The sequence below is a fragment of the Rosa rugosa genome, chromosome 3, assembly GCF_958449725.1.
Source record: "Rosa rugosa chromosome 3, drRosRugo1.1, whole genome shotgun sequence".
NCBI lineage: Eukaryota > Viridiplantae > Streptophyta > Magnoliopsida > Rosales > Rosaceae > Rosa > Rosa rugosa.
The window spans coordinates 8,570,710-8,634,703 of NC_084822.1; the positions used below are offsets into that span (position 1 = coordinate 8,570,710).

The window sequence follows — 63,994 nt, forward strand, 5'->3', positions numbered from 1 at the left end:
AGAAAAATATTTATATAATAGGAATATAACAGAATCTGATGATACACAATAGCAAATATATAGATCACATCGGAAAGGAAGAAATATAGGATAATTAAGGCAATTAATCGTTTTAAATAAGAGACAAATTAAGGATTAAATTGATTGTATTAAATTCTAAATATTTAAATTCAAAAAATAGTCAACAGCTATATTTGAGGAATATTTTATTTATAAGAGAAAAAATCAAGGATTAAATTGATTGTATTAAATTCTAAATATTTAAATTAAAAAAATAGTCAACAGCTATATTTGAGGAATATTTTATTTATTCAATCAGAAGGGCAAAAAAGTCAAACTAAAAAATGTGAAAAATGTTAATTATAGATTTAAAACCTATAAGGAATGTTCAATTATGTGAATTGGGTGTAGATTAAAAGAAAATATAGAGATGGGTTTTTCTTAATAGGAGCTTTGTTTTTTGGGTTTTTATCTAATTTTCTCTAAAAAAAATTATTGCAGGGCTTGCTTAAACGTGTTACCAATAAGTTTAATGTCTAGAACAACCAATATTTCTTGGAAGTAAAAAAGCAAAAAAGATGGGAGAGAGCGAGAGCTCTCTAAACCCTAGCGCCGCCACCGATGGATATCCTCTTTGGAGGGCTCCTTCACCTCCTCTCCAGTGTTCGCTCCAGCGTACGAGTTCTCTTCACTATGGCTGCATGCCTTTCATCCTTCGACGGGACGATTTTCCGACGACGGCAAGGGATCTGCTGATTGGCCGGGTGTCCTTTACGCTATGGCTTCAGGTTTGGGGCTCTCTGGTGTTGTGGGATCCTGGTGGTCCTATAGTCAGATTGCAGCCGCTCCTAGTCGGCGAGTGGTGGAGGAGAGATTGGTTAACAAGCGGGTTGATCTGGTTTGCACTGGTGCATGCACGACTGGTACGTGGAGTTCAGTCCGGTATGGTTCGGGCGGCGATGTCGATATTGGCACTACAACAAAACCTGGCATTAATGACCACTATAGTGGTCACTGAATAGCAAATTTGGTCACTATATATGATTAGTGACCAAATATTGTTGGTCACTGAGTGATCACTATAGCCTCGTCACTAATTCTCTTTAGTGACCAAAGTATGGTTGTTGGTCACTAATATGAAAAGTTTTAGTGACCAAGATTATTTGGTCACAAATCATTACAGAATTAGTGACCACAAAGTTGCTCACTGAAGGTAACAAATCTGGCCACTAAAACACATGATTTGGTCACTAAAGTCTGAGTCAGATGCTTATATCAGTGACCAAACTTTAAGGCCACTAATGTTTTGGTTATTAAAAAAAAATGTTTATCTCATAAGCTTTTTATTTTGGTCTATTACAATAGCTATGAAATAATAACTAGCTGAACATGAAACTCCAATACTAATCAAATTCTATATAATAGAAATTGTATTAAACTAAATACATTGATCCACATTATCACTTATTCATCATGTTCACAAGTACATGTCCTTGAAAACTAATTTAAAATCCTACAACAATTTCAGCACTTCCATGACAACAAAATCCAAGAGAAAGATAGACAAGCTTATGCAACTTATCACATATAACAGTTGTAATTGATGTGCTTTGATATATCTTCCTCTGAAATAATGACCTTCACCATTCTGCATTATAAATTCATTTAAGCTCAATATATACCAATTGCTACTTGGATGCTACCAAGCATAAATGAATATCAACTGTCACTTACATCACAGCTTATCTGTCTTCCAATGGAAAATGTCAGGTTAAAGTGAGCAAACTTTTCACGAAGGATAGAAACCATTTTCAGGCGTACATTGTGAACCTGCAAACCAATATGATGATTTATAAAGAATTAAATGAAATAACAGTTTAAATATTTTGTTGCATAAGTATCTAACCTTGTCATATCTTTCAAATTCATCTCTTTCCTCTTGGCTACAGTTTTGCCCAATTGGTGATACATTAATCATCCCACTTCGGAACTCAATAAATGTACCCCTATAGTTATAAGGTTAAGTTTTAGCAAAGGTTCCCCACTCCACTAACCTCTTTATTGGTATGTCCAAGCCAGCAATATAGTGAAGTGTAAAATTGATGAAGTCCTGCACAATTATAAACAAACCTATTTCAAAACAGTGCTTCAGACTTCCTTAGGTCTCTTCCAAGTACAGAAGCCAGTACAATACAACAGAGGATACGTTTTACCTTGAGCTTATCATCTCCAAGATGTCACTTCAAGCTCTAAAAATGAAAAACACAAAACCCGTTAGTCTGGTATTTATCAAATACATTCAGAAAATGAAAAAAGAATACAACACTGTCGTGGATCCTATCATAACCAATAATCATTAGTGAGCATCTAAACCTAGCTAAAGGCTTTTCACTCTTGGAAGGTGCAAAATTTCAGACAAATAGAAACAAAATTGAAGAGGACAATGGAGAAGTGAAACATTAGTATGGACCATAAAGAACCCACAGGCTACAGCACATGACTACCTCAATCTAATAGGCTACCTGACCTTCTATTGGCCACAGATCATCACATTTCCTCAAAATGAAACTAAAAGAATCCATAGAATAAGATTGTATCATGGATATATTTATCTTTGCTAAAAGAGTATCCACTTGCTTTTTGTTCTTTTTTCTTTGAGAAAAGGTTTTTATGTTAACGATACATACTTTGTTCAGATTTGGGGTATCAGATCAATAGATTTTGTTTCCTTATGTTCTCAGCCAAACATTAATCTAGCAAAGGATCATGAGTTACAATCAAAACATCTTTTTTGCCACATGATGCTTAAGAATATCAACTTTCACATGGTTGATTTATATCTTAAAGAAAAATCACTTAAACAGCACACTAGAACGTGAGAACTTGTTTTCTATTATCCCTGTCAGAACCTTCTTAGAATTAGAGACAGAACAAAAACACAATGTACATCCAAATTTTTTTTTATTTAAAAAAAATACCATATTCTTCAAGTAACATTTAGGGTTTAGGGGATAAAGCAAACCCCCAACTATTGTAGGCAGACCTTGCTTGTAATGCTGCAAAGAAACACACAAAGCTACAATCTGAACAAGTAACATCCTAAAGTGCATCATCATAAGAAGTGTTACCTTTGACGGCCATGGTGAATGAGTACGTTGCAGGGTCAATTTCATCTGCATAACAACGTAGAAGAAGTTGTGAGCTAGCTTCTGAGAGATAGTCAGAAAAGGGAAAATGGTACTACTTATTACCTCTTAAGGCATAGCCAGGAAAAGAAGTAGTGCTAGAGAAGGTAATGTTTGATCTGAAAGACCTTGTGTCTTCTATAAAGCTTCTAATGTAGGATGCTGAGAACCTTCTGGAATTCGTGTTTTCGCGGCTGATTCCTCTAGCCTTGACAGCCCAATCTCTCAAGCTGAACTCAGGTTCATCTCGTCCCCGGGAACTATATGGGGATTCTTCCATGGTTGTAGCTAGCTAGCTAGCTATAGTTGGTATCTAACTTCCTTGTTTTGCTTCTGAATTGGGAATGGTTCTGTTTGGTGTCTAAGTTTTGAGATGATTAGTAAATGGAGGCAACATGAAGAAGTGTAAGAACATATAGAGCAACTTTCAAATCTTTGAAATCTCCTTGTGTTTAGTCTGGAAAGATATAGTAAAAAATGCAATGATAATCATTTAGACATTGCAAGCAGTATATGAAGTATGCATATATCGGTTTGGTTACCAATGTGTACCACTCCGACACGCAACCACAAAAGGATGAAACATTCGCTTTCTTCTTCCAGAAAAAAAAAAAAAAAAAAAAAAAAAAAAAAAAAGTGAGAACATATTTTTTAGCTCCACAAAATTTATGCACACCATTAGTAAATGACCAATATGATTATTCTGTTTAATCCTTTAGACCAAAAGAAAAAAGGGTCAGTGTGTTTGTCCTAATAAATGGTGTACTAATCTTGTGTCAATATGGTGTTAAAATGTTTACACGTGAGCGTAAAATGCAAGAACGAGGATAAAACAGTGATCAAAAGACAATTTATCAAATTGAAAAACCTATGTAACAAGTAATTACACTATAATTAACAAAGTATAGTTTAACTTTAACATGATATAGAGAAAAGCTCTACTTACTGCGGAACCAATTCATCATAATGGTTAGGTTATCTACAATTAATGTACTCTACCTATTTCTTCAACCCTTATCAGCATGATTCTTGAGATCACAGTTCAAATTAGTCTGTTTGCAACAATGCCTCATTAATATATACAATTTGAAATAGAAAAATCAAAAGAAATCAGTTAACGAGACAATTGAATTCAAATAGAAAGAAACCCAGTCATATCCTTCAAAGACACAGAACCAAATTCGTTAACTGTACAAAGATATAGTAGAAAATTTAGAGAGATCTTTAATCTAATGGAATCTCAATTAAGAAAATTTCCTCAACTTACAACAAAGTGTACTAATACTTCTCAAGTTTACTTAATTCCAATGAAGTCCACATAAGTACACTATCAATCCCTATTTTGATAACAAAACAAAAGAAAAAAAAGTATTCAAACTTTTCTCAAAGAGATGAAATAGACCCATGAATATAACTAAAAAATAAATGAAGAAATAAAGCTTCAGATTCATGTGTTGGTAGATACCTCAGATTCCCATAGCAAATGATACCTCAGCGTCCTGCAACAAAAAATCAATGAAGCACCCAACATTCAAATCTCAAAATATCCCCAATTCTCAAATCCCACCATATACCGAAATCTCAAAGCTTTACTTACCAAAAACAAACCTGTAATCCATGATATCCAAACCCAATCGTAATTGGCAGAATCCCATAACGCGACGGCTAACTCTGGGAGCGTTGTCCAGCGAACTAACGACCGCAAATTAAGGTCGAACGACACCGTCACAGACTCGGACGGGCTGTCCAAAGTGGTCCGAATTGAGACCTCGATCCACCATGAAGCAAAGGGGTTGAGGGCGAGAAGAGGAGTGAGGGAGGAGGACGATGAAGATAAAGAGGTTCCGGAACCAAGGATTTTATCTTTATACGGGGTTAAACATATCGCTTTGGATTGCCGCGCTCGGAAAAGAATTTCATTTTGAAAGCCATGTTTTAACTTTTAAGAACCCGCCTATAAGTGAAAAATTCCGTCCTGAAAAATTTTGGTCACTAAATCAGAACCACGCCTAATTAAGTCTAAAAACATTAGTGACCCGATATGATTGGTCACTAATACTAAAACCTTTGGCCATTAAAAATTGAATGGTGGGCGGGTAAATAAATTTAATTAGTCGTAAAAGTGTTAGTGACCAGCATGTAGCAGTGGTCACTGATTCAATAGCATTTGTGACAAACATTGATGTGGTCACTAACAATTTGGTCACTAATGCCGGATTTTGTTGTAGTGGCTCGGCGGGCTTCTGCTCTCTTGCACGGTGGCGGCTGGGTTATCCCTTGGTGTTTGCTCTTGTTCTGGTGGCGCAGATGGTTGCAGATCCCGTCAGGTAGTAGCCGGCGGTGGTGCTTGGTTTCTCTGCGTGGGGTGCCCAGAGTAATCTGGGTTCTCCTTACGGGCTGGTGTTAGGCCCATCTGCTGGGCCAGACCTTTCCATGGGTCTGGATCTGGGACCCGGGTGACTCCTCGTTTGCTTCTATGTTAATTTGGACAAAGTTTCTGGGTGTGTTGCGTTTGTGTTCATGTGGAGTGAGCGTTTTTAGATTATATAAAAAGGCTCGGTATAGTCACGCTGTGAGTACCACAATTGCGTGCTTTGGCGAGCAGTGTCCCTTATGCTGGGTCGAGTCTAGTCTTCGTTGGTCTACTGATCTTCTACATGCCCGAATCGTAAATTCTGATTGTTGGGTTTACAGCTCTCAAGATCATGACAATGGTTTCGTTGTTGGTAATTATCTTGGAGACAAGGAGGACTTACCTTTAGAATTTACTAGTTTCTCTAGAAAAGTTTTAGAGCAGAATTTAATTGTACAAGAACAATTGGTTGATGTAGTACATCTTCTAGTTTGTTCTAGCTTAGCTCAAAGTCTTAGGCATTTCTGGCCTTTGTATGCTCCCCATTGGGATGCCATCTTAAGCGATTTTAATCGCTAGATCAATGAACTTTTCTTTCAAAAAAAAAAAATAAGTTTAATGTCTGTGTTGTCCACCAGCCATTTTGCCCCATCCTCCATAAACCCTACAGCGCTTGTATCAAACTCTTTCTTCCACATAAGCTTCCTGAAAATGTAAAAAAGTATTTTCCTTACACTGGTAATACGGATTCTATGAAGAACAATTTCCTACTTCTTTCTCTTATTTGCATAAGGCTAAGGCTAGTTATAATTAATTTAGCCATTACCTTGGTGACTAACAACATGCTTACATGCAGTTGATTAATTTAGTTCTACCCAATGAAAAAAAGTAAGATATCATACCTGTCGGTATTTAGGGTTCTGAAAAGCACACGACGCACCCCTTTAGGAATATTTAAAGCCTCCATGACTTCAGCTGATAAATGTTCAAGTCACTTATAAATCTCCAGTATTCAAATTTACAAAAGGATAATAAATAGTAACATACTACACTACACTAATTAAGAGACTAAGAATCAATAACATATTCAGAACAGAGACAAAATTCTAACTCATGATGCATTTTAATTTGTTCCTTCAACTCATGAGTTGTTGACATCTATACGTGAATTGTAATAGTCTAAAACTATACAAACAATTTAATTAGCTTTGTAATGTTAACAGAGAATCCTCAGATCTTGAATAGCTCCTTCCGAAGGACTTTTTCTTTTATTGCAATAAAATGCTGAATGTGTGTATATATACTGTGATGAGCAAATTAAAACATTGTTGAGCATACCAGTTATGTTCTTATTCCTCGGAACATCAACCACCAGTGTAGGACCTATATCAAGAGTTAACAGTATAGTATTAACCATCACCAATCCTCAATACTATATATATATGATATTGACCAAGAGTAATCAATTAAGTAAGAGGCAGCTAGCTATACTAGTTACCATTTAAGAATTCGAGGTCAAGCGCATCAACATCAAAGCCAGCATCGTAGTAATGGTCGAAGACATGACCCGGCGCGTCCACATGGGTGCCGGAGTGGACACTGAACTTCATCACGGAAACGTTGGCGTCCGAGCCATTTTTGATGCTCATGCCAAGCGACAGGAATTCCCCAAGCCCGTCCTTGACGCCATAACTGGGCATGTCAGGGGTGTACCTGTGGCTGATGTCAAATATTCGACCGTAATCATAAACCTCCCTCCGTATGGGCACAGGGATATCCTCACCGGACACTGAGCAGTCCTCGGTGAGGGTGGGGTAAGCCTGGTTGGCGGAGGATGAAGTGACGGTGGTGATGGTGTATACTAGGGTGCATGGTAGCAGAAGAAGAAGGACGAGGTGGTGGAGTAGGGGGGTGTTATTCATTGTAACAGGAAGGAAGAACAAGATAAATGAGTGGTGAAGTTATGCTTTGGGTTAAGTTACTACTAGTACTTATAATCAGAATATGGTGTAGAAAATTGTTGGAAAATTCTTGTTGTCTGCTTCCCCACGTACCCTCCCCCTGGTAATATTTAAGTAATGTTTAGGCTCCTTCTATGCTCTTGACTCTTGAGGATAACTTTTGTTTGAGCCCAAAAGTAATTTTGGCAAGATCTTTTAGTGGATTTAGCTTAGCAGGCCGATACCTGCGGCCCAAAAATAAGTATGTTTGGGATTGGGTTACAGCTTCATCCATTCCGAAGTCCATAAGGAAAACAAGCCCTTATTGGAGTCAGGTAGCGGAAATTGAATAGGAAACTTCAATCAATAATCCTTCTATGGCAATGAGCAGTCGAAACCCTAGGTATAAATACCAGGTTTCAAGGACAAATCAAAGACACAACTCTCAAATCAATCAATCCCTCGGATTATCAAGCCTCTCAGGAGCAAACCTTCAACCTCGTTGAAACCTGGCGACCGTGCTTCCAGTCCTAGTCTCTCCAAGAGCCGACTGTTAAGTGCTACTGCCACCGATACTACCAGCGAAGCAAGGGTAACGCCCTCGCAACCCCGCGAAGCTAAAGTCACGCTTTAGCAAACCCTGTGCTTTCTCCAAACTTCCCAGTGATTGCTCTGCTTAGTCTACAACACTAAGTATCGATTCGGTGTCGCGAAGAGATCACAACCAAAGCCCTTATCCGTAAGGCAAGAAGTCATTCCTTGGAAGGCAGAGAAAAGAGCCTTGTGACGAGGTTGGTGCTCTCCTCGTCCACAACGCTTGAAGAAGAAGTGAGGTCAAGGGACTCCCCCAACGACTGCACCCCACGGTGCTGGCACACCCGCGCAATCACACGCTCAAAAGAGACAGTTTGCAAGCCAACTGGTTTTCGCCTCAAACATTTTGGCACGCCTAGTGGGACCTATTGCATAACGTTTCTTCACGAACGTAACCATTGGGAAGTCAAGCGAAAACCCTTACCAAAAGGTTTACGCTAACTGTCCAAAGCACAAAACCTCCAGTTACAGACCGCATTCTCGCGCAGATTGTCGTGGTCTTTCTGAAGAACAAGTGACACGAAGGTTTTCTTGCTCCTTCCAATCATCGAGCATGTCAATTGAACAGGGAGAAAACCAGGCGCCCGCTATTGAGGGGCAGAACGTCACTACCAACCAGGTGAGTGAGCCTGGCAACAGTGTCATCTCCAATGCCGGAGGAGTGACAAGAGAGGCCTTTGTACCTACGCCCATCCCAGAGGGAACACCCTTCGAAGAGCAGTTTGCGATCATCTTGGCTAATATTGACCGACATCGAAAGATAATAGCTGATGATTTTGATAAGGCAGACGCACGGGCAGAGCGGCGCATGTGCGAACTAGATCAGCGCGTGGCCCAGCTAGCTGATGAGACAAAAAAGGAAGCAATTGAGTCTAGAGCGCAAGCCAGAAGAATCGCTGAGGAGCATACTCAGCAACAAAAGCAGGTCGTGGAAGCCATCACGAACCAAACCAAACAGACTGCGTCAGATTTGGCAGGTCTTATCAAAGATGGTTCTAACCTTGCGACAGAAGTCGCCATGCAGAGAGCTGAGTTGAACCAGGCCAAAGAGGTATTAATCAAAGCTTTAGGGGATCCTAATGCCATCCTTGGTTCACTTGGCCAACCCTCTGGCTCTGGCAAATATATACATCCTAATGCTCGTGAAAAGGGTAGCAGCAGCATGACTACACCTTTTGTAAAGACCACTGCAGCAGCAGCCAAGAGTAAGGAGAAAGCCCTGGTAATCGGCAGTAGCAAAGAGAAGACCACTCAGGGTGGACAAACTACTTCCTCGGTTGGACAAAAAAATCAAACCTTAAAGCCCACCGAGCGTATCTCGTCTGATTCTGCCGCATTCGTGCAATATGACAGTGATGGGATAGAAAATATATATGAAGAGCTGACAAGAGACTACTATGGCATTGATCTGGTTGGCAATCCGATCAAGATAACAGCTCTAGTCAAAGAGACCGTCATGCCAGCAATGACTCTTCAGCAATCTGCGAATCCCCGGACTATCCGTCTAGGGGAGCGAACAACGAATACTATCCAAGCCATACCATTGCAGGCTGCTCTCCAGAATGTGGCGATACCTCCTCCTCTTGGTCCTGAGTTTGTGAGGCGTGAAGAGGTCGAGGAGATGATCAGGCTGGCTAACCCTAGGGCCCAAATGGATGGGGTCTATGAGGGACCTTTCCCGCCACATATAATGCTCACGCCTTTTCCTAGGGGCTACAAGAATATTATATTTTGTACTTTTTCAGGAGAGGACACTGAGAATGCGGCAACTCATCTGGCCAGGTTCAGGGTGCAATGAGGCCAATATCAGAATGATGACATTCTCAAGTGCAGGATATTTGGAACCTCTCTTTCTAGAGCAGCCTTTAGATGGTTTTCCAAACTCCGGCCAGGAACAGTGGCCGATTGGCCAGCAATGGAAAAACTCTTCCGAGAAACTTTCGGAGCCATTGAGCCTGAGGTTGATTTGGCTTCTCTCACTCAGATGGCCCAGCAGCCCACCGAATCTGCTGTCGCCTATCTCCAACGATTCCAGATTCAGAAAGCCAAATTGAGTGTAATCCTGCCTGAGAAGGAGTTAATCAAGTTGGCAGTAAAGGGTTTGGAACCACGCCAGCGAAAGAAACAACACGGTAGCATGATACAGTCAATGGGAGAACTTATCACAGAGGTAGGTAGTTTTGAGCATCTTCTCAGAGAAACCGATGCCAGGAAGAATGCATCCAAAGGGACATATGTGCTAGGGAAGCATCGCACTGTAGCAGCTTTGAATTACCAGCCGACTACCTATGATCCCTACTACCACCACCAAGAGGAAGAGGTGTTCCAAGATGAAGACGAAGAGGAGAATGACGTCTCCGCATTAGAGTTGACAGGTAGGAAGAGCTCATCTCTCAAGCAGTTAAAGATATCTAAGGAACCTGTCAAACTCAAGTCTACGGCTTTCACCAAACCTGAGTTTGCGACATATACGTATGATGCCAATAAGGCACATGAGATTCTAGATGAGATGATCGCTGCGAAGATGGTGAAGACAGCCTTTGGCCCTTTCCCTCGACCGGATCAGCTGAAAGGAAAGAAGTATTGCAAATTCCACAACTTGTGGAACCATAATACAGCTGATTGTGTGAAGCTAAAGGACCAAATTCAGGTAAGGCTTAATAATGGTAGTTTGCAGGTAGAGCCTTCGGTGACTGCGACAGCACTTGTAGACCTGAACCCGTTTCCGGATACCGGAGTCGGTATGGTTGATGTGAACTGGCCCAAGAAGAACCAGAGAAAACCAACCCTGGATTTGACTACAAAGGGGAAGGAAGAGAGGGATGAAGGGGAGGAAACCCCCGTAAAGAAGAAAGCTAAGCCCATCAGTGAGGCTTCACCAGTGGTCATTTGCTCAAGATGCAAAGAAGAATGCAGCATCCAAGTGTCGCACGCAGAAGTTGAGCAGACATTTCGTTTTGGTTCCCTCCCGCCAATCAAATGGGCTTCACCATCACGAAATTATCAGCCTTCTAGTCCAAAAGCGAGAGATGAGGTAAGGTCACCACCATCCCCAAAAGATTCCAACTTATTCAAGAAATTGAAAGTGGCCGTGGCCGATCAGAAACAAGAAGGAAGGGCTTGGAATGAGCACAAAGAAGCCGTGACCAAACCTTACATTCCGCCTGCTTCAACGTCCACCATCAAGGAAGGAAAATGGTACACCAGAGAGAAGGGGAAAGCAGTGGAAATCAGCCCTTCCAAGAAAAGGAAATTGCAGCGCAGGTTTGGAGAAGCCAAGCGTGCTTTAGAAGCTCTAGATCAAGGCCTGATCAAGCCTCGCAACTGGTTAAATCTCCTGAGCAATATCAGAAGGAGATGGAAGCATTAGCTGCTAAGCCATTGGTGGCTCCTCGCAGCTTTCAAAAGCAGGCGCGCTCAGAATCAGGGGCCTCTAAACCTAGTGTTTTCTGCAGGATCACGACAGAAAGGACACCTCCGCCAGCTAGGAAAGACGTACAGCTCGCCAACTAGGCGACCACATGTCAAGCGCAGGTTGTTTCAAGAGGAACAAGAAGCCAAACTTTCAGTTTTTAAGAGACCGGGGGGCAAGGACGACAATGCAGAAGCTTTACGGTGGAGACCTAAAATAGTCCAAAGTCTGGTGGTCGCGCCCCCGCAGGAGATACTTGCAAGGGAACAACAGTCAGATTCACCGAAAAAGGTGAGCGTGATGCAGGAACAAAAACAGTGTGAGGTAAAGGGCCTTACAGAAGAATCATTAGTTGACCGGTTGGTTAAGCAGTTCAACACCGACATCCCAGTTGGGGAATCTAAGCTCAACTTGGAAGATGAAATTGAAGCGGTTGATACTTCCTGCAATATGGTCTATGTACTTCCCGCGAAATATGCTCTGCCAATAGCCGCGCAGGATTGTGTGGAGAATGAAGACGGTACCGACTAGCCCCTGCAGATTACATCGGCTGCAACAACACCTTTGGCAGAAGCAGTGGTTCTTGAGACCGAAGATGCTGATGGTAAAGGTTTCTTTATGAGCTTTACAAGACCAACACCTGCGATGGTCTAGCATATGTGACCTTTATATATCACTGTGGAATTTGCTGGCACTAAGGTCAGTAAGGTTATGGTTGACACAGGGGCAGCTGTCAATGTTATCACGACAAGAACCATGCATTTACTTGGGATCAAGAAAGACAAGATCCAGTCTACATCCCTCACACTGAAGAACTTGGGGGGGGACAGTCACGAAAACTTTGGGCTTATTGTTTCTACGTATAAAGGTAGGACCAGCAGAGGGAGTTTATGCTTTCTTCGTAACAGATTGTTACGCGGCCTATAGCGCCATACTAGGACGCGACTGGATTCACCGGAGCTACTGCGTTCCTTCAACTCTCCACCAGGAACTGGTAATGTGGAACAGGGTAACATATAAAGTTGAGATGATTAAAGCTGATCCTCGTCCATTCCCAGTGTCCGCAAACTATGTAGATGCTAGGTACTACTTGGAGCCAATCACTCCATTGCAGGTCAGTGGCATCGATAATGAAGGCCGCCCCACAGGGGTGACGGCCTCTGAATTGGCACAGTGGGGGCTAACGCTCGCAAAGGAAGGCTTGGAAAGGCCTGGCCACGCTGTGCCCAAACCCTTAAACGATTAATGGATTACGACCTTCCAGAGGAAGAGATAGAGGCCTCCCACTCGCTGTACGAAAGACTATCCTCGTACTTGGTGGAAAAAGAGGCCTATGATCGGATCGCGACCTTAGAAATCATAAATGAGGAGCTCTCTGACCAAGAACAGGACGATGAAGAAGAGATTCAGCTAGCTCCGGCAGCGCTGGATGATACTCCCCCAAAGGTCAGGGACCCTACCGAGAAGGTCAACCTGGAAACAGCGGATGAGCCTATGGAAGTGGCCATCAGCGCTTACTTAGAGCCTAGCGAGAAACAGAGGCTTATTGACTTATTACTGGAATTCAAAGACTGTTTCGCGGAGAAATATGAAGACATGCCAGGCCTGTCATCGGACTTGGTATGCCATCAACTGCCAACACTCCCTGACAAGAGGCCTGTAAAGCAAGAGCCGCGGAGGATGAACTCCGAGACCCAAGTTTTGGTCAAAGAGGAAGTTGAAAAAATGCACAAGTCAGGCATTATTAGGGTGGCCAAATATAACAAGTGGCTGTCCAATATAGTGCCAGTCCGAAAGAAAAATGGCAAGATGAGGGTCTGCGTGGATTACAGAGACCTTAATGTCGCTACGCCTAAAGACGTGTACCCCATGCCAATCGCGGATATATTGGTAGATGCAGTGGCAGGGCATGAATTGTTGTCCTTCATGGACGGTACCGCATGATATCACCAGATTCTAGTCGCAAAGGAAGATAAACACAAGACCGCGTTTCGCTGCCCAGGGTTCGCAGGAGTTTTTGAATATGTGGTCATGCCTTTCGGTTTAAAGAATGCTGGGGCAACATATCAACGAGCTATGAACCTGATCTTCCACGACATCCTTGGGAAGATCCTAGAGGTTTATATCGATGATGTAGTCGTCAAGTCTAAGAAGCAAGGAAACCACATCACGGATCTCAGAAAGGTTTTCGAGCGCATGCAGCTGCACAAGCTCAAACATTGCCCCCCGCTAAGTGTGTGTTTGGAGTCCAGGCATGAGATTTTCTGGGCTTCATCGTCCATCAAAGAGGTATTGAAGTCCCTGAAGATAAAGCCAGCGCAGTCATCAACGCATCTTCCCCGCGAACAAAGAAAGAGCTACAACGTCTGCTGGGTAAGATCAACTTCTTGAGATGTTTCATATCTAACTCTGCAGGTAAAATCCAGCCTTTCTCCCCACTACTGAGACTACAAGGACAGAATGAGTTTGTGTGGGAACCTAAACACCAAGAGGATTTCGACAAAATTAAGGCCTATCTAACGAGCCCGCCAGTACTCGTTCCACCTAGAGCTGGATTTCCGTTAAACCTGTATATTTCAGCAGCTGAGGCTTCCATTGGCAGCCTACTTGCCCAGGATGATGAGGACGGTGTCGAGCATGCCATTTTTTACCTCAGTAGGACACTGACGGATTGTGAAACCCGGTATACTCCCATGGAAAAGTTGTGTCTTACATTATACTTCTCAGCATGCAAGTTGCGCCACTACATGTTATCCTTTACGACTTGCATTATCGCTCAAACCGACCTGGTTAAGTACATACTGTCGCGACCTATTCTGAGAGGTCGTATTGGCAAGTGGGTCCTGGCCTTATCCGAATTCTCGCTACAATACGTTCCACAGAAAGCAATGAAGGACAAGCCATCGCAGACTTTCTCGCACATCACCCTATGCTGGATGTCCCCATAGTGAAAGAGTTAGAGATAGCGACCGCAGACATAACTAGACCGGATTTGGCGCGCATCCCAGAATATGCTTTATGGTATCAAGCCACAATTTCCCTTCATCCCTGGGTATTATTTTTTGATGGATCAAGAACAGAAGCACTGGCAGGGGCAGGGATTGTTCTGGAGAACCCAGCGGACGATCGTTTTTCTTTTTCTTTCCAACTGGAGTTTCAGTGCACCAATAATCAAGCAGAGTATGAGGCCCTCATTATCGGCCTAGAGGTGCTACTGGAGCTAGGAGTACGAGATGTCCAAGTACGCGATGACTCTTTGCTTGTGATAAATCAGCTTCAAGAGAAGTACAGATGTGTGAGCTGTTTACTCGTACCATATTTGAATCGCGCCATTGAGCTTCTTGACCAATTTGATGAAGTGGATTTGGAATACATTCCTTGCGAGCGCAACTTTGCGGCTAATGAGCTCGCTCAGTTGGATTCGCGAGCACATTCTAAAAGTCGAGCGCCACACGCTACCCTTGTGGATCGCGAGGCCAGATCCTCCAGATGAACCAACGATGGCGGCATTGGACCCCATTGATGTGGACTGGCGCGATCCATTAATTGCTTATCTCAAACAGCCAGATCCCACTGCAGACAGACAGATACGTTTTCTAGCGCTCAATTACTTTCTCAGAGACGACGAGTTACGACGACATGGAGAAGATGGCATAGACTTCAGGTGTGTCTATGGCCACGAGGCGAAACGGCTAATGTGAGAGGCATATGCAGGCGTGTGTGGAGCCCATCAAGCGGGTCCAAAGATGCGTTGGCTCATAAGGCGACATGGGTATTATTGACCTAGCATCCTGAAGGACTGTATCGCGTTCGCGAAAGGTTGTCAAGACTGCCAGGCTCATGGCCCAGTCCAACATATTCCTAATATCCCCATGCAACCTATTATTAAACCCTGGCCAGCGAGGGGTTGGGCATTGGACTTGATTGGAATGATTCATCCTCATTTGTCACTCCAACACAAGTTCATCATCGTCGCTACTGATTTCTTCATGAAATGGGTGGAAGCTGAGCCTTTGAAGGAAGCCTCTGGAGCGACCATTCGCCAATTCATCTTTCACAATATAATATGCAGATTTGGCGTCCCTGAGGTGTTAGTATTGGACATGGGGGCAGCCTTTATGGGTGGTGACGTAGAGAAACTCGTCAATGATTTGGGCATCCAGTTTATCCATAGCACACCCTACTATGCTCAGTCTAATGGTCAAGCAGAGGCCAGTAACAAGATGCTTGTCGAAAATCCTCGCCAGTGGCACGAAACATTGTGGGCCTACCGCACTTCCAAACGGGCTCCTACTGCCACAACGCCCTATGCACTCATGTTTGGTCACGACGCAGTGTTACCTAGGGTTGGGCGTCCGGACCCGAAAGACCGAGGACCCGACCCGAACCGAGGAAAAAAGCCCGATTCGGTTCGGTTTTAGTATAGAAATTTTCTGTTCGGTCCGAAGCCCGACCCGAATGCATATTTTCGGTTCGGTCTCGGTCTTCATATTTTCAGGGCCCGAAAGCCCGAACCGACCCGAATATTTAGCATATGCCACATGTCGCTCCATAATTGGGTGTTATAATAATATGTTAAATATTAAAAAATAAAAAATAAACAACCCTAAAAGTCTAAAATACTCACACAAGTCACACCACTCCAGTCGTCTAAATCGACCTAGCCTCCCTCAGTCCCTCTCTCAATGGTATCGACGATCTCAGCCCCAAATTATCAAAATCTGAAAACCCAGATTTGCAGCTGAAATCTCCCTCTCAGTCCCTCCCTCACCCCTCTCTGAGTTGTCTATCTCTCTCTCTCCGTCCATTACCGGCTCTTGCTCCAGTCTCCGTCTCCGAAAATCGAAATCCTCCTCGGCTCCTCCGCCATTGGAGGCGAAGGTTCGCCGTCGCCGTCGATTCTCCTTGAGCCTTGATGGTCTGCGGTCTACACTTCGCTCCTCGCAACTCATTTCAGTGAGTAATCTAGATTCTAGGGTTTTCAATTTGACTTTTTCAATTTTCAATCCTCGAAGCTTTTTTATATATCTGGTGCGATGCTCTTTTTTTGGCTTGTGTTCATTGTTCATTCTTCATAATTTGTTTAGTTGCGAAGAAAAATCCAAAAATTTAATCGAGTTATGGAGTTTTCTTTATTTTATTGCTGAAAAGGTGGAAAATTTATTGTTGGGTTTTTGCTTTGCTTGTAAGTTGAGCAATCCCAAGTCCTCAATTGCATCTCAGAGGAATAGGACCTTCACTTTTGGGCTAAATTTTACGATTTGGGGTTAAACAGATGGTGCCCAGAACTCCAGAAGTTGAAAGCATGAATTTTTTTTTTTTTTTTTTTTTTTTACATTTTTACTTTAACTTTTGTGTTGCGTCTTTTAATTTTTGGGATTTTGAAATTGAATATTAGTATTGTGGATCTCTCTTAGATGGATAAAGGTCAAGAGGCCTTGTTACTTCCTGTTCTCATTATTGGCTGTTTAATTAATTTCTGAAGCTGTCTTTCATTAATCAAACACGTTAAAGAAACCTCTTAAATTTCAAAGGGACTAACTGTCAACATTTAGTGACATATTATATTATGCTGAATCATGTGAACTGTGAAGCTCTGGAGTATATAGGTTTTTGTTTAAAAGAAGCATCTCCATTTTTATGTAGAGGCTAAACCTGAGCTTTTAGGTGAATAACTTAAGTGATAGTTACTTCTATGATTGGATACATTGATAATTGTTTAAGTGTGAATTGGTTTTGAATTATTAAATTGGCAGTAGCATGCTTATCAATCCTAATTGTTTACTATTTGTGCAGGCCATTGTCAATTGAATTTAAAGTTGTCAGAGGTAGCCAAATTGCATTCAAAATCTGATCCTACAGTTCATCCCAAATTTCATGGCTTCTCCTCAGAATTCATCCCACAGTTCTGATTCCAATTCATCCCAAAGTTCTGCATATTTTAGATCATTATACATGTTATTGCTTTACTTTTTAACTTTGTATAATTGTATTTGTAAACTGATCAAGTTTGAAATGTGAATGCACAGAGTTGCAGACTTGCAGATTTGTGCAATTGTCGAGTTGTCATGGAGGTCTGGACTTGTGGAGCAAGGCAGCAGGCCGAGCAACTATAGCCTAAAGGCCTAGAGCAGTGCAGCTTCAGTTATTTCTTAGTTGGACAGTTTGACTATTTATGCAAAACTGCAAATTGAGTTTATGTTTCTGTTGGACAATTTGGATTGTTTTCTGTTGGATAATGTATTCTGGACTCTTGAGCTTGTGTTGTAAACTGTAAACTATAAACTGTTGCTAAACTTGATTATTGCAAATTGATTACAGTTATGTTAATGAGTTTATTTCACAGCATTATAATTTGATATGCATTCCAGTCTTCCAGGTACCAAAACTGGCAAAACAGACAAAACTGGCATTTTGGGCCCGAAAAGCCCGAAAACCGAACCGGCCCGAATGGGTTCAGTCTCTGTCGGTTTTCAGTTTACAAAAAGCCCGAACCGATAGTTTCGGGTTCGGTCTCGGTCTCACTAATTTTCGGGCCCGGCCCGACCCGAGCCCAGCCCTAGTGTTACCTCTGGAGATCAATGTTCAATCCCTGCGCGTACAAGATCAGCATCATTTGATTAGTGAAGACTACGTCCAGGCTATGTGGCAGAAACACAAAGACCTTAGCGGACAGCGCTTGGAGGCGTTGGACAACCTCGTGATGGAAAAGCAACGCATCTCCCGCGCCTACGATAAGAGAACTCGCAACCGCAGTTATCAAGAGGGCGAGCTCGTTTGGAAGGCCGTCCTTCCATTTGGCGAAAAGTTGATCGGTCGTGGTAAATGGACACCGCGCTAGGAAGGGCCCTTTGTGATTCATCGAATTCTGGAGCACGGGGCTTTTCACCTTAGAGATTTGGATGGCGACCTTCACCGCAACCCTATCAACGGACAATTCTTAAAGAAATACTACCCCAGCGTTTGGGAATTTGAAGATCCCCCAGCTTCTTCAGTAGCTGGGACAAGGGGCAAGCATAGTGTCCTTTGGTTCGCGTCATCCCTGGTACTTAGGCCTTTTTCTGTGGCCTCGCTCGCATGTCTTCGTTCCACCTAAGAACACTAGGGGGCAACACTCTATGCATAAAGGCCTTTTTTGTGGCCATTTCTGGCAATTTTGTGGCCTTTTTATTTTTCTACATCTTCGTTCAATATTTTTTGACTTCGTTTTTTGACAATAAGTGTTAGGAATATGTGTAAGGGCCTATATTAGAGGCCTTATTATGTCATAATGTTTAATAAAACTCAGAATATTTCATTCATAAAGTGGCTTTGAGGCCAAAGGCAGTACAATGTGTTCACGAAAATTACATTTACGATATACAAAGCCAAAAGTGGCTTCAACCTACAAGCGGTTCGTTTTTCTTTTCTTGAGAGTCTTCGGGTCTTGCGGCAGGATAAGGCGGTGAGATGATCATTCTTACTCTTCCTCTCTTCACCCACATCTCTGGAGTCCGGGCTGCAGCTGCTATTGTCTGTACTCTGGAAGAAGAGGGAAGGGCATAATCTATCGCAACCCTTCCAGTTGGTTACCCTCCGAGATGGAGATGGAATCAGCGCTTGAATGCAGCCCAGTTGCCTCATTTACCTCCAGGGGAAAAACAGAAGTCGGTACGTCAGCCCCCGGAGGTAAACCGCGGAAGAAGAACGATCGGCCCAGAGTGGCATTCCGCCCTTCTTCCTACTGCTCCACGTGAAGAAATCTGAGGAGAAGGCCTCCCCAGAATATGGTTCCCCGCGCTAGGAGCTCCTCGTGTTCTTCAGCCTATCCAAAACCTAGGATGTTCCATCCAGGCTTTCATAAACCAAAGACACGAGGTTGCCTCAGATTAGGCCATAAGACCTACCAAGGCAGTGAGATTAAGCCATAAAACCTAAGGTCTAGAGGCTAAGGGCAAGATCGTGAGGAGAAGACTTGAGAAATAGGAGGAAGAGGAGAAAGGCTTGCAAAGTCATTTCTGGGTAAGCCATGTTTGCGCAAGTTTTCACCTCTCCAGATTATTGATATTTATAGAGGCCTGCCTCAGTGGCCTCAACCCTTTGATAGGGGCAGTTGAAAGAGATTCAACGCCATCAATGGGAATATCAATAGAATTCAATGCTGAGATCTCGGAAATGAACGAAATTGAAGACGCGTGGACAAGAGAACGGTCTCCAATGAGGTAACTGCTCCATTTCGAGATTATCTTTTCGAAACTGTTTTACGCAGATAAAGCAAGTTTGAACAGAGTTATTGCCTACAAGATAAACGAAAATTGGGCCAACAAAGTGGGCTAAATAATTAATTTATTGGTAGTAATATTGTTCATAGAAATTAATGGGCCTGATACTAGAGACCTAGAGGACCAAAAGTCTTCGGCCTGCATGAGTTAAGCGAAGGAAATGTTCGTCCAGGCGAAAGCTGGCGTCAGCAGCAGCTTGTGCGGCTTGTTGGGCTGCCACACGAGCTTGGGCCTGTTCTTGGATCAGCGTTTTGAAAGCAACAAGGGGCTGTTTCAATTGAGGTTCAGCGTGAACAAGCCTAGCCGTCACATCAGTTAATTGGGCCTGAAGAGCCTGAATCTGGGACCGCAGGTGGTTCCTCTTGAGCGTCAGATCCCTGATGAGATTAGCCTGGTCACCCAAGAAATCACGCGCAGTGTCCGTTTGTTGAGTAAGGGTCTGGTAGTGTGTTTCAGTCTGCCTAGCTTGCGCGGTCGCGACCGCCCTCTCATTCAGCCCTTGGGGGAGATCTTGCAGCAGTTGGTCAACTTCTTGAAATTGATCTTCAGTGATAGAACCCTCGCGGAGAAGTACCCTCAGATACTCAAAAACTCTCACGGGTGCACCAGGCATCAGAATATCAAGGCCCAGGAGGCGACGAAGACCTTCTCTGGCAACATCTACGACCCCAGGTGGGGTCACCTCGAGTATACGAGCTAGCCGTTCTAAAGTGGACGGAGGCAGTTGCTCAGCGACAGGGGCCTCAAGAGGCTCCGCGACAGGTACTGCCTCTGGCACCGGTTTAGGAAGTTCTCCTAATTCCCCTGCTTCAATGACTTGGGGGGCATGGGGGCCAGGTTCCTGATCAACCACATTGAGAACAGGTTCAGCAGAATCCTCGGCCGCTATCTCTCCGGCTATCGCTTCCTCGTTTGGAATAGCATTTGGATTCTAGAATGAGACATTGTCAGAATAATTAAGCCAGGGGTTAATGATAAAAGATTTTGTCAGGAAATATACCTCTTCAACACATGGCTCGCGGAGAATTGCTAGTGGCATTGGTTCTTGATCAACCTCACCAGAAATTGGAACCGAATTTGGTACTGTTTGTTCCATGATAAGCACTGCAGTTGATTTCTCGCGAGGTGTATCTGGAAGTGTTGTTCTTTCCTCAGCCTCAGGCGAACTGTCAGCTATGACCTGTACCGGGATCATAACCAGCTGCATATTATTTGCAGCATCGATGGGAGAGGGAGGATTATTAGAACAATTTGGTTCTTGGACTTGCGAACCAGACACACCTTTGCCAGCGGCGGAGGATCCTTCCCCAACTTGCCTTGATGACCTACGACGAACCTGCAGAGGAGGAGCGTTATAGAGTCACACCTAACAAAAACAGAACATCAATGCTCATTTTAGAGGAGTATTACCAGTTGATCAGCGACTGGTTCATCTTCTGCCCATGGATCAGTCCGGGGATCAGCGCGAATGCGTTTGCGGGCTAAAGCGGCGGCAATCTGTCAGGATTAAAGTGAACTCAAAATAAGCTTCGAAGAGGATGTCACCATAATGAGATTTTAAGACACAATCCTTACAGTTTGTGGGTCGTCATCATCAGAGGAAGAGTCTTTGTTAATGTTTGGATCCGTGGGGATCTAATTAACGATAAGTAAAGGGAGAGAGAGAGAGACACACACACACGATGTATAGTGGTTCGTTTCCCGCCTTAGCAGGAAACTACGTCCACTTGAATGTTTAACTAGTATGTTGAGCCTTGCAGCCCAAGGGGGATTACAAAGTATGTAATGGGATGTGGAGTAAGTGGGAAGGAGTCTCCTTTTATAGGGGAAGGAGGTTCCCTCATTTACATTTTCTTAGATATGGGACTCAAAGTCACTATTCTAGTCTAGAAGAGCATATTGTGGAGGCAACTTGGCAAGGCCGGAAAGGTGGCTTCCCGGAGACGGATTTGCGACTTCCGGATACCGTAGCGTAGCTTGAGCATAGGGCTACAAGATGAAAGTAGCGGTTGGGCCTCACCATGGCTTGTGGGTGTCCCAAAGAGGGTGTTACTTATGCTTGGTGAGATAGCAAACTGGTCATGCTAGTAGGTATCTACAAGTCCCCGAAGTCCCCAAGTAAGAGGAGCTTCTTGGTTGGGGAGTTATAAACATGATGTCACCAAGCATAAGTAATCGGGCGGCACGGAGCCCCTACAAGTCCCCGAACTCCGTAAGAAAGAAGGGACTCGTTAACCTGCACAACAAAGACAAAAAAAACAGGCATATGTAGAATGCTCGTTGCATTGGGCAACAAATGTGAGTTGCATTGATATGCGTTGGCGTATACGAATGTATGAGGTGCGTGCATGGTCGTGTGAGCATATGGATTGCATATGATAAATGTGTGACGCGCGCAAGGGGACGAACGAGGTCGAGTTTGACGGGGTTACGCTCGTGAGATGTAAGTTGCATGAGCGCCGCGGAGGTATGCATTTGTAACTCATGAACGATGACCGCGCGTACGGTTGTGTCTGTTTGGTTTTCGTTTGTATTAATGGAACGCGAAAAGAATTCAATTTGTCGCAAGTGACAAATGGTAGAAGAATTCAATGTTCCATTAACGTGTGGTGTGTCGAGTAGACATGAGTGTAAAGCTCGAGGACTGCAGGGAAGGCATGAGCAGAAAGCTTGTGAGCGGAAAACTCGGGGTTGCCGGGAAGGCATGAGCGGGAAACTCGTGGGTTGCCGGGAAGGCATGAGCGGGAAACTCGTGGGTTGCCGGGAAGGCATGAGCGGAAGCTCGTGGATTGCCTAGGAAGGCATGATCGGGAGCTCAAGGGTTGCTGGGAAGGCATGAACGGGAGCTCAAGGGTTGCCGGGAAGGCATGAGCGGGAAGCTCAAGGGTTGCCGGGAAGGCATGAGCGGGAACTCAAGGGTTGCCGGGAAGGCATGAGCGGGAACTCAAGGGTTGCCGGGAAGGCATGAGCGGGAAGCTCAAGGGTTGCCGGGAAGGCATGAGCGGGAAGCTCAAGGGTTGCCGGGAAGGCATGAGCGAGAACTCAAGGTTTGCCGGGAAGGCATGAGAGGGAAGCTCAAGGGTTGCCGGGAAGGCATGAGCGGGAGCTCAAGGGTTGCCGGGAAGGCATGAGTGGGAAGCTCAAGGGTTTCCGGGAAGGCATGAGCGGGAAAGCTCGGTGGTGTTGCTGAGGCACGAGCGAGAAAGCTCGGTGGTGTTGCTGAGGCACGAGCTCGAAAACCTGGCGGTGCCGCTGAGGTACGAGCGCGAAAGCTCGGCAGTGCCGCTGAGGCACGAGCGCGAAAGCGCAGCGGTGCCGCTCAAGCACGAGCGCGAAAACCTGGAGGTGCCGCTCCGGCACGAGCGCGAAAGCTCGGCGGTGCCGCTCAGGCACGAGCGTGAAAGCAGGCGGTGCAGCTGAGGCACTAGCGCGAAAGCAGGCGGTGCCGCTGAGGCACGAGCGCAAAAACAGGCGGTGATGCTGAGGCACGAGCGCGAAAGCAGGCGTTGCCGCTGAGGCACGAGCGCGAAAGCAGGCGGTGCCGCTGAGGCACGAGCGCGAAAGCCTGGCGGTGCCACTGAGGCACGAGCCCGGAGCTCGGTGTTGCCATGAGGCTTTAACGGGTAGCTCGATGGTGACGCCCTGAGGCATGAGCGTGGTCGTTGCTAATTATGCTGGGCTGTATGTATAAGTCCCCGAAGTCCCCAGTCAAGGAGGGTGTTCTTGCGGGTTGATACCAAAGCGTAGTTTTGTGCCGTATATCAAGCATAATTAGAGCGAGTGCGTCTTCCATCTAGAATTGGTTGGAGCGAACGCTTTTGCCCTTTCGGGTGGGCCCCTGCTAGGCCCTGCGTCCCCCACTCCTGGCTATAGACCTCCGGATGGTCGGAAAATTGTTTGATGAGGGGAGTTGCGTTTAAGCAGTGGGCGTTAGGTAGCGAACCTAATCTTAGATACCCAAGCGTCGGGGTTAACTGCCGGATCAATGGCTGCCGTGGGCTGTGTTAACTAGTCCCTTACTGCAATGCCGCGTAGCGGTCATTGTTATTATGAGGCGTTGCCTTACCGCTTGGCGGTTGGTCGTAGACCATAGACTCGTAAAGTTTGTATCTGTATGAAAAATGATAAACACAGAGAGCAAATAATAATATTTTGTTTGAGTGTCCCATGTTTATTTAATTGAGTTGCAATTAAATAGAAGCATGGCATATGTGTATAGCATGTACTTGTAATGTGGATGCTAATTTCATTTTTGCATTTTTGTAGATATGCTAACGGATCATTGAGATCGGTATGTGAAGCATGGCATATCTAGTATGTGAGATCTAGAAAGTGTTGCCAAATCTACGAAATGTTGTTGGCATGCTCAAAAGTTTATGGAAGCATGTAAAAGCATATCAAGCATGATATATTAATGTAGTCATGCTTAGAAGTAGTAAAAGCATGTGATTGGCATGGCATTAGCTCAATTTGAAAGAGCGTAAAAGATAAGATATAGTTACTTATCTTATGCCGATTTGGAGGCTAGCGGAGTTGGCCGAGCATGACGGTCCATTGCATCGGCGAAGCACCATAGTAGAAGGCTAATGGTTTCGTTGATTGAGACGGTGCCTTTTCCTTGGCATAAGATAGATGATTAGTATATAAATTTGTAAAATTTATTAAATGTTTGGAAAGTGCACTTGGCGGAGAACAATGATAAGGCGTTAATTGCTATAATGCAACCTTAATTCACCATTTAGCCATATAGTAAATGTCCGTAGTGTAATGGCGACTTGCCACATAACATGTATATACACAAGTGTAAGCAATTCAGACATAAGGATTATGTGCATGAATAACTTGAGTTTTCATTTGACAATGAAATATAGCCAATCAACTTCAAATATGTGCCCACTGGCTTGTATCATATTTAATAGGTATCAAACTATGTATATATGCAGCAATTGTAATTGATGATTTAGATGAGGCCTAGTGGAACTTTGGCGGTGGAAGTACATACATGCATCACGAGCCACGTACTGGATATTATAGATTCCATGCAGGGATATGTATGTGAAGTAGAGATGGCATGTCACATACACCGCTAGGCAGCCACTAAATGAATATATGGGCATGTTTACTAGTGTGGTAGCCGACATGTGCATGTGTACTAGTAATTAAGCTATAGCCATGTTTAGGCGTATAGAAAATATAGTCCAAGTTCAATTATATGTGGCCATGCTATTATGGTATAGTTTGTGTGATAACTACCCTGGTAAGTGGCACATGTATAGGTACTGATAATCTGATGACAAGTACACGTATGCACGTGAAATCAACATATAAAGCATGTGCATGTTAAGGCATAGTTTTGCATATTGTACGTGTGCACAGAAGACACGCATAAGCTATATGTGGCATGGAATTGTCAATAATGCATCTGTTGACCAATTGCCCTGCACGTGAATAACCAGATAAATGGATAAGAAGACTTATCTTATTGGTATCTCTACTGCAAATGGCCTGGACTCGATGGAGAAGCCAATCGTTCAAAGCAAGAGCAGAGTGTGGCCAAAGAAGACATCAGGGTGGTCGGAAGATTGAATGGCCGCCCGGAAACTTGAAACTCTGCCAGAGATCGCAGGTCTGGGAGGATTAAAGCTCCGCTGGTCGCTGGGATTTGGAGGCTCCGCCTGTCCAGATTTCGACGCCGACGATAGAGCTTGGCGGTGCCGACGCGCTGCTGTGCTTGGAGGAGATGAGCGGAAAAAGTGTCGCGGAGTTTGGCGGTGGCTAGCCTTGCTGCCATTGATGATGCTTAGCGGAGGTTCTCGATGGTTGTTCAGCTGAGTTGCTAAGCGGAACTTGGCCGGTGATGGGCTGTAGCGGTGTGTGTTCAGCGGTGATGCCAGCGGTGATACTTCAGCGGCGACACTTAGCGGTGACTCTCAGTGGAGTCGTGAAGTTCAGCGGTGAATCCCGGCGGTGAAGACCAGCGGTAGTGAGGCTGGCGGAGCGGAGCATTTGGCCGGCGGTGCTTTGAAGAACATGGGTTCTTGGCTGAGGTTTTGTGATGCCGAAGCTTAGCGGAGGAAATTTGTCGCTGATGATTGGGTCGTGCAATGGAGGTTGCTTAGCGGTGACTGCCGGTTGGAGGAGCTTTGATCGAATGACATGGAGGTGGTTCTTGTTGGCGGTGCCACAAGAAGCAAGGCTGGAAACTGACGGTGCCTCATGGTGTGCTTGGCGGAGGTTTGGGCCAGCGGTGGTGCTACTAAGCGGAGGTTTTTCTCAGCGGAGGAGCAAGCGCAAAAGCTCGGCGGAGCGGAGGTGATGATTGAAGATGGAATGGTGTCCAGAGCAGATCTCTGGGTGTCTAGAGCTTGGCGGAGGATACCAGCGGCGGCTGTTTGGCGGTGAGTTGCCCAGTGGGGCTTGGTGTCCAGCGGAGGAGGGTCGCTGACGGAGAAATGACCGAAAGGAGGTCAGTGGTGCTCAGCAGGTGTTTGCTTGGCGAAAGGTGCTGCCGGACTTGGTGGAGGTGCAAGGCCTGGCGGTGTCTTTCTGGGCGGAGGTTTTGCCACTGGTGTCTCCTAGCGGTGTTTGTGGCTAGCGACGGACTTGGTGTGCAGCGGGGAGTCGGCAGAGGACCGGACTGGAATTTTGCAGCTGCCATCACCGAGGAGCCTTGGGTCAGCGGTGTATAGTCCGGCGGAGGCTGTCCGGTGGTGAAGTTCAGCGGTGGCTGCCCGATGGTGCAGTCCGGCGGAGGCTCGACACTTGGAGCTCAGCGGAGATTGGAAGTTCGGTGGAGACTCGTAATGGCTAGCGGAGACCTTGGACGGCGGAGGGGTTTTGCTCAGCGGAGGCGCTGACGATTGAAGCTTGTGCTTGGGTGCCCAGAGAAGTTTTCTGGGTGTCCACAGTAAATTGGCAACATTTTTTTTTTTTTAAGTTGGCGTTGACCATTCTGAGCTGGCGTTGACCAGAGTTGGCCAGAAAGAGAGTTGGGCGTTGACCGGCGGTGTTGGGCGTTGACCAAGCCCTAATTTGATGTTTACCGAAGTTCATGGTACGTGACGAAGCCATTGTATCGGCTTCCCACAGACGGCGCCAATGTTAATGTTTGGATCCGTGGGGATCTAATTAACGATAAGTAAAGGGAGAGAGAGAGAGAGATAGAGAGACACAAGATGTATAGTGGTTCGTTTCCCGCCTTAGAGGGAAACTACGTCCACTTGAATGTTTAACTAGTGTGTTGAGCCTTGCGGCCCAAGGGGGATTGCAAAGTGTGTAATGGGATGTGGAGTAAGTGGGAATGAGTCTCCTTTTATAGGGGAAGGAGGCTCCCTCATTTACATTTTCTTAGATGTGGGACTCAAAGTCACTATTCTAGTCTAGAAGAGCATATTGTGGAGGCAACTTGGCAAGGCCGGAAATGTGGCTTCCCGGCGACGGATTTGCGACTTCCGGATACCGTAGCGTACGTAGCTTGAGCATAGGGCTACAAGATGCAAGTAGCGGTTGGGCCTCACCATGGTTTGTGAGTGTCCCAAAGAGGGTGTTACTTATGCTTGGTGAGATAGCGAACTAGTCATGCTAGTAGGTATCTACAGTCTTCGACTTCTGGCTCTATTACTTTTGCTTTTTGCTTGGCAGCCTGACCCGTGGCTGGAGAAGCGTCCACTGCGCGGTTGTCCGAAGACGGTACACGTCCCTGCTAAAAACTTCGAGTTAGGGGAAAAGAAGCGAAGTTGAAAGGTAATTGAGAAAGCGAAGAACATACTAAGGCAATTACCTCTGGAGGGGGCTCGTGAATTATAATCCAGCCTAAACCAAGCGCGGGGCTCGCATGGGTCGCGCAGCCGGTTCGGGTAGCGGAGGTCTTGCTTCATCTTCATGAAAGCGAGCGAGTTCTTCAGTATCAGCGTCGTAAGGATATCTCAATTCTTCGAAGATGGTCGCGAAGAGTTCGTCATCCCTTTGCCTCCAGCAGTTAACAGAGACTTCTTTCCACCAGAGATCATAATCTTCAGCGGTTCCATCCACGGGAGCGATGTGATTAGCCCAGTCAAGGAGATCAACCAGTACAAGCATGCTTTGTACTGGCGGAGGCCCAGTCAAGGGGCCAATTCTGCGCCAAGAGGTATTGTAATTCCAGGCATCGTAGAGGGGAAATGGCACCAATTGGATAAGACCAAACTAGCGAGCAAAATGGTTGGGAGCGTAAAGCTCATAACTGAGTTCATCAACAGCAAGCCTAATGTCTGAACAGGAGATCGCACGGCGAAAAGCCAAGCGCGCGCGTTCACTATAATTAGGAGCCCCAGGAAGGAACCCATTTTCAAGAGGAGCAGGGAATCTCCTAGTAAGTACCAAGTCGCAATAGGGCATTTCGTGTAGGAGGTACAAATATGAGAAACACTCAGAATAGGGTGGGGACGTGTACCTCGCCTCGCAACAAAGCCATTGACCAAGAAGGGCTTCAGCCGGTGGTAGCAGTGGAATGTCGTCGCGGCGGAAGAATGGAAAGTAAATTTGAATCCAGAAATCAAGGATCCAAAAGGGGCCAGAAATGCTAATCTCAAAAGGATGCATGGTGGCTTGGTATAGAGTACGGCAGAGGGCACCCAACACTGGTTGTCCTAACCCCACGCGGCGGCCATGGTAGAGGGTTGTGGCCAGGAAAGTCCAACGACCAGTGGGCTTATTGGCAGAGATACAGAAGATGAACTTACAAAGCCAATACTCCAGAAAAGCAATGCCACCAGTCGCATTGCGCTCTTTGCGATAATAGGCCAGCCATCGCGGATAGGAGCCGCTATGAGCGCTGCGACCGGTTTGGGCCATAGTTGATGCGAAGGTGTCAGATTCGAATTGGCCATGGAGATAGGGCTCGCCATCGATGGGCAGTCCAGTAATGGTGAGAATATCCAATAACATTATACGCATTTGACCAAATCGAAAATCAAAGGTGTTGGTGGCAGTATTCCAAAAGCAAAGAAAAGCCGCGAGTGGTGAACGATTGCCACCTCGAGGAAGGCGAAAGCATAAATCAATAGTTTGGGTGATACCTGTCGCATTCCAGCAAGCCAAATCTCGTGCTCTCACTTCACGTTACCAGGAAAACTCATCTGCGCTAATTTTGGATGGCCAATGCCCTATGTTTGCTCGATGATTCTGCGCACCCCAACTACTGAAATCTCCAGGGGTCCTTCGGAGGACCTGAATGGGCTGACGAATGGGCAGGCCATAGAGGACGATAGCGTCGGCGGGAATGGAATCTCGTGGTGCCGGACCCAATCCGGCGTGACGATTGGGAAGTCTGAGAAGCAGAGGTCTCTGGACGGAAGTATGGATATGACAGCGGGCACCAATGTTGGTTCCCCAAGTGTGAGCGATTTTCTCAATAAGCTCTTCTTCCTGATCGATAATCATCTTCTTTGGAGGAGCCATTTTGGGTTTCTGTAAAGTGGGTTTGGAGCGAGAGGTTTTTCTGGGTTTAGGAGACTGGAAGGGTTTCTGATGTGACAGGTCTGAAGTGGCTGCGGGATTTAAATAAGAGATTTTGTGAGGGAAACGATGCGACGAAAAGATGTTTTGCCGAGCGAATAGACGCAACCCTCATTAATGACATCGTTTCGATCACCAGACATGTCGTTTTAGTCCCCTTCAATCAGTTACGTTTTAGCGGGCCCGATTTCGGGGCCTGGGGGGCAATGTTTGAGCCCAAAAGTAATTTTGGTAAGATCCTTTAGTGGATTTAGCTTAGCAGGCCGATACCTGCGGCCCAAAAATAAGTATGTTTGGGATTGGGTTACAGCTTCACCCATTCCGAAGTCCATAAGGAAAACGAGCCCTTATTGGAGTCAGGTAGCGGAGATTGAATAGGAAACTTCAATCAATAATCCTTCTATGGCAAGGAGCAGTCGAAATCCTAGGTATAAATACCAGGTTTCAAGGACAAATCAAAGACACAACTCTCAAATCAATCAATCCCTCGGATTATCAAGCCTCTCAGGAGCAAACCTTCAACCTCGTTGAAACCTGGCGACCGTGCTTCCAGTCCTAGTCTCTCCAAGAGCCGACTGTTAAGTGCTACTGCCACCGATACTACCAACGAAGCAAGGGTAACGCCCTCGCAACCCCGCGAAGCTAAAGTCACGCTTTAGCAAACCCTGTGCTTTCTCCAAACTTCCCAGTGATTGTTCTGCTTAGTTTACAACGCTAAGTATCGATTCGGTGTCACGAAGAGATCACAACCAAAGCCCTTATCCGTAAGGCAAGAAGTCCTTCCTTGGAAGGCAGAGTAAAGAGCCTTGTGACGAGGTTGGTGCTCTCCTCGTCCACAACGCTTGAAGAAGAAGTCAGGTCAAGGGACTCCCCCAACGACTGCTGACAGGACCCGCCCCGAATTTCACCCTGAAATCCGAGGTGGCCCTGCGGGGCCCACCTTAGTAATAACTCTACCGAGAACTGGTCGAGTCACCCCTAAAGTGGACTACCCAAAACAGTAACCCACAATAGATCAGAGCCAAACAAAGAAGTGCAGAAGCTATTCGTCAACTATGCCTCGAACCATGTACGCCCGACCTCAACTAATAGCGCCTGCAAACTGGGCATTAGAAACCGAAAGGCCCAGGGGAAAGTAGACGAAAACGTTAGCGTGAGTGGACAAAAATAAACAATTTAAGAGAAAAATGATTTCATACTTTCCCACATTTATTTCATTAAAAACCGATGCATGCAACAATTAGAAAACACATTTAGATTTAAATCCAAGAATTTCAAAACAGTAAACCGACTAGCCTCGCTAGTCACAATATTCGAAAAAATAAATTGTAAAATCGAAATCTCGGTTCTCAAGAAGATAAGACCAGCCCCGCTGGCTATAATGAAAATCAGACTAGCCCCGCTAGTCAAGCAACGATAAAATATGGGGAAGAAGTTTCACCATACGAAAGAAGGGAGCCTCCCAGGCTCGGGTCGGAGTGTCCCACACTCTGGAGCATCCCATGCTCTGCTCTTACTCACCCACAAACACATAGTAAGCAGGGAGGAGTACTAATAGGCTAGCTAGCAATAAATATGACGACCCAGGTATGGCGGGTAAAAATCATACGAAAAATCGAAAATCAGTAAGGCTTCCCCATAAGACCCGAGAATAAAGAAAACACGGGTACGATTCCCAACCGTACCCGGAAATTCTCGTAGAAAGTCACATAAATCTACAGCGTGTCCCACACGCTAAAATAATAGTTAGATCAACAACAAGGCATTCCCAATGCCAAAACCGAAAGTCGATAAATAAATTCATCGAAATCCCATTTCGAAAATCTTTCCAAAAATCTCAAATCAACGAATAGAGAATATATATTTAATTCCGGAAATTACCTCGGAAAATGATTCGTCGAAAATCAACATAAATTATAAATTCGAATCCGAGCATAACAAATTAATATCCGAAATTCATAACCGGAATAAATCATAATTACTTCATGAAAATCATTATTGAAAGCAAATCCACGTGATAAATCCATTCGTATGCTCGAAAGTAATATATTAATTAGGTAAAGCATTAATTCAAGAAAATAAACGCATGCATCATTATTTAAAACAAAAGTCCACTCACAGTACTATTGGGCGACCACGCAAACGAGTTCCTTCATCTAGCCGTAGCTCGCAACATTGCCCTGTACACAATTATATTTCCGTAAACGGCAATCTGATAAAATAAATACGAACCTAAACGAAACCTGAAAATCCCTATCTCCATTACTTCTCAAATTCCACCCAAATCTCTTCCACAACACCAATTCCTCAATTTACATATTCCACAATGAAAACGAGGAAAATTCGACGGCCGGATTTCCAATAATTCCATCACAAAACTTCAAACTTCGGAAATTCACAAATAATTCCAAACTCCTCCAAAATTCACCAAACTTCACATACAAGCTCTACAACAATCATACAATTTAATGGGCTAAAAACTGAAATTAAAACACTGCCCTAAATGCCTCCACGCGCCACCAACAGTGGCAGCGCGTGGGCCCCACGCGCCGGCGGCCACCACCTCCGATGGCCACCAAATTTTAGCAGCACCACCTACTCAACAGACCCTACATTTTTCACAACTACAACAAGTTCCAATTTTACCTTTAAACAGTCGAAACCGGCCGGTGCAAAAAATTCCAGAAATTCCAAGAACCCTAGAAATTGAAATTGTTACTTCGACCTCTACACTGCAAATTGAAATGAAAGACCTTAGGGGAAATGATCTATGTCGAAAACCGAACCTTCGACGCCGGTTTGGTGGCCGGAGACGGCCGGAATCGCCGGAAATCGATGAAAACTCCAAACTGCTACAGTAACCTTCACAGCTCAAAATTGAGCTCTTCCGGCCAAATCGCTGCAAAACACCACCACAGACGTGACCAGGGTGAAGAGGCAAGCCAGATGATGTCCGTATTCCATCGTGGGGTGGCCGGAGGAGGAAGAAATCGGAGGGAGAAGAAATCGGGCCGAAGAGGAGAAAGGATCGGGGGAGAAGAGAGAGAAAAACCGGTAGGTTTCCAAAAATGGAAACTTACCACAGTAACTTGGCTATTTATAGAAACTTACCATATGAACAGTAACTTTAGTATTTTGCTTATAACTTTCGCATACGAACTCCAATTTTTACGTACCACATATCCACGCACTCGGTTTAATGTCCTCTACAAATTTCATGAAGAACATTTTCTCAAATTTTGACCCGAACAAAAAGTCAACTTTTAGGGCCACTAAAAGTGCTGAAATGACAATAAAAATGAAAGTAAAGGTCGTTTACCGTCCAAATGACTAGTAAACGGGTAAATTCAGGTTCGGGACGTTACAACTGCACCCCACGGTGCTGGCATGCCCGCGCAATCACACGCTCAAAAGAGACAGTTTGCAAGCCAACTGGTTTTCACGTCAAACAACTTTTTCATCAAATGCAAAACGAAGTTATCGTTTCTTATTCGGGTCTTCATCCTCGTTTTCGATCTTTTTATGTAGATATATAGATTATGGTCATGGTTGTATCCCATCAAGTTTTCAACTCTTATTTGGTCTTTGGTCCGAAAAGAAGGTCAGTCAATACTCGGTCCTGAAATTTATGATGGTTTCTGAGGATATGTTATAATGTCAACTTCGAGACCATTAATGTAAGCATGTTAACCACGTGGTGTAGTGTGTTGGTCGAATGACCTAGTCTGGAACCCCCAGGTCTAGCGTTCGAATCCCAGCTCCATCCCGTGGCCAGCAGATTTGAGGGACCCTTTGGGTTCGTGCGTCTGCGGTGCAGTGGATTAGTCTGGCTTTGCCAGACTTTCGCCGCAATGTCGGTGCAGGTGTCCTAGCGCTGGGATACCACTGCATGGGTGTGTGAGTTACTAACAACTAACCCGATCAAAAAAAAAATGTAAGCATGTTTTTCGCACAAACATGTTGTTGTTTTTTTTTTTTTTTGAGGTAAAACATGTTGTTGTTTATGTGTTGTAAATGTGGTAACTAAGAAAAGATCACCATGAAGAAAAAAAAAATCACAGTAAAGGTGCAAGATCGATCCCCCACATACTAAAATAAGTAAAATTAGTAATAACATGTATATCTTGCATGCATATACAACACAAATAATCTGTCAATCAGAGTTAGTCAAATGGAGATTGCAAGGAAAATGTACTGTGGGTTTCCTAGCTAGAAAGTTGATAAAGATTGTGTAGTAGTTTAAACATAATAGAAAGTCGATCATGAATTTTTGAATTTATTTATTGGAATCCTTCAAATTATAGTAATCAAGAACAAAAGATGAAAGCAATATCGACCAAGGAAACGAGTTCACATGCAGTAGACCACATTTTTTTATGGTTTGGTGAGCTGTTAAAAATTATATTTTGTCTTTGTCATACCCTGTAGTGAAATCGCATCTTCTAATATGGTGGGCGATTACACGAGGAGAAGATATATAAAAATGCTCTTTCACTTTATAACAGGGAAGAAATTACAGGCCAAAACTAACGCATATCAACTATAGGCCGGATTGAGCAGGCAATTGATCAAGCTTCCTCTCAACCACGGAATTGATTATCTTCACCCTATATATACCAAAATTTTAGTTACTGGTATCCAAACCAAGGCAAGCAGAGTCCATGGGAGAACGAATCACTGCCAAGCTCAGGTTGAGCTTTTTTGAAGACACGTCCTGCTCCTCATCTCGCTTTCACCCCGATCTGCTGTCAGCAAGGGGATAGCGTAGGCTTCCTCTGACGTAAGGCTACTATATATATCAAGATCAAATGAAACTCATAACCCCGGCCACCAGACTATCCTAGCACTTTCCGGTCACTATTCCGACTAAAAACGGCATGGGAGGCAATCATAGTGATGATTTTTGATGATTTCAAGGGTTGCAATTATATATAGTGATGATTTTTTGGTAATAGACTTGCCTTGAACTTGTTTTTTTTTTTTTTTTTTTTTTTAGATTTGGCTTTTTTGGCCGGAATAGTGACCGAATGTGGCCTTAGGTACCATTTAAAATGAAATCGAAAAGTTCGGGTACTGGTTGTGATCAAAATTGAAGTTCAGGTACCATCGATAAAATAGAAGATAAGTTCAGATACCATTTGTGATAATAACCCAAAAAAAAAAATGGAAGTATAAGTCAAATTTCAGGCCTGTCTTATAGTTGGAGATATGCCCCAAGAGTTGTATTGTTGTTGCATGCACACTGCATAACACAGTTTGTTTTAGTCTTAGTTTACGGCTGATTTGGGTGGGAGTTGAGCCACCACGATGTACCTCTACCCTAATTGAAGATAGTTTGGAGTAGTGCTACTCTACAGTGTTCTGTTTTTCCGTTCGATTGTCATCAATCAAGGTTAAAGAAAAAATCAATACAGTACACAATTCTAACACAAGGAAAAGTTAGAATGTGCCTCACGCACTTGGTCACAAATCTCTCCCGGATCATGTGTTGTCTTGGGATGTTGTCATCGTCAGACGTGCCGATCCTTCTAGCAACCTGAGCGGTAGGGGGATGAGCTTACGAGATGGGTTTCTCCATATTGGTCTCGACTGGACTGTTTAGCAGTGCGGGGGGTGTTGCTTGGAGAGGTGCGAGGTTGGTGGTTAGCGATTGGGCAGTAGTGATAGTGGCCTAACAAGGAGGCGAGCCGGTTGCTTCGCCAAATGGACACAACTTCCTAGCAACAAATTGACACAACTTCCTAGCAGCATGATGAAACAAAGTGTTGCCGATTTTATCTTTAGTTATCAATGTAGTGGAAAACTGATTTAATTGTCTTATATGTCTTTGCATTGAGAGTGGTTTTGTTGATATGTCACTATATATTACTTAATTACTATAAAGTTATAAGAGTACTCCTTACTTTAAACTATAAAAATGATTGATCGAATTTTGATTAGGCCTCTCTTATACCTTAGAACTGATGTAGAACGAATGGCGATCCGAATTGAAGAACAGCTCGATCGTGGAAAAGGAGGAAAACCTAGTTTGCTGCAACTTTGACATTCGGTGTCCGAATCGTGATTGCTATACCTTTCCAGAAAGGGAACGACGCCAGGAACAAAAACTCGTCGCTTTGCCACAATGTGTGGGCTTTTTCGGGCTTTCGGGGTCATTTAGGGCTTCAAAACTGCAATTTACTATTTTTCAGAATTTTCGGCTTTCTAGTTTGTTTTGTTTTTACCCGTGGGCTTGAGGGTTTCATTATTAGTCGCCCTAGTGTTTCTTTTCTCATATATAAGCAACCTTAAACGGCTGCAGAACCTATCTTTTATCATATTATCAATCAAATTGAGAGTTTTCTCATTTATCTCTGGTGGACTCCAGAATTCTTGTTTAGGTTTATTGCTTGTAAACCTAAGATTATTTTCCGACTACGTCAAGAACAAAGATAGGTCCTCGAGTCAACCCAAAGCCATGAATGAGATCAATCACATTATTATCATCAAATTAGGTTAGGTGACAAATAAAAGTTTGGGTGAAGAACGAAAGTTTTGCTGTGGAGTTTATCTTCATGAATGATTTAGATTTTGCCAGGTGTAATGGGTTTTGCTAGGTTTAATTAAAAATAAGGGTATTATTGGAAACTTGTTTGGTGTAGTTTTTTTTTTTTTTTTTAAATAAGGGCCGGTGCGGCTGCTCTCAAACCTTGATTGGTGTTGTTAGAGATTCTATGATTTTGCTGGGTGTAAAATCTGTTGGGTGTACTTGGAAGACTCATACTGTTATTTCACCCAAAAAAAGCATGAAAAATAAAAGTTAGAACCAAATCCAAAATTCCCAGAGACGTTTTGTCTAAAGTAATTGATACCAAATATTGCATGTAGGGTTAGGAATCTAATGCATAAATGGACTTCACTGCTCCAAACTGCACGGATCGAGCTGAACTTGCAATGTTTCAAGCTAGTAAGTTTCACAAAATAAGAAGCTCTTTTGTTGTTACTTACTCTCAACTAGAAGCCATTTTCACACTCAAGGTATCTTATTTTTTCTTTTCTTTTCTTTTCTTTTTCTTTTTGGCCCAAAGAGAGTATCAATAATTAGGACCACCTAAAAGAGCACCACACTGTCATTTTGGATCGAAAAACGTGGAACAGTGAGAAAAATAACGTGCATAAATTACCTCCATTTCTCCAGTCCTCTACCTTCCTATATATCACTTTTGTTCTCACCAACTCAAATTACACAGCCTACTCAATATTCCACCAAGGCCAAAACCATGAACGTCGCCCTTCTCCATCCCCTCTTTCTCACATTTTCTTGCTTATTCTTCCTTGCTTCCTCCTCCTCCTCCTCAGGCTACAGTCCCGGCGACACTCCAAAACCCGTTAGGAGGGAAGTATACGGCAATGGGAGAATCTTCGACATCACCCACAGGTACACCCCGGAGATTCCCGTGTATGGTTCAAAGCTTGGGATCGGACATTTCCGGTGGCTCCAACTGAGCATGAAGAATGGTTCACTTACCAACAACTCGGAGTTCAAGCTGCCTGTTCACACCGGAACCCATGTTGATGCCCCTGGCCATGTGTTTGATGATTACTATGATGCTGGGTTTGATGTAGATCAGCTTGACTTGGAGGTACTCAATGGTAATAATGCATATTTGGCCTCATTTTTCTTTGAGAAAAGGATATTGTCTTCTAGTTGGGAATTTCCTATTCTCCTTGCTTGGTAAGAAAATCCAATCATATCAAGAACAATGAATTTATTAGTTATGCAAATTAGATATGGTGTTGTTATTTTTATGTTTGACCCAAAGCTTCATTAGTAATACTTTACTTTTGAAAAATATTCCAAAAGATTAATAAACAAAAAATCAAAGATTGAAAAAAAAAAATTACTGTGTTACCTTTGCTTCTATTGTAGAAGTCCAATGTAAACGCCTCCATATTAATTGTTAATAAAAATGTTGAAGTGTCTTAAATTAAGGCCGGAATGACTTTTGAAGTCGATAAATATCGACATACAACTTAATGATAAATTTTACCCATTTGATCAAAAAAGAGAAGAAAAACAAAAAAAAAAAAAAGAATTAACCGCAGAAGCCTCTAGGTTACCTCACTAGGTTCATGGGCGCCTCTATGGAGAAGGCGGAATAGAGTCATTTAGTTCAAAAGCTCCTCCGTAACACATTGATCTTTATATATGTTCATGGACGCTCTCTCTCTCTCTCTCTCTCTATCTCTCTCTCTCTCTCTCATTTTGTTTTTTTCTTTGGTGAGAAGATCATGGACGACGAGTCTGAAATACCCTGAATATATTACCAGTTATGGTGTTATTTTCTTTCTTTGAACTATTAGTTTGGACAATGAAGTAAATTCATGGACAAAATTGAGGAGGGACTGCTGATCAAATTTGGGGTTCAAAGTTTCTAAACAGTAGTGCTCTTTAGGTAATCTGTTGATGATTATTCTCAATGCTCACTGGCCGTTACTCCTTTGAATAGGCCCTGCCCTTGTTGTTGATGTTCCCAGGGATAGCAACATAACTGGTGCGCATTTCTTACTTCGACTTCTCTGTATATACTTCAAATTCCCCATGTTTCCAGTGACCAGTTTCAATTTTGTTCAATTTCTTACTATCAAAATGTTTAGATTGTTCTAGCACTTTTGTATCTCATGTTTCAAGAAACTGGTTTCAATTTTTCTGCATTTGAAATACTTGCTCTTGGCGTACCTTCACAGCTGAAGTGATGGAGTCCTTAAATATTCCCAAGGGTACTCGCCGAGTACTTTTCAGGACATTAAATACTGATAGGTAAACCATGAGAAATCGGATCCTCTGCTTATGTTCTTATGTTGAATTGTTGATAATGTACTTTTGTAACACACGTAGAGGAAAAGAAAAATGGAGTACGTCTTATAACTTGTTCTTATGCATTATGAAACTTAATCAATTGCAATTTTTAGGGGTCTTATGCATAAAAAGGAATTTGACTCAAGCTTTGTGGGATTCACGGAGGATGGAGCGAAATGGGTGGTTAAGAACACGGACATCAAACTTGTTGGTACAACATTACTTCATTTTTTAGCTAATTTTAAAGATTGAACCTCTCCTTGATCACCTATGCAACCCCAAGCAGATGATTGCATTTATAAATTCATCCCACACTTTCCAGTAATTAGTTACATCTTATATGTAATCCATTTCTGTGCTTGATCTGATGCACTCCTGTTGATCTGTTATGAATGTAGGAACTGATTACTTTTCCATTGCTACCTATGATGAAGCTATTCCGGCACATATTGCTTTTCTAAAGGGAAGGGTAAGAATTCTTATTCAATAGAAAAGAGAGCTTCTTCTAGTTTACAGCCCTATACTAGTACAGCTGCTTGCCTGCTTCTTATTTAAACCAATGTGTCATCTTTCTTGGAAGTATTTCATTATGTTTATTGGGCCAAGTTATGATTTTGGTAGCTCTAGTAGTTTTGTCCGAGTTCCATATAGGCATCTGTAAGTTTTAATTCTGTCAACATTTTCGCAACGAATCAACAGACTTACTATTTGGACTGGACTCGCATATGTGAATTGTTAATTATCATTACAAAGAACTTAATTTGTTTTCCAAACCTACTTGCCCATGCTTTTCTGAGCTTTCGTTACAATGTAATAGGGATTTAATTTGTTAATTAAACCCTGCAGTTCAATGTTTAAACTTATGTTTCAGGAAATCATACCTGTGGAAGGCCTAAAGCTTGATGGCATAAAACCAGGAAATTATTCTGTGCATTGCTTACCTCTAAGGTTGCTTGGTGCTGAAGGAGCACCAACAAGATGCATTCTCATCAAATGATCCGGACTCTATTCCATTGTATGTATACATATTTACGTTACTTGGTTGCAAACACTGAACTACAGCTAGCTTTAACTTTAAACCAAATTATAGGTTGGCCACCAGCTTAATTAACTGTTCAACTGCTTTCATCATAGTTTCAACTATGGCGGAACACATTTCTGCTAGTAGCATCTTGAATCAATTCGAATGATGTACTAATTAAAACTCGTTACCAATTAATTTGCAGGAGCTGATCGAGATGGTCTACAAAGGCTTTGAAGTTTGAACTGAATAAAAAAACAGTAGATATTATGGATAATTCTTTCTCGTCCTCTTGTTATTAATATATAGAGAGAGAGCTCTGCCAGTTGTGTATGGCATCTGCTACTGCTAGACAGGGTACTGCAGGCTCTAAAAAATATAATACTCTAATCCAACTTCTAGAAATTGTACTGCGTGCTCATAAGTTGACTGTTGACAATTCCATATGAAAGTTGCTCTTTCAAACCAAATTATAAAGAAACAAAAGAAAATTGACATATGGAGTTAGATTGTTGAGGATATTAAACCGCACAGTGGTTCTTTAATTTCAAGCATTGAACTAAAGTACATAAGCCATGCTTGCTCACGGATTATTCTTCTAGTTATCAATCCTAAACCAATTAAGCCATGTTGCGGCTGGTCAAATTACACCGTTTATGCCCATTTCTGGTAATTGACCCTATTAAGCTATGCTATCTGCAGTTAAATTTGAAAGGAGATGCTCCTCATGTTTGTGGAATTTTGAGAGACACCGAGAGAAGTAATTAGAAGTGTGGGATGAAATGTCTCGAAAGCTCTGCGAATCTGATAGTGGCACTGAGTGAATGACAGATGATTATAAGAAGATTGATAGGCATATATGTAAAGCACTCCGAGGCTATAATTGTTCTCCCCTCTTTTTCTTTTTACTTGTTAGCATTCATTTTGCCATATGATCAACGCTCTTTGTGTATCCTGTAATATATGTCTGCATGTTCTCGAAGACAAAATAATGCGTCTCAAGTTCTCAACTTCTATCATGAGAACAAAGGAAAAAAAGCATCTATCACTCCCATCGTCTTATTCTATGAATTATTGGGTATAGGGTCGGTCTGGTATAATTGCTTGAAAGAGAAGTGAAAAGTGAACCTGCCCATATATGTGCAGGGGCTTTTTTTATTTTTTTTTATAACCGACTTCATTGGGGTTAATTAACTTAAAGTGGTTTAAATTGATCTGGTGCCTTGACTCATAAATCATATCATATAGCATGCAAGGTTGTAAAGATCCATAGGAAGGTTGTAAAGATCCATAGGTAACCACTGAAAGAAGATATTGCAAAATCTTCTTCACAAGCTGCACTAAAGCCATTAAACTTTTCAATCATACTGTTACAATAACAAACGCAGCAGCATTTGCCTCTCCATGTCCCTAAATTGAGCAATTGACAATGGACAATGGGAGAAGAGTAGGCATCTTCTAAAAGCGTGCTCTCTTTCCTTTACATCCAAGTGATGCCATTTTCAGATAAAAGCAACACAATACTGATTAGAAAATGTAATAAAAAGAGGGTCAATATCAATTGACTATTTGAAAAAGCATGTGAATGTGGCTTATCAATGAAAATTGACCAAACCGAAAGTTTATATACATATGATCCGAAATGTTAGGAAATTGGGTCCTCTTGGATCTTATAAATAGAAGCATTCACACAGTAGTTTTCTCACTCATTCATACACACCAAAGTCCCTTGAATACTCGATCAATTCGAGGGGTTTGTCTTCATTCTTCAATATGGCTCTCTCCAAACTGCTAGTTTTTGTTCCAATTATCTTCCTAATTCTGATGGGAATGATGACCGAGGCGGCAACTCCTCCGGGAATTGCGAAGAATCCTAGCAATGCAAGGTGTTTGATAAAGAAGTACAAGCATTGTTACAATTTGGTGCATGTGTGCCCCAAGTTTTGTCCCGATAAGTGCACAGTTGAGTGTGTGTCATGTAAACCCATCTGTTCTGGGGGCACAACATCTCCCACTACACCTTCACCAACACCTACACCTACGCCACCAACTCCTACTCCATCACCTCCCAAATATTACCCTTCTCCTCCTCCTAAAACTCCGACACCACCAACCCCAACCCCAACACCGCCAACTCCAACTCCATCACCTCCCAAATATTATCCTCCTCCTCCTAAAACGCCCACACCGCCTACTCCAACCCCAACACCGCCAACTCCATCACCTCCAACTCCAACTCCCACACCACCAACCCCGACCCCAACACCTCCAACTCCCACACCGCCAACCCCAACGCCTACTCCCTCATCGCCAACCCCTACTCCTTCACCTCCATCAACTCCTACTCCACCAAAGAAAGGAAAGTGCAAGAACAAGAACTACCCCCAGTGCTACAACATTGAACATGCATGCCCTAGCTCCTGCCCTGGTGGATGTGAGGTGGATTGTGTCACTTGCAAGCCAGTCTGTAGTAAGTGATCACCTCTCGCACTCATTTCATTAGCAATGCTTGCATGCTTTTCGATCTTATTAGCTGACCATAGTACGTATGTGCATCAGTGCATAGTGGGATCAGGTCTATTCAGGCACGGAACCAGGAATTAAATTTGAGGTGGGCTAAATTTTTAGGGATCAATAGATTTAATTACTTACATCAAGAAATCGATAAATACTCAAATTCTAACATAAATTACATTCTAATTGAGTCAAAAATTTCATTATAGAAGAGAGTTAAAGTGTAATTCCTTCGCAAGGTTGAGAGAATGAGAATGAGTGCAGGAAAGAAGAGAGACTGACCCCTATAATAATGATGTGCAAAGAGAATTAGAGAGAGTTGAGTATGAGAAATGCAAAACCGGGTAGAGAGAGGAGGAGACATAACTGAAAAAGAGGAGAGAGAGGAAAAAAGTTTTATTTGTATAGTTGTCTACTTGTTATTTGCAGACTACACAACTTATCTTAATCATACATATATATAATAATATTTTCCCCCCAAAATGTTGGGGTGTGCTGCAGCACACCTCAGCCCACCCCTACATCCGTGCCTGGGTCTATTTGTTAACATCGATCAATTACTATATATGCATGATCATTGTTCATATGGTCATTCTAAAGTTACTTGAAGATCGAACTGGGATTAAAAACAGTTTAACTGGAACAAGATCACTGAATTTACTGGCATTAATACACATGCATATTGGTGTCTTGTAGGATAAACGAGATCCAAAGTGAGCATATTATAAATTTATATCGTTCATTATATTGTTTAGTACGTGAACAGGGTTTTGAAGTTAAAATTTTGTGGGTAAGTAAATCAATTAGAATGAGCAACCTAACCAGGAAGTGATATATCTATTTCTAATTAATGCACATCTTTCTCATTGGTACTGGCAGAGTGTGATCAACCCGGAGCAGTGTGCCAAGACCCTCGTTTCATAGGCGGTGACGGCATTACCTTTTACTTCCACGGCAAGAAAAACCACAATTTCTGCCTCTTATCCGACTCCAACCTTCACATCAATGCCCACTTCATCGGCAAGCGAAATGCCAACATGAAACGCGACTTCACATGGGTCCAATCCATCGCCATCCTCTTTGGAAAACACCAACTCTTCATCGGCGCCCAAAAAACTGCTACATGGGATGACTCCGTTGACCGCCTTGCCCTCTCCTTCGACGGCGTGCCAATCACCCTCCGGGAATCCGAAGGCGCTAGGTGGCAATCCGAGAGCTTCCCACATGTCTCATTCGTAAGGGTGGGTGACACCAACAATGTGATGGTTGAAGTTGAAGGCAAGTTTAGGATCACAGCCAAGGTTGTGCCTATAACTGAAGAAGACTCTAGAGTTCACAACTATGGTGTGACAAAAGATGATGCGTTGGCTCATCTTGATCTTGGGTTTAAGTTCTTCTCTTTGAGCAACCGAGTTAATGGTGTGTTGGGTCAGACTTACAGACCCGATTACGTGAGCCGGGTCAAGATTGGAGCCAACATGCCTGTGATGAGTGGTGACAGGGAGTTCCAAACTTCAGGACTTTTCGCTGCGGATTGCTCCATTGCTAGGTTTAATGGTGCTAGCGACTCTGAGAATGAAGGGTCTGTTGAGGGTTTGGAGTTTCCAAGCTTGAACTGTGCTAGTGGGATTGATGGTCGAGGAGTTGTGTGCAAGAGATAGACGAGACATCGTTCGATCTGCATTTCTTGAGAGACAATAAGTATACAAGTTTCATTCATAGAAACAAATAATTTGTAATTGGAGGGTCAGCAAAAAGGTGTACCCTCCAGTTGAGTGTTGGTCAATTTAATTTAGGGTTATTATCACAAATGGTACCTGAACTATACCTCAATCTTATCGATGGTACCTGAACTTCAATTTTGATCACAACCAGTACCCGAACTTTTCGATTTCATTTTAAATGGTACCTAGAGCCACCTCCGGTAACTATTCCGACTAAAAACGGCATGGGAGGCAATCATAGTGATGATTTTTCATGATTTCAAGGGTTGCAATCATATATAGTGATGATTTTTTGGTAATATACTTGCCTTGAACTTGTTTTTTTTTTTTTTTTTTTTTTTAGATTTGGCTTTTTTGGCCGGAATAATTACCGAAGGTGGCCTTAGGTACCATTTAAAATGAAATCAAAAAGTTCGGGTACTGGTTGTGATCAAAATTGAAGTTCAGGTACCATCGATAAAATAGAAGATAAGTTCAGGTACCATTTGTGATAATAACCCTTTAATTTACATCTATATTTAAAATACGAAACAATAAAGTACAAGATTTCTTCACAATTTTTTGTGAATGTATTTCATCATTATTCAACATTATTTCAACTCATGTCATGAATTAGCTAGCCCTCTATGAATAACACTGATAATTATCGAATCCCTTATTAGGCAGCTTTAATTTTTTTTTTCTTACATAGCGGTTTCTTGTCGAGAGTATACAGTTTTATCCCGTATTAGACATTAAGAATTAGATAGTTTGGATGACTTTCTTATCGTGTCAGAATGTGTTAGCATGAATGTTGACGATCAATAACAATTGTTGAGAAAAAGATGGCTTTTTCTGGAAGGTTTAATCTTTCAATCTTATGTCGTGAGAGATGTGACCTATGTTAGGGCAATGCCCGTCAGGAATGCAAAGTGGGCAAATAAGGAAGAAAGCACTTTGCCTTACCTATGATGCAATGTACCACACATACTTCTTCACGTCACTAAATATAAATTGTTCACATATTTGGCTTGAAATTTTACTATATGTGGGTTCTTTAATTCGATCTATTTAAATATTTCATTTTATCGTATTAAGTTTATCAAATTAATTCAATACTTGTGTTGTTTTTTTTTTTTAATCAGCTTCACAAGAAGAATTCATTGAGAATCCAATAACAATTCAGGGGCAAGCCATCTAAATTTTGCATAATTTTTAGCTAATTCTGATGCAGAAATGAATAGGTAGAGAATGAAAGCTAAAACATCATTGACACATCTAAGAAATGAGACGATAAAAAAAGTCTACTTCTATAGTTTCTCAATAGAAATTCTCATCAACAAAGTCTCATATCCTCTTACATCAATATTCCTACTTGTACAATAGTTTAATCGCATACGATAAAAAATGATACAATTTTACGGGACATATCTTTGATAGCGTGATGCCGTGATAAGAGGCGGTCAGAAATAGTGACCAGAGAGCGAGAGAGGGCAAAAATGGTAGTTTAATTTGGAAGAATTGTAAATGAAATACAAGATATAGAGCCCAAACGCCAAAACCCTCCTCCTCTATTTCAATCTTTTCACCAAAACCCCTCTCTCAAACAGTCACAGAGTCTCAGAGTGTGAGAGAGAGAGAGAGAGGAGATGGAGGGGAAATCGTACCAGAGGTTCCCGCGGGTGAAAATCCGTGAAATGAGGCACGACTACCTCAAGTTCGAGCTCCGCGACACCGACGCGAGCGTGGCCAACGCGCTCCGCCGCGTGATGATCGCCGAGGTCCCCACCGTCGCCATCGACCTCGTCGAGATCGAAATCAACTCCTCCGTCCTCAACGACGAGTTCATCGCCCACCGCCTCGGCCTCATCCCCTTGACCAGCGACCGCGCCATGAGCATGCGCTTCTCACGTGACTGCGACGCCTGCGACGGCGACGGCCAGTGCGAGTACTGCTCCGTCGAGTTTCACCTCCGCGCCCGCTGCCACTCCGACCAAACCCTAGATGTCACCAGCAAGGAACTCCTCAGCTCCGACCACACCGTCGTCCCCGTCGATTTCTCCGACGCCTCCGGTTACGAAGCTTCCGAGCAGAGGTCTCCCCTCTCTCTCTCTCTCTCTCTCTCTCTCTCTCTCTAAGCTCAAATTTTTAGGGTTTTTGTTTCTTAGGGTTTGAATTTGCTTCCATTTAGTTTGATTTCAATTGCAAGTGTAAAATTTTGTGTTGAATTGAGTCCATATGATTAATGCATGTTGAAATTGGGATATACAGCCCCTCATTTAGAGTTAGGGTTTCGTAGGGTTTGAATCGACCATTTAGTTGATTTCAGTTGCAAGTGTAAACTTTTGTGTTGAATTTTGAGTGCATGTGATTAATGTATGCTGAAATTGGGATACTTTTGTGTGGTGTAGAGGGATTATCATTGTGAAGTTGCGAAGGGGGCAAGAGCTGAGGCTGAGGGCTATTGCTAGAAAGGGGATTGGGAAAGATCATGCGAAGTGGTCACCTGCGGCTACTGTCACTTTCATGTATGAACCCGACATTCGCATCAATGAGGAGATGATGGATACTTTGTCACTCGAGGAGAAGACAGCTTGGGTTGATAGCAGTCCTACCAAAGTCTTTGAGCTTGATCCTAATACTGGCAAGGTTGGTACTTGTTTGCATCTGTTTGATATGATAGTTGCATTGTGTGTAGAGGTTTAAATTGTGTCAACATTGAATTTGGTTTGGAAACATCTTGTAAAGGTCGTTGCTTTCTAGTGCTTGGTGTGCTGCTGTCTGATTTTTGCATTAGTGGTTCAATTATAGAGGCGCTTCCATGTTTGCTCAGCTTTACCAAGTATGATTACAAGTTTAATACAGTATTAGTGTACCTTCGGTGCTTCTCAGGGGACATAGGAGATGGACAAGATTGCTATACTGTTTTCATTCTCGTGCGTACATTATATTGATTAATGTGTATGACATGTTTGGCATAGTGTTATAGGCAGATGCCTGCATCAAGGCTGTAATTCTGCAATTTCCCTTCAAAATATACTGGGCTTAGGCTTCTCTCATGTCTAAAATCTGTGTCATGTTCTTAAGCTTTAATGATATAAGAAACTAAACTTGTTTACCCCATGAAATTTCAGAACCATCTAATAGGGTGCATGTGCCTTAGAAAAAGGTCAACCAGTTCTAGTTAAACCAAGGAGTGTAGGATCTGACATTTCTGCAGAACTTAGTATTCAGGATAGAAGAGATTATGGAATATCAGTGAATATATTAAGGGTTTAAGAACATATAAGCAATTAGCTGGGGAGTAAAGAGTTTTCTGTAGTATGGTATTTCATTTGTCGTACTGGTGCTCACCATTTGAGTTTGTTTTTCTAGACCCCTGCATATGTATCAGTGTAATTATCATGTCTCATGACATGTCATGACTCACTTATAGTATGTTGCTATATATGACATTTTTCTTTTCCTTCTTTGGGGGTGGGTGGGAGGTGTGTAGTTTTGTTTGGTACAGTGTGATGTGTATGAAACTAACTGTAGTTATCAAACCTTTTTATGAGCAAACATCTTTACAAGCCTGTAGCATGTAAGTTTTGCAAATACTGATCCACTTTTCAAAGGATTTCTGTGATAGTTAAATCATGGCATCAGTAGTATGTGATTACATATTTACTGCTTCTGCTGAGCCCGTGCCATAAACGTTATTAGGCTGCAGGGACTGGAGAAAGTTCTGTTCGCGGCAAGATTGTATGTCTAGGAAGGAACACGTCATGATTGATAGGTTATAATTGAGGTACTGTAATTAAGAATAGATACCAGTGGTTTGGCGTTTGAGTTCAGAGATAGTAAACCACCACTTTTCAAAGTTTCTCTAGAGATTCAGCTCAGCTTTGGGCATCCCATGTTATTTGAATTGTTGTATGTTGGTTTTATCACTTTATGTGAAGTTGATATGCCGGTATGGTGCTATTATTTGACATAATGTGATTAGCTTATTCAACTTTGACAGCCGGAAAGGTTCCTTGTCATTTTCCATCTGTCAGATGAGTGGTGCTATGATTATAGTGCAATTATAGCTACCATTAATATATTAATTCTATTTATTCATTATTTTGGAGACCTCAATTAAGGATAGAAGTGTTACAGGTTTGATCCAATTTCTGAGGTGCATTTAATATAGTTATTCTCTGCTATACATATATCTGAATGGCAGGGTACACATAATGGAAGTGTGATATCTAGTAGATTTAGATCTGTGATTTGTTAGCTAGTTTGTATGTTGTCTTGTCTTATGCCGTAACAACTTGCTTAGACAAGCTCAATTATGAATTTCCAATAAAATTTAAAATGGTCAGTAACAGTTCTTTTTCTTATTTTGATAATCTGTTCATTGTTGCCTCTTTTTATGATTATCATGAGCTAACTTTGGGCCTGTGTTAATTTCTTTTTTCTTTTTTTGTACTTTTTACCTCAAAGGTCTTGGTGGTTGATCCTGAAGCATACACTTATGATGATGAAGTGATCAAGAAAGCAGAAGCTATGGGGAAGCCTGGGCTTGTGGACATCACTGCCAAAGAAGATAGTTTTATATTCACAGTGGAATCTACTGGTGCAATTAAAGCTTCTCAGCTGCTACTCAATGCCATAGAAATCCTGAAACAGAAACTTGATGCTGTGCGCCTTTCAGAGGATACTGTTGAAGCTGATGATCAATTTGGTGAGTTAGGTGCACATATGCGAGGAGGATGATCTAATTGAGGGTAAACAAAGCTTCGAAAATTGATCTTTCTGTGATGTCTATGGGATCAATCGACTTCCGTTTTGTTTGTCGGAAATGTTCATAACTGCCTGTACTAATTTCATTAGACTGGATGCTAAACTATTATCCCCTAACCATGTCTTCGGATATCTGTCAGATGTTTAATATCTTTTTTCTGTGGGGAGTCCTCTCACTTGAGCACCTTGTGCTAGGATAGTAGTATTAATCTATGGCCGCACGGTAAAGTACTTTGCTAGATTATATAAGGTGGAATGGCAGACCTTTACGTAACAGGATTTTGGAAATCATTTTCTCACAACCATTGTGCCTCCTTTTGTGTGTTTCAATTTATTTTGGAGCAGTCCTGTTAGAATAACAGAAGGGCTTGTGGGTTTACTCGCCTTATGGACGTGGAAATTCTTGGAACAAGTTTAAAGACTATTGTATGGGCGAGGACCGAGGATGAGAGACGAGATTGGAATGTGAACATTCTAATTTAAATTCGTTTTTTCATGCTTTTTTATTCATTTTTTGTGTAATACTCGTATATAAGAATTATATATGTATTGACTTACAAAATTATTTCTATTCGTACTTTTGAAAAAGAGCCGTTAAATTTTTTGTACTTTTAAATATAGAAAAGTACTATACTCGTGTTTTTTTTTTTTTTATGTTCTCTCTCATACTATACCTATTTTTTTTTTGATCTTATATACATCTGTATTTTGCTAAAAATAATCCATGACAGAGCAATCATATAAGCAGAAAAATTTATAGTACCCAAGTAGTTACTGAGGGGGGTGCTACCAAGTTGAACTCATCCAACAATCCGCGGAAGCATTAGGACGACCCGAAGTAATAACCTCTGCCTCTGAGTGGTGTAACTTGAAAGGCAAGTATCACCATCTCCACCAACACGCAATTCCGAGTAAACAACTGGCCTCTCCATCAAGATGCACTGACAAGGAACAAATCGATGAAGCTTATCACAGAGAGAAGACCCAAAAATGGTCATAGCCGGAAACCATAATAGACCCTGAAAAGTCGAGGAACATAGACCGTGAAAAAAACAGTAGGAGAAGAAAGAAACAGGCCATACATGCTAGCCCAGCCAAAAACTACAGGATACAAGGAGCTCGACTCGCTACCAAGAGATCTAACCCTAACACAGAGAGAGAGGCACGGTTTTTGGTATTTTATATATACAAGATGTCGTAACAACAACAATCACCATATATGATTATGAGGCAAAATGTTATTACTCACATAATTTATTTCGTTGAGAAGTTTTACTACAATTAGAGCAACTCCTGTGTTGTTACTTAAAGTCTAGTGAATAGCTTCCACAATCTGTATTATAATTTATAGGAACGCAAAAGTAAAAATTTTGATAATTTTTCTTTCATAGTTCCAATAGCTTCTCTATCATATTTTCTACAATTTATTATCTACAAATAAATATGGTATTATTTTTTAAATTTGAAAAATATAAGAAAATGATTAGTAATGAAAGATGATTAGCTTCTTAATACGAAGCTAACCAGTTAACTCTATAACGTTGCTCTAGAATTGTTAGCTCTTAAAGAAAAATTTTAGAGGTGAATTTATTTTTTACACCTGCAAGCTTATAGAGTCGTGTGTTTTTCTTATGTGCATAGAGCCTAAATCAAAATGCTCATTTAATCAATTGCATTCATGCGGATAAATATTATTAACTTAGTATAGTTTCTCTTGGGTTGATTGCATCCATAATGGGTCAGCGTTCTTATCGACAACCATTGGGGTTGACTTAACATTGAATGTTAGCGAGAATCATTCTTTGTCTCTCTAAAGTGTGTATGTTGAGTTGATAGAGATTAAAAAAATAAAAAATAAAAAGAACAACAAATTGTTGAAGATATAGATTTAATTGTTGAAGAGTGTTTTGGTAAAATTAAAGAGGTGTGCTTAGCTTTTTAAGTATTTAAAAAAGTGAATTGGAGATTTAATAAGTAAGGGAGGTCCAAATATCAAATTTGAAGATCTAAATAGAGCCACCCTTAGCTATATTCTCTTTCTAATTTTTGGCTTTCAAAAGTATGGCATCTACTAATAAGCTATGTTATTCATGAGATTTAGTTTTTTAAATCTTTTCTATTGTCATGATTGTGCCTTGAATTTTCTTATGGTAAAGTATTTTGTTCCAGGATAAAAAAAATTCTTTGGTATATTGTCATATTAATTTAATGGTTATTCACCTCAATTGTTACTTTTTTAAGTGTACCTAGTAGATGGTAAATGCATATAGGTATGAGATAGAGACCTTCAACCTAATAAACATGGTCAACATGCAATGATAAAATACCTAAGAAAAAGGTTCATGTGAAAAATGATTCTAATAAATTGGTTGATATGAAAATTCCTAAAAGTCAGGTTAGTTTAACATATGCGTTCAATCTTTAAGTTGCAATTAAAAAAAAGTTCCAACCTATTAGATAGGTTAAAAACTTACACCTCTACCTTTAAGTCAGGTTGAAGTAAATCGATGAAGAATAAAAATCTAGAGTTGTGTTCCAAACTCCAAACCAAAACTTATAATCCTTGAGTTCTAGCCTAACAACATTAACAAATAGCAACAACTAAAATTAAGAGTTTCAAAACACAAAGTGTACCTGTAAAATAGAAAGTTTAAATTACCAAAAAGAAAATTCCACATTCATTTAAATCTATAAAACCTTGGAATTCAAAAAAATTGTAAAGAAAAACTCCATAGTTCTAGCAATAATAATGAGACCATAAAAAATCAGGGCCGTGACCACTTACCCAATTTTAGGCTAAAAATTACCCACTTACTCCACTAAGAATTTTTTAACCTCATTTACCGAATCTAACAACTATTGACAATTTTGACCTTATTTTAATTATTAAATTACAATCATCTCTCTCTCTCTCTCTCTCTCTCTCTCTCTCTCTCTCTCTCTCTCTCTCTCTCTCTCTCTCTCTCTCTCTCTCTCTCTCTCTCTCACATACACACATCTGCTTCCTCACCCAGACCACTGTCTCCTCACCTAGACCACCGCCGTCAAGCCCTAGGCCTGGTAGCTTCCATCACCGCCGGCTACCAATGGGAATTTCTCGGCCAACACCGCCGCACTCCATCGTCGCCGTCGTCATGTTCTTCTGCTGCAACAAGCACGGCGACTTCTCGATCTCGTAATTGGATTCGACTACTTGTTGGGGTCGTAGACGGAAAGGAAGGAGAGTCCGGAGATGGCGCCGAGGAGGTAGGATTCGGATCGAGCCTGGACTGAGCAGAGGGCCTAGACGGCGAGGCCGGAGTTGTTGGTGGTGTCGGCGTCGAACCAGGGGACGAGGACTTGTGGCAGAGGTCGAGGAAGAGGGCGATGCGGCCCTGGCATTCGCTGGCGACGAGGAGGAGGTGGCAGTTGGAAGGATTGGTTGAGAAAAAGTCCCGGCCAGGGGGGGGGGGTTGCTGAAGCTTGCTCCGATTTGGTGCCCAGAGCAAATTTCTGAGTGGCCTTTGTTTTTTTTTTTTTTTTGAGAATGAGATAGTCTTCTTCTGTTTCTATCTCTCTGAAGTGTTCCAGGGATGGAGGTGTTGGCAACAATTGATGGAGGTGTCGGTCTGTTTTCACCGCCTCCGTGAAAACCCGAAACAAAACAAATAAAAAAATTACTGGGGGGCAATAAAATGTTTATTAGGGCAATAATAAGATTATTGGGGGGCAATAATAAAATTATTTATTTGGATAAACCTCCAAAAGCTTTCAAAATTCAAAACATCTTCATTTTTCACTAATTATTGATCCCCAATGAACTTGTTATTGGGGGGCAATAATATGTTTATTGGGGGCAATAATATGATTACTGGGTATTATTGGTGGGTAATAAAATTAGACGCCGGAATCCGGTCACCAGTCGCCGGAGTCCCGTCACCGGAGTCCACGGCCGGCCACTGGTCACCGGAGTCCGGCAAGGTCTCCTATCACTTCTCTCTTTAAGTGACAAAGAAGGAGAGGGCAAAATTGTCCCAAAATAAATAAAAAATAATTAAAAAATACTTAATTGGGTAATAGGGAAATAATCTCTTAGAGTGTTTGGGTAAGTGGGCAATCTCTTAGAGTGTTTGTGTAAGTGTGCAATTTTTAAGCTAAACTTGGGTAAATGATCATTTCCCCTAAAAAATCTATTCTTCCTACACTGGTGGGGTTGAGTACTGAAGGCTATAATGGGGAGATGGGGTGTTTACTTTGTCCTCATAATTTGGAAAACAGTTTGCATGTTTTTGTTGATTGCATCTATGCACAGGAAGTTTGGCATAGAGCTGGGTTGTAGATGCCTATTGGGTCCGGCATCAATTTTCTAGATTGGCTTTTGGGTGTAGTCACCGATTTGACAAAGAAGCAGATAGCTAGGTTCTTGATGCTCTTACGGGGGATTTGGAAAAATAGAAACAGTCAATTATGGGAGCAAAAGAGACGCATGCGTCTAAGGCAGTGTAGCTCACTATGGGTTGGTATGAGGAATTTAAAAAAGTTAATGTGCAGCCAAGAGAGTCTAGGAGACAATCTGTGAAGTGGACACAAGAGACTTGGGTGAAGGCCGGTTAGTTGTGATGGTGCCTTCCAGCCGGCAACAAAAAAGGGTGGTGCTGGGGTTGTGATCCGAGATGCTAATAGTGACTTTCAAGTTGATGCTGCTAGACCTATTCCTTTGGTAACGTAGCCTTTCCATGCAGAATTGGTGGCGTTAAGGGAAGGGATCAATTTGGCAGTGGCATTACAGCATGAGCAGGTACTTTTTGAATCTGATTGCTCTTTATTGGTTCAAGCTCTGCATTCAACTGAACCGGATTTATCTACAATGAGTGTGTTGCTGGATGAGTTAAGACTAGTGCTACAAAGTAATGGTGGTTATAGAATTAATTATGTACCAAGGGAGGCAAATACAATAGCTCATGGATTTACTTCTCATGCTTTAGGAAATAGTATAGCCAAACTTGGTTTGTCATAGCTCCCGAATTTATAAGGGATGACATTCGAAACGATTGTGATCGTTAATTGATTCAATGAAATTCATTTTTTTTTTTTAAAAAAAAAAAAGAGGGCCTTCTTGCTAGTGACTAATTGTTGGATCATAATTCATACATATATGTGTGTGCCCTAAAACATGGAAATTACTTGTTCTAAAAGTCTAATTTAGTGTTAAATAATCTAATTCCACGTTTTGTAGAAAATCTTGACAAGAGGGGAAAAAGTGAAATTCCGGCAAATTTTACTTGCACCACCAATTTTGGTGGCACAAGTACTTCGTGAAGCAATCCCAGAAAAATAGCAGTTTAAATAGAGCAATGAAGCCATGGACCATGAAGTACTAATGCAAAGGACTGAGTTTGATCACTCATTTGGCCGGAAATCACAAGGAAAGTCCACGGAAATCGTTGTGCAAAATAGTGGCTGTAAAGCAGAAAACTGCAGTTTAGAATCAGCTTATCAGGAACAGTTTTGGAGAGCTTTTCTTGCAATATTTCAGAGTCTTGCAGAAAGGGCTATCATTCCTTCAAGACATGATGTTGTAGTACAACATGAGCTCAAGAGCTGGTCAGAAATGCCATCAAGGAAACGGGAATTAACACTCAAATTAGGCTTCCCGAGAAAGCAGAAACTGTCAGCTTTTCACGAAGCTTTTTCAGAGATCTTTTCCGGCAACTTACTAGGAGTTTTTTTCTTGAATATTTTTTATCACTCTAGAAGACATGATGTCACAGAGTATGTAGGAGTCGACAACCATCCAGAAACATGGCAATAGCAAGTCAAAGCTAGTCTAAGAATGAAACTTCAGAAGCAGAAAACAAATCCTAGTCAAATAAGGGTAACTTGACCAATAATCCTTTTTGAATGGGTTTGCTGTGCATTTTTGGAAGGTTTATGATGCTAAAATTATCAAGGAGAGTCCTAGAAGAATCCTACAAGATTACGGCAAGATTAATTCATCATGTTATCCTTTGGATAATAGGCATTCCCATGTACTCTCTCCCATGCTTGTCACCTTGACTTTGGTGACCCAAAACTGCTCCAACACTCTTCATTTTCATGCTTCCCATGCACAATAAAGAGACCTAGTTGCTTCCCTCTTCTCCCTAGGTCATCTTTTTCTACTCTATACACTCTAATAGCTCATCATTACTTCTTTCTTTTGATTTCATCTCTTCCATACCCTTTTCTCTTGTTTTTAGGATCTATTACCACTCTCATACTCCACCTCCATGCTTCTTATAATGCTTGAGCTGCTCCTTTTTGCTTCCATTCATCATTTTACTCCTCTCTCTCCTCTATATAAGCATCACTTCATTACACCCTTAAACCACCACCCATACCACCTCATTACATCTTCTTTTTCTCTTCATCTCCTCCACAAAGCCTCCATATCTACCTCCCAAAATCCAAATCCATAAAACCAATACTCCCCTTACCACTCCATCTCATCCATCACCACCATTACAACCACAATTACCATCTTCCACTACCAAAAACTCCATCACCACCATCACTACCACTTAAAGTTAGCCAAAGAAGTATGATATTTTCATCACCATTTCATTGATCATCAACAAGAAGTTCATCATCCACCCATTCCGTCATCAAGGAGGGTTCAAAAAGCATTGAAGGAGGAAAACAAAGGAAGAGCTAGTCATTGATCTGTCAAGCTTCAACTAGTTCATTCTTTCCTAAACTCTTTAATTTACCTTGATGTACTTTATAGATTTGATGCTAATTTGTATGATTATGAGTGAGTAGTTGCTTTATTGGGGCTAAAGTTGAAAGCCCTATCCAGACTTGTATGAATTATTGTTTTAATTTACATTTGATGTTATTTGTGATTTTCATCTTCATATGCTAATTCAAGAAGTGACTGCATTCATTCAAACTTAACTACTTTGAATGTGTTATGTTTGTCATTTCATGAAAAAATGTTTTGGGAGTAGTTAACTTTAAGCATTGATAACATGATAGCATCCTCTATGTGCATGTGAAGATTGTGAGTTAAAATCACCTAGATCTAGGATTGGGTTTCTTGCATGATTATGTAAACTCAAAGCTTTATGCATCTAGGAACAATGAATTGAGTCTTAACCGGTAATAGGATTTGTTCTTAGGTAGTTAATTCTAGACTTATCTGATTAGGATTGATAACATTAAAAGAGTTTAAGCATTTGTAGTCCTATCCGGATGCAAAGAGGGTAATTGGGAAATTAGAATAGCATCACTTTTATTTGAACTTCAATACTTGCAAGGGAAGTTAGTGGTAGACAATCCAACTCCTAACTTCATCCATTATATTAATAGTTTATTTTAGAGTAGTTTAGTTTATATTTGAGCATTTATTTTAATTTGGTTCACCATTCTATCCAACAAATAATTTCACTACCACCACAATGCACATACTCACCATAAGCCTAGATTTCCTTGTGAATTTAGGTTTGTGATTGTACATTTGCATATTCTAGCTCTCCTTAGGTTAATATCCTAGTTAGTGAAATGAATCCAATCCTCATGGGTTCGACAACATTTCTTAAATCCTTATACTGTTATATGTATCCATTATACTTGAGAGTGACTATTTTGCTAACACTAATGTTTGTCAAATTTAAATAGTGGTCATTTGTGTAATTCTTAGAACAAAGAAATTCATTAGGTGTAGAGTGATTAAAAAAATAATATTTGAGTTTGTTTTCATTAAAATTTTATAGGAATTTGAACTGCCCCTAAATTCTGACTGTACTATACAAAATGTTATGCAGTAAATAAATGACCTAGGATTACCTACAACTAGACCCCGCAGAGCTGATCACATTTTGATTTTTGAGTAGATAGTGTCGTCTTTGTATTGTCATGTTTTAGACAAATTATTCGAAAAATGACCTAAAATTACCTACACCTAGACCCACCTTTACCGAATACTTCGGAAGAAGATATAAGAAACTTGACAAGTTTATGACGTTTTCTACAACATGGTAGAATAAGTCATTTATGTTACATACTCATAATTCCAGGAACTCATGTGGCCAAGTCCCAAAAAAGTGTAAAAACAATAAGATCGTTGTGATGAATGAAGCTTCTTCTCCTTCATTGTTATCTATTCATCTGTGTTTCTGCCCAAGGGAAAGAGTTGATGGCATTCCAGCTTTGATCGGTATACTATGATCGACAATGGTCACGGGCTCTGGTTTTTAGTAGGAAATGTGGGCCAAAATTATTAATACCATTTTTGGAGTTGCAGGGTGAGCTATGAGGCTACTGGCTACATATATAAAAGCCAGAACGTACCTCTTGTTTCCACTAAGACAGTGATAAACTCTAAAGTCTAAGACCCTAGTTATTTCATTTAATTCATATATAATTCTAAATATATAGGTCGTTTAATAATGTCTATATCACATTACAAAACATGGGAATTGTGTAGTCCATGTCACATTATTACACCATATGTTAATATCTAAATCCCAACAAGGTGCTTCGATTCTTCGGGCAACAGCTATGTGAAGTAAACACACGGGTTCTTGAGGTGGTGGTGGACACATGTTCTTGTGGTCCTTTGTAGAGATTTTGAAATGTAATTCCATTTTGTTGTAGGGATACCCTTTAACTGATTGGTTATATGCCCCATGAACCATTACTGCATCACGAGAATCATATAGTCCTTATGAACCTCTCTGAGGAGTTTTTTGACAAGATAGGTTTGCCTCGTTTTTTCAGTTGTTTTACATTAACTTTTTTGAGGCAATTTTTTTAAGACTTTAATTGCAATCTCGGTACTTCCTCATCCATTAACAGGCATTTTGACAAATATTTTTGTGCTTACATTTTTTAAAATGTGTGAAATTGCTAAGCACTTTAAATTAAGAAAAGTTTGAGTAAATGTAACTTCTATCTCTCGATCCTTGTTCTTTGACTTAATAAACAGATGTTAATTAGTGTATGTTATGTAGTTATATAGATAGAATCGACCTAAAAGTACTATAACCTTGGTTAATGATCAACAATCTATCATAAATACAAGGGCCCAATTCTTGCATTCTTCATAACATTTATGTATCAAGTAAATATTCACTTGGAAAAATTGATTTCAAGACCAAAAGAGAGAATTCCTTCCTCCTTTAGATGTGTTCTATAAAATATAAATCAGTTGGAAATGGAAGTAATGAAGGTTTTCAGAAATATAGTAGTCAATTTATTCCTTGTGGACCTGAAGAAATTGTCATTCTATTAACCAGTGGGCCTTGTATTGGATAGGCATTTCAAGTTGTCACCTAACACCTTTTACTATAGTATAGAGATAGACCAAGCTTGGAATTTCTGAAGTCCAAAAAAACCCTTTGAATCAATACATGTGTTGATGAGGGGTGGTGGGTAACCCCTAGCTCTGTCAAAAGATACCCAAATCTTTGTCTGAGAGACCAGACATGCTTACAGAATGGCAGCCAAGTTTCACAGATATGGGACAGGCAAAGGCTGACCCCCTTCACGACCCTCTAAAACTTCTCTTGTCCTTATCTTCTGATTACATAAAGGGACTCTAGAGCCCAGAATGGGTGCCCTTTTTGGCTTTGCAATAAATTTCACCCTAAACAGAAAGAAGAGGATAGGGACCATTTACCCCTCTTGTCTAGAACCCTATTTGGCTTTACAGTGGTTGCTGGTAAATTTCTCTTTACAACTTCATGGTTAATAGCGAATGTGTTTAAGGATAATAGAATTGAGAGAGAATTGTAGAGAGAGATGTGTATTATTATTGAGAATAGGAGCCCTATATATAGGGATTACAAAGTACTAGTTCTAATGTTACAAGGAATACCAATCCGTGTAGGATTGGGAAATCTAGAACTTTCTCTCCTATTGCTACTCCTAGTTTGATAAGGCACACTAAACTTGATTTTCCTTCAACACTCCCCCTTGTGCCGCTCAAACTTGGTGGTGACGCTTCATCCGTTGCCTCGTTAAAAACCTTGCCAGGTAACAAAAACCCTGTGGGATAAAAATAACCCTGGTCGAAGGACAAAAAGAGCACAACACGTCCTTCACTCTTCGAGATCGAACATGTAGACATCATAACTCCCCCTGATGTCAATATCTCCCCCTGATTGCTACAATCGTGGGAGTTCGGATAACTTTCTCAATCCGATGCTCTTCACATGTTTCTCGAAGGTGGATTTAGGTAACGACTTAGTGAATAAGTCCGCTACATTATCCTCTGATCGGATTTGATTCACTTCAATCTTTAGAAGTGATTGTTGTTGCTGATTATAAAAGAACTTGGGCGATATATGCTTGGTGTTATTGCCTTTGATGAAACCTAACTTCATTTGTTCAATACAAGCTGCATTATCCTCATAAATGCATGTAGGTTCATCTGTGGTAGACTTCAAACCACAACTTCCTTGAATATGTCGAATCACAGATCTTAGCCATATACATTCACGAACGGCTTCATGTAGAGCAATAATCTCTGCATGATTCGAGGAAGTAGCAACAAGGGTCTGTTTTGTAGACCTCCAAGATATCGCAGTGCTTCCCATGGTAAAGACATAACCAGTTTGGGAGCGACCTTTGTGAGGGTCAGAGAGGTACCCTGCATCAGCAAATCCCATCAAAACATCATTGTCGTTTTGATGGAGGGGAGTAGGGTGAGGCCGGCCACCCTTGGTGTTGGTGGCGGCGTCGGCGGCAATATGGCCGGCCACTTTGTCATGGTGGACGGTGGCTCCATGCCTAATGGGGTCCGATCCCATTCTTCCGTCATTCCTCTTCTCTCTGTAGGGATAAAATAGGCCCATATCAATCGTACCTCTTAGGTATCGAAAGATTGTCTTTACACCAATCCAATGGCGGCGTGTTGGCGCAGAGCTATGTCGAGCTAACAAGTTCACTGCGAATGAGATATCCAGTCTTGTGCATTGAGCTAAGTACAATAATGCGCCTATTGCACTTAAATAGGGCACTTCGGCCTCTAATGGTTCTTCGTTCTCATCCTTTGGACGAAGCGGATCTTTTCCGGGCTCAAGACTACGACCAATCATGGGAGTACTCACAGGCTTTGCTTTATCTTCATTAAAGCGCCTTAGGATGTTCTGAGTATATGCAGACTGATGGATCAAAATCCCATCACTACGGTGCTCGAGTTCTACACCGAGACAAAACCGTGTTTTCCCAAGATCTTTCATCTCAAATTCGGATTTCAAGTATTTAGCAGTTTCCTTCAACTCATCTAGAGTTCCAATTAGGTTCATGTCATCGACATAAACTGCTACGATTGCAAATCCGGAACTTGTTCTCTTAATGAACACGCATGGGCATATTTCGTTGTTAATATATCCCTTCCCAATCAAGTAGTCACTTAGACGGTTATACCACATCCGTCCGGATTGTTTTAATCCATATAGTGAGCGTTTTAACCTTATTGAAAACGTGCTCCGTGGTTTAGAGCCACTTGATTTGGGTAATTGAAGTCCATCTGGAACCTTCATATATATCTCTGAATCTAGATCCCCATAGAGATATGCTGTAACCACATCCATAAGCTGCATGTCAAGTTTTTCGGAAACTACCAAACTGACAAGGTAGCGGAACGTTATAACGTCCATTACGGGAGAATATGTCTCCTCGTAGTCGATTCCAGGGCGTTGTGAGAAACCTTGCGCCATGAGGCGGGCTTTATATCTTACCACCTCATTTTTCTCATTACGCTTTCTAACAAAGACCCATTTATGGCCAACAGGCTTTACACTTGGGGGTGTCTGCGTTACAGGCCCAAATACCTGTCTCTTTGTTAGTGAATCCAATTCAACCCGGATCGCATCTTTCCATTTAGGCCAATCTGCTCTTCGTTGACATTCTTCAACAGAGCGAGGTTCGATATCATCATATTCTATGATTCCTTTTGCAACATGATATGCAAACGCATCATCAATTGCCATAGAATTTCTATCCATCATCTCATGTACACTAGTGTAATTTAGGGAGATCTCTCTATTCTCTGGAGTTGGTTCTGACATTGGAGCGTCCCCCAATGATGTCTCTCGGACATAACCATAATCCGGAATATTCTCATGAGATGGATTATTCACATCGATGATTAATGGATTATTTTGTGCCAAACTCGCTTTCTTTCTTGGGCGAGAATCCATCGAACCTATAGGCCTCCCGCGCTTCCTGGCAGGAGCCATGGGCCTAGCCACAACGTCACCATCACTGTGAGAGGGGACGTTGGCGCCATGCTCAAATCCTCTTGAGTTAGCGTCATGTCCTCTAGTTTTAGGGACATCAATCCTTGCAGGCACGTTTGCAGCAGGTATGTGTGATCTCGTCACTTTAGCGATATCAGAAAACGTATCAGGCATCGATTCTGCTACGTTCTGAAGATCGAGAATTCTCCGCACTTCAGTTTCGGACTGTGCGGTTCGGGGATCAAGATGAGACAGAGTGGGGACAGACCACGACAATTCCTGTCGTTCCTGTTGAACATTTATGTTCTTATCTCCCCCTAACGACTGGAAGACTGTCTCATCGAAGTGACAATCCGCAAATCTAGCGGTAAAGAGATCACCTGTCAAGGGTTCTATATAGCGGATAATCGTTGGAGAATCATATCCAACATAAATGCCTAATCGTCGTTGAGGACCCATTTTGGTGCGCTGTGGCGGCGCATTAGGCACATATACTGCACACCCAAATATGCGTAAGTGTGAGACATTAGGCTCATACCCAGTTACCATCTGGGACGCAGAAAATGGTGGAGTGGCAGTGGGCCTCAGACGAATAAGCACAGCTGCATGCAATATTGCATAGCCCCAAGCAGAAATAGGGAGATTGGTGCGCATTACCAATGCCCTAGCGACCATTTGTAGTCGTTTAATGGCGGCTTCTGCGAGACCATTTTGGGTGTGAACATGAGGAACAGGATGTTCAACATCAATCCCAATGGGTATGCAATAATCATCAAAAGTCTTTGATGTAAACTCTCCAGCATTGTCTAATCTTATAGACTTAATAGGATGAGCAGGGTGGTGAGCCCTTAACTTAATGATTTGTGCTAGGAGTTTAGCAAATGCAGCTTTCCTTGTGGACAATAGCATGACATGTGACCAGCGTGTCGATGCATCAACCAACACCATAAAATATCGAAATGGTCCGCATAGTGGTTGGATAGGTCCACAAATATCACCTTGGATTCTTTGCAAGAATGGTATATTTACTTTAGTGTCCTTTGCATAGGATGGTCTCGATCCTAACTTTGCTAAAGAGCAGGCTTTGCAGAACGAATAATGGGCTTTAGGAATAACCAATGAGGATTTTGGTTGAGCCATGAAGTCACAATTGACTTTAGAAGTAGAAATTGGAGTCAGGGGAGCAGAGGTGGCGTCAAAGCCACCCTTGATCCGCAGGGGGATGGCGGCGCCGGCTAGTGGTGGCCGGTCTTGAAAGGGGAAGGCGCCGTGAGGCGCAGGTGCTCCTCCTTGATCCAAATTTCGAGTTTTACTTCCTTTCGTTCTGAAAAATGGATGTCCGTGTGAAGTCTTTAATATATGGATCATCATGTCACGACCTGGGTGTCCCAAACGGTCGTGCCAAAGCTTATATGTATCGGAATCCCATAAATCATCTCTCATGACATGGTTGGAGTCAATGACTCGAATAGTGGTTGCATACAACCCACTAGAGCGACACATAAGTTTCTCTAAGACTCGTTTATGTCCGTAGTCATTAGAGGTGATGCAAAGGAACTCTTGTCCATTCTCACAATGTGTTTCCACATGAAAACCATTGGCTCTTACATCTTTGAAGCTAATAAAGTCGAAAAAGATATCCAAGACATGAGATAAAAGAAATCGACACTTTATTAATAATAGCCAATGATTACATCAAAGTTTCTTGACCAAAATCTAATCCAACATAAAAATCAAACCGTAGACAAATCGTAGTCACTCAATCCGTTCGGTAATTTCAATTTAGTTGTGACCAGGTAAGGTAAGGCGAGATTTTGGTGGAGCGTTGCTCACTTTTAAAACCGTTCTCTCAGATCAAACCTTGCCTAGACATCACAAGTACTCTTGAGTACGCCTAGAGGGAAAAAGTGAATACAATAAGTCATTTTATTGATTTAAGGCATAATTGCCATTTACATAATTTTTGGAAAAGACTATAAATAAAAATCTGCGGCATTTTATCTTCATCGCCAGATTTAAAGTCTTTGTGAACTCGATGTCTTGATCACCATGATGCGACTACCTTCGTAGGTACATTGCAAATTTAGGTCCATTGATCAAACGTTCCATATCAGAAATAGACACCATAAAGAGGATTCTCCCTTGATTGAGGCGCATTGGCGCAATATGCATAGTCCCTAGGACTGGTGGCGTTGGAAAGTGGTGCCCATGGCCAACGTTGGCTCCATGGTGTCCAACCCTATGTCCCTCAAAATCACGCCTCCTACGGTCGTGTGATTGTCGCCTTGAGCGATTACCTTCTTGAGCATTCCGATCGTATGGATCATGACGTCGATGGCGACTTTCTCTAGCCATAGGACGATGCTCTTGATAGCTATCTTGAAGCCTATCAAATCTTCTTTGCACAAGTTCATTGCCATGTCTTTCAGTAGTGGCCATAGCTTCAATAAGCTGTTGAAAACTTGTGATCCGTCTTGCATTTACATGAGTCCGGAGTAAGTCAGAGGACCTCATAGCATAGACGGGGAAGGTATTGAGGGTTTTCTCAATCAATTGGTCTTCTGTGATTGTTTTTCCACAGAGACGCATCATTGCTTTGATGCTGAGAGCTTCCGAATAAAATTGCATGACAGTGTCAAATCCAGAGAAGCGAAGATCTTTCCATTCTGCTACTGTATTCGGAAGTATGGAGTCACGAACATTGCCATATCGTTCGCGAAGCGCATGCCAAAGCTTTATGGCGCTATCCTCATTTATGAACTCAAACTGTAGGTCACTATCCATGTGACGTTTCATGAAGGCAAGTGCCTTGGAATTATCTTTCTCAGTTTGAGGGTCTGGAGCTGTTACAATAGGACAAAGCTCTTGGATTGTATGCAATAAATCACGGGCAATAAGGTGGATCTCGACATCAGTGACCCATGTTAAGTACCTTTTGCCTGCATAATCCAATGGAACAAAATCGAGTTTGTTCATGTTTGACATCCAGAAAGATGAAACAAGAACAAGTTAGTTTCGGAGTCAATGCTTCCACGAAAACTAATATAAATAAGATTTCCGAGCTATGCTACCAAGAAATCGATTTCCAAGAATAATTGGATTAGACCGAAACAATGATGTTTGAATGGTCAAAATAGATGCTCACGAACGCTCTTAGTCCGTAGCATACGAACGCTCTTAGTTCGTTAAATCGATGCTTACGGACGCTCTTAGTCCGAAGTCTTACGAACGCTCTTAGTTCGTTAATTGCGTGAATCCCCACGATTCTGCTTTTCAATGATCGAACCCACGTTATAAGAAAGGTGGGATGTAGAAGAAGGGAGGTTTTCAAGTCCCCGAGAAAAGAAGAAGAAATATAAATTTCAAATTTTTAGGAACTTCAAAACTTACTCTTTTGGATACTTACTTGTTGGTTTTGGATCACGCGCGTGTCGATGCAGGCGTGATGGAGCGAAGCAATCTGAGTAGCAGCGTGCAGCAGCAAGTTATATGTGCAGCAGGGGCTGCAGGATGAAGCTGGGCCGAGAGGTGCAGTAAGGCTGCAGGGGTGGCAGCTGCTAGACGCAAAGCTGCAGGCGCATGGGCGCGCAGGAGGTAGCAGCGGGCGCAACAGGTGCTGCAGGGAGCAGCAGACGTGCGGCAGAGCTGTAGGGGGCAGCAGGCAGCGACGCAGGGGCGTGTGGCTGCAGGAGCAGCTT

The 63,994-nt window shown here is 42.1% G+C and overlaps 4 protein-coding genes and 1 long non-coding RNA gene across 12 annotated transcripts in view; 3 read left to right on the top strand and 2 right to left on the bottom strand.

Annotated features, from left to right (window-relative positions):
- The window catches only part of LOC133737148 (cyclase-like protein 2), a 9,416-nt gene extending 1,956 nt beyond the window's left edge, over positions 1–7,460 (bottom strand). The window contains exons 1-4 of the mRNA XM_062164764.1: positions 7,037–7,460; positions 6,877–6,921; positions 6,441–6,513; positions 6,148–6,243 (exon numbers count right to left, since the gene is read on the bottom strand). Of these exons, the coding sequence (XP_062020748.1) occupies positions 6,148–6,243; positions 6,441–6,513; positions 6,877–6,921; positions 7,037–7,460 (638 nt within the window). The remainder of the gene's footprint in view (positions 1–6,147; positions 6,244–6,440; positions 6,514–6,876; positions 6,922–7,036) is intronic.
- On the bottom strand, positions 1,387–5,135 carry LOC133735306 (uncharacterized). 7 transcript variants are annotated; one of them, XR_009858929.1, is made up of 8 exons: positions 4,794–5,135; positions 4,651–4,684; positions 3,252–3,642; positions 3,129–3,173; positions 2,214–2,249; positions 1,907–2,110; positions 1,735–1,830; positions 1,387–1,648 (listed from the first exon to the last, which is right to left on the bottom strand). It is a non-coding gene; the product is annotated as an uncharacterized LOC133735306 (long non-coding RNA). The 7 variants fall into 7 exon arrangements; XR_009858926.1 differs by having other exon boundaries at positions 3,252–3,778; XR_009858924.1 differs by having other exon boundaries at positions 3,252–3,781.
- A 28,920-nt stretch (positions 7,461–36,380) lies between the features above and the next one.
- Positions 36,381–39,551, top strand: LOC133739113 (cyclase-like protein 2). Its single transcript, XM_062166834.1, has 7 exons — positions 36,381–36,872; positions 37,730–37,774; positions 37,968–38,040; positions 38,193–38,290; positions 38,478–38,548; positions 38,951–39,094; positions 39,306–39,551. The coding sequence occupies exons 1-6, from the start codon at positions 36,500–36,502 to the stop codon at positions 39,074–39,076; spliced, it is 786 nt and encodes a 261-aa protein (XP_062022818.1). The 5' UTR covers positions 36,381–36,499; the 3' UTR covers positions 39,077–39,094; positions 39,306–39,551.
- Positions 39,552–40,834: 1,283 nt separating this feature from the next.
- Positions 40,835–43,431, top strand: LOC133735434 (uncharacterized). The gene is made up of 2 exons (XM_062162839.1): positions 40,835–41,570; positions 42,494–43,431. Exons 1-2 carry the CDS (start codon positions 40,874–40,876, stop codon positions 43,273–43,275), a joined length of 1,479 nt encoding a protein of 492 aa, XP_062018823.1. The 5' UTR covers positions 40,835–40,873; the 3' UTR covers positions 43,276–43,431.
- A 1,432-nt stretch (positions 43,432–44,863) lies between these two features.
- On the top strand, positions 44,864–48,392 carry LOC133738612 (DNA-directed RNA polymerases II, IV and V subunit 3-like). 2 transcript variants are annotated; one of them, XM_062166187.1, is made up of 4 exons: positions 44,864–45,412; positions 45,729–45,966; positions 47,023–47,107; positions 47,791–47,903. In XM_062166187.1, exons 1-3 carry the CDS (start codon positions 44,967–44,969, stop codon positions 47,086–47,088), a joined length of 750 nt encoding a protein of 249 aa, XP_062022171.1. In that variant the 5' UTR covers positions 44,864–44,966; the 3' UTR covers positions 47,089–47,107; positions 47,791–47,903. The 2 variants fall into 2 exon arrangements, with proteins under 2 accessions (XP_062022171.1, XP_062022170.1); XM_062166186.1 differs by lacking the exon at positions 47,023–47,107 and having other exon boundaries at positions 44,865–45,412; positions 47,791–48,392.
- The last annotated feature ends 15,602 nt before the right edge of the window (positions 48,393–63,994 follow it).

What these genes read in the sequence shown, in the direction of transcription:
- LOC133739113 (XM_062166834.1), top strand. Translation starts at nt 36,500, where the DNA reads ATGAACGTCGCCCTTCTCCATCCCCTCTTTCTCACATTTTCTTGCTTA. An exon ending in CACGGACATCAAACTTGTTG is followed by an intron (nt 38,291 to 38,477) that starts GTACAACATTAC and finishes TTATGAATGTAG; the next exon opens with GAACTGATTACTTTTCCATT. An exon ending in TTGCTTTTCTAAAGGGAAGG is followed by an intron (nt 38,549 to 38,950) that starts GTAAGAATTCTT and finishes CTTATGTTTCAG; the next exon opens with GAAATCATACCTGTGGAAGG.
- LOC133735434 (XM_062162839.1), top strand. Translation starts at nt 40,874, where the DNA reads ATGGCTCTCTCCAAACTGCTAGTTTTTGTTCCAATTATCTTCCTAATT. An exon ending in CACTTGCAAGCCAGTCTGTA is followed by an intron (nt 41,571 to 42,493) that starts GTAAGTGATCAC and finishes TGGTACTGGCAG; the next exon opens with AGTGTGATCAACCCGGAGCA.
- LOC133738612 (XM_062166186.1), top strand. Translation starts at nt 44,967, where the DNA reads ATGGAGGGGAAATCGTACCAGAGGTTCCCGCGGGTGAAAATCCGTGAA. An exon ending in TACGAAGCTTCCGAGCAGAG is followed by an intron (nt 45,413 to 45,728) that starts GTCTCCCCTCTC and finishes TGTGTGGTGTAG; the next exon opens with AGGGATTATCATTGTGAAGT. An exon ending in TTGATCCTAATACTGGCAAG is followed by an intron (nt 45,967 to 47,790) that starts GTTGGTACTTGT and finishes TTTACCTCAAAG; the next exon opens with GTCTTGGTGGTTGATCCTGA.